This window comes from Theropithecus gelada, chromosome 6, assembly GCF_003255815.1.
Source record: "Theropithecus gelada isolate Dixy chromosome 6, Tgel_1.0, whole genome shotgun sequence".
Taxonomy (NCBI): Eukaryota; Metazoa; Chordata; class Mammalia; order Primates; family Cercopithecidae; genus Theropithecus; species Theropithecus gelada.
The window spans coordinates 63,522,782-63,594,870 of NC_037673.1; positions in this window are offsets into that span (position 1 = coordinate 63,522,782).

The window sequence follows — 72,089 nt, forward strand, 5'->3', positions numbered from 1 at the left end:
GTCACTCTCTCTATGTATTTTAGTCTCTCTTTTTCTGCATTAGTTGTCTATTGCTGCTGTAACACTACCATAATTTTAGTGGCTTTTAAGAACATAGATTTACTATCATACGGTTCTAGAGGTCAGAGTCTGTAATGGGCTTCACTAGACCAAAATCAAGGTATTGGCCAGGTTGCATTCCTTCTGGAGGCTCTAGGGAAGAAACCATTCCCTTTCCTTTTATAGCTTTTAGAGGACACTTGCATTTGTCGGCTCATGGCCTCTTCCTCCAGCGTCAAAGCCAGCAACCCACCATCTTCAAGTCTCTCTCTGACCCTGCCCTCTGTTCCTGTTGTTGTATCTTCTCTGCGTGACTCTCCTGCCTACTACTTTTCCTTAGAAGGACCTTTGTAGTGACATTGGGTCCACACAGATAATCAGGATAATCTCCCCAGCTCGAGATCCTTAATTTAATCACATCCGTAGGGTCCCTTGCCGTGTGAAACAACATATTCACAGGTCTCGGGGACTGCAGCAGATATCTTTACTGGGCTATTATTCCACCTCTCGCACATGTGATGGCTACCCTTGTCTGATCTGCAGCTGATTCACCCTGAAGGATGATATTCATGCCCTCTGTTTGAGTGTTATCATTATTTCAAAATACTTGATGTGAATAAGTTTATTGGATTATAAATCTATTCTCATCATTAAAAATATTTCATTATGATATTGGCCAATGGGGAAAAAAGAGTGGTTACATTTTAAAAATATAATTTGAACTGTTATAAATTTTTCAAAAGTTATAAAAATGACTTAAAACTTTGTATTATCATAATTATGAGAACAAAATTTCTCATTGACGTGACTCACAGACTTGAAGGATCATCATTAAAAACTCTTGATCACAATGCAGCCATTTCAGCTTTAAAATCTGGTATAGGAAAGTTATGTTTGTTACGTTCATGGAAGTAAACTTGAGTTTCTAATTCTAATTTTAAAAAATGTAAAAATTACTGGGAAAGTAATATTCAAATTCAATATTTAACATCTTTCTTAATATTTTATATTTAATTTTTTATCATGATAGCATATAAAACAAAAAAAGTAATGAGGTGTTTTACACCAAGCTCCAAAGAGATATACCCATACCTCCCCAGATTACCTCAGTGCACTCTACAAATATTATCATTTTCTATGTGTGGATAATGTGAAAAAGGTTGGAGAGAATGGATGTGAGTGACATCATCCTTTGTGACTGTGTAGGACCAACTCATAGCCGTTTTAAAGAAAATTCTACAAAATGATAGACTATTTCAATATAAGATTGATTGCTATGTTTAGAACACATAATAGATCCCTTATTTTGACCATAAAGAAAGAAGTCTATAGCTTTTATTCATAGAATATTAGCCTTTCCTCATGCCTATCAGGAAATGTTGAACAAATTCTTATCATGTGAAGAGGTTCCCAACTATTAGTCTTCTGTGGGTACCCCATGTTTTGGTCTTTCCAAATTATTTCTGAAAGTTTCCTTAGGTCTTTTTTCTTTTTTGGAGACAGGGTCTCACTCTGTTGCCCAGCCTGGAGCGCAGTGGTGGGATCATGGCTCACTGCAGCCTCGAACTCAACTGCAGCCTGGGCTCAAGTGATCCTCCCACCTCAGCCTCCCAAGCAGCTGGGGCTGTAGGTGTGCACCACCACGCCTGGCTAATTTTTAAATTTTCTGTAGAGATGGGATCTCCCTATGTTGCTCAGGCTGGTCTTGAATTCCTGTGCTCAAATAATCCTCTCACCTTAGTCTCCCAAAGTGTTGGGATTACAGGAGTGGGCCACTGCACCCAGCCCATCTTTGATTGTAAAATAAATCTATAAATTTCAAATAATTTGAGTCAAAATATCTGAAGAAATAATATTTTAGGTCAGGCACGGTGGCTCACACCTGTAATTCTAACACTTTGGGAGGCCGAAGCAGGCAGATTGTTTGAGCCCAAAAGTTCAAGACCAGCCTGGGAAACATGGCAAAACTCTGTCTCTACCAAAAAAATACAAAAGTAGCTGGGCATGATAATGTGCACCTATAGTCCTAGCCACTTGGGAGGCTGAGGTGGGAGGATGTCTTGAGCCTGGGAGGTGGAGGTTGCAGTGAGCTGAGATTGTGCCACTGTAGTCTAGCCTGGGCAACAGAGCCAGACTCTGTCTCATTAAAAAATAATTTCGTTCTACTACGGATTGCAGTGGACACATTTATGTTTATTAAGAAAGCCAGCAGAAATGACCTCGTAAGCCCATGTCCTATAATGGGGTCCCTGTTCTACTGTGCATGGACATGGAGGAAGGGAAGTGGGTGCTGAAAGTCAGTTTCACGCAGTCCTGGCCACATAACAATGGACCTTGGGGCATGAACAGACACTTCAAAAGAAGGCATACAAGTTACCAACAAGCACATGAAAGAATGCTCAACTTCACTGATCATCAGAGAAATGAAGATAGCCACAGATACCATCTCACACCAGTCAGAATGACTTTTATTAAAAACTTAAAAAGAAATACCCAAACAGATATTGGCAGGGATGCAGAGTAAAGGGAACGCTTACACACTGCTGGTGACAATGTAAATTAGTTCAACCACTGTGGAAAGCAATTTGGAGATTTCTTGAAGAACTAAGAGTTGAACTACCATTTGACTCAGCAATCCCATTACTGGGTATATATCAAAAAGAAAATAGATCTGCCAAAAAGACATTTGCATTCATATGCACATTGCAGCCCTATTCACAATAGCAAAGACATGGAATCAAGTCAAGTGCCCATCGGTGGTGGATTGGATAAAGAAAATGTGTTACATATATACGATGGAATATGATGCAGTTGCGAAAAAGAATGAAGTCATGTCCTTTGCAGCAACATGGATGGAGCTGGAGGCCATTATCCTAAGTGCATTAAAAAAGAAACAGAAAATCAAATACTGCATGTTCTCACTTACAAGTGGGAGCTAAAAATTGGGTATATATTGACATAAAGATGGGAACAATAGACACTGGGGAATGTGACTGTGGCAGGAGGGAGAGGAGAAATGGTTGAAAAATGACTTATTGGGTACTGTGCTTGCTACCTGGATAACAGGTTCAATTGTACTCCAACCCTCAGCATCATACAATGCACCAGATAACAAACCTACACATGAACCCCCTGAATCTAAAATAAAAGTTTAAAATAAAATATCTTTGTAAAACAAAACAGAACAAACCTTGGTGCTGGAACACTTTCCTACCAAAAGATAAAGAGCCTGCATGGCCTGCGCTGGGCGTATTGGCTTGTGCGGAAATATCTTTCCCTGTTGCAAGCCCAGTGTATGCTCCTTTGTTCATCCTAGGCAGGTGCATCACATGGCACTGAGCCAACCCCGTCGCTGTATGGTTCCTCCACAGGGAGGGGACCAGGTCCTTCTACTGCGGCAGGGGTGCACATAGCCAGTTGCTCTGTGTGGGCAGTCCGGAGAGATCTGCTGGCCATGGGGGACTGGCACACATTGCTGAAGCAGCTCTTGCTGTGTCTTTTCTCTGTGTAAGTCAAGTGTTGCTCCATCCAGTGCTTGACTGCATCATATTTTCCTTGGCGACTCCAGCACCATAATGCAATGGGCAGAGTGTTAGGACTTGTCTTCCTGGTGGTTGGTATAGTGATCGTCTTTGTTATCTTCTTGGTCTTAGAAATCCTTCTCTGGGATTGGTAACCAGTGCATGGGATTCTCCTCCCCTGGGATTGATAATGGTGAATGACATTCTGCTTAACGTGGGGCACAGTGAGAGCCTCTTTGCTCCCCAAGGAACCCTTGGAAAGAGAGGCCAAGAGGAGCTTCCACAGCAGCACATGAGGACAGGTTGTAGGGAAGGAAGACAGGAGTTACTTGGGTAACCTGTGGCCTTCGTCTGTTCCAGGCATCTGTCCTCTGGTTGGCCACTTCCCAAGCCTACATCTCTCTTCCAGCCCTGTCATTCCTCTGCTCCAGGACCGAGAAGCTAGTGGTCCACACCGAGCTTCTGGCCCCATTTCATCTTGTAGATGTGAAGACAAAATTGTGTCCAAGTAGTCTTTCCCTGCTGAAGCTAATGCAAATTTGTTCTCTGCTCTCGATACCTTGTACTCACTGCCCAATGTTGTACCACCTCCCACGCCAGGTCAATGGTTCTGATACCTCTGTTTATGACATAGGGTGACATGCATAATAACTACCTCTTTCATTCCCCTCCTCTGATTTAGAAGGTCAGAATCCCTAAGCAGGGGTCACTTTAGTACTTGGTATGTATTGACAGTAAGTGTTCAACAAATACTTATTGAATGAGTGAATGTATAATGAATGAAGAAATGAATTTTATGGAACAGATGAGATTGCATACTAAATGTTTTAGGGAAAATTATCAGGAACAGGAATTTACCAAGGGCAAAATCCTTGGGTCCCATTTTTCTGATGTGCCCTTTTTAGCTTATATTCTTAGAAGTTAATTATTTATTGAAAAAGTAGTTTATACTCATTGCATCTATTTTTTTAAAGTTACAGAGAAGTATAAAGAATAAAATAAGAACTGTTTATAATTTCTTGTCTTGTCTCAGAGATAATTACTCCTAGTGTTGCTGTATATTTTTCTAGACTTGGTTTTCTAGTCATATATGTGTGTGTGTGTGTGTGTGTGTGTCTGTTCCTGTGTTGCAATAAAGAAATACCTCAGGCTGGGTAATTTATAAAGAAAAAGGGTTTAATTGGCTCACAATTCTGCAGGCTATACAGGAAGAATGACGCTGGCATCTGTTTGGGTTCTGGTGAGGCCTCAGGAAGCTTTTACTCACAGCAGAAGGCGACGGGGAGCAATGTCACATGTTGACAGTGGGAGCAAGAGAGAGAGCAGGGGAAGGTCCCAGACTCTTTTAAACAACCAAATCTCATGTGAACTAACTGTGCCAGAGCTCACTTATCACCCCCAGGGGATGGTGCTAACCATTCATGAAGGGTCTGCCCCCGTGATCCAATCACCTCCTACCAGGTCCCACCTCCAACATTGGGAGTCACATTTCAACATGAGATCTGGAGGGACAAACATCCAAACCATATCAATATGTAGTATATATATGCTTTTTACAAAAACAAAATTCTGCGGTCTTGTTTTATAAGATGTAACCCTTAACAGTACAAATAAAACAGTGTATTTAAATGTTATGTTAATGTAGATCATCATCCTTCCTATATATTTAGAGTTTATGTATGTATTCACATGAGTGCGTGTGTTTGTGTATATATACACGTGTGTGTGTGTATATATAAATATATATGTATATATGTATGTATATGAAGAATCTTATATGTCAAGATCCCACAACTCTGGCCTCTGGCCAGGCTTCCCTGAGGCAAGGCAGTCAGACAGGCTGGGGCATGTCTTGGCCTCCCTCCCATATGGGCCCTTGAGTGGGTTGGTCACTTAACTTGTAGACTGCCTGTTTTTACCTTGCACCTTTTGTCTGCCTTATAGGATTATTGTAAAGTTAAAGGAGATGAGATACTTTCTGCTTCTCATCTACAACTCCTGATGCCAATAATGATCATCCAGTAAATAAACGTTAATATCCTTCTCCTTTAAACTTTTGTTTTCTTTTTGAGGCAGGGTCTCGCTCTGTTACCCAGAGGCTGGAATGCAGTGGCATGATCCTGGCTTACTGCAGCCTTGACTTTCCAGGCTCAAGGAACCTCCCACCTCAGCCTCCAGAGTAGCTGAGACTATAGGCTCACATCACCAGGCTTGGCTAATTTTTGTATTTTTTGTGGAGACAGGGTTTCACCATGTTGCCCAGGCTGGTCTTGAACTCCTGAGCTTAAGCGATCTGCCCACCTTGGCCTCCCAAAATGCTGGGATTATAGGTGTAAACTCTTTGTGAAGAAAACGATTCATGCCTCTAAGTTATGTCTCCTGGCTTTTTTTCTTAAGTAAAAAAGATCCATTTTATGAAGAGATGAACTGAAATTACCATTATTTTGATAGCTATGTCAGAATGTCTCACCACTGCACCTTCACAATTTGCATGAATTACTGGTGCCGCCCAAGGCTAGCTGTCAGGGAACTCAGTACAGCAGCAAGGCGGTTTGTCACATCTTTATGTCTTTCTTCTTTGCTACACAGACACAGGCAGTCAGTTCCAAACACACCATTTTCTAATATGGAGGGCAGCAAACAATAATGGCTAAAAGCAGTTTCAGTACCTTTTCTCCACTGCCTGATCATGCACCACCTCCCACCCTCAGGTCAATGGTTCTGGTTCCTGTTTATGACCACAGGCTGCTGAGGGAGCCCCATCTTCCGCCTTTCTTATTATGTTAAAGGCCTGTAGTGCTGCTGGGGCAGAGAAGCCCACCAGAAGAATGAATAGTGGCCCAATTTTTCTCAAAGGCCCAGCAGTACGTAATTATTCCAGTAATCCCAGGGGCATTCGGATTGAAGTTGTCATCATCCATGACAAATAATTATGAAGTCCCACTTAGCGTTTGGTTTCTAGGTATAACGAATGAGGTGGCAGAAGATTTTTTGGTAAAAAGGACTGAAATCCATTTAATGCCTGGATGGACATCAGAATTAGGTGAAAGATGAATCATGTGACAGTCAAGGCAAGAAATGATCTTTTCCAAAGTGGATATAAGCACTAGGTTGACAGTCTCCTGATCATTCCTTAGACTTTCTAGTTCCCACAACCTTGGCACTCTGCAGGTGCCTACTGGGTAAGTGCATGTTAATTTATTGTGTTTAGTATTTTACAGTGATAGAAACTGTTCTCTACTTTGGAAATGTGCAAAATAAGTTTAAATGTTGATAGTGTCTAACAATGTCTACATTCGCAGGTGGGGAAGAATGTAGAGAATTAAAAACAAATGTGTGAGCAGCCTCTTTAGATGAGCAAGGGTGGCTGTTCAGGTGTCCACCTGTGGACAAAGTATAATCATTTGTCCTCAGGCATAGTTGCTTTGGTGTCCTCTGAATGCATCCATGTCTGGTGGGGAGGGAGAATATTACCTAGCTTCAGTTTAGGCATAAATGAATGAGAACAAAAATGCATAGGCTTTGGCATAGTTTTCAGAAAAGATCAGTGCCTGTTAAGATTTCCAGACTCTTGGATCCTGGGAGGCAGTGGACAGAGAGTGTTGGATAGATAACAATGACACTGCTGCCTCTGTAAATGTCCTCATCTGCAAAATGTCTGGGTTGGACTGTCCAGCTTGAGCTCAGTGCTCCTTTACTTCCTTGTCCATGGTTACTTCCTCCTTTGGCTCTTTCCCATTTATTTATTCATTGAATATTTACATAGTAAAGAACTGTGGGGCAAGACAGCCCCTGTCCCCCACCCCCCACCCATGTGACTCCAGGGAGTAAGAGAGACAGATAAATGAGCAGATGGTTGCAATCTAGTGGGGTAGGTGACATGCAGCCTGAGAAGGACGGCGGGAAAAAGGCAGGCAAAGGCATTGGGTGTTAGGAGGTAGGAGGAAGGAGATCCTGACGTGATAGGAGAACTTGAGAAGGGTGGAGAGGGAGTATCCCAGGAGAGGCCTGGAAGTGAGGGAACAAGCGAGGTATGTGCTATCAGGGGCACAAAGTCCTTCTATTCTCTAACTGGGGGTCTGCAAAAAGCAGGAAAGTGTATCGTGGAGAGTAGTAAAGAGGTCAGGAAAAGGCAGGACACTGGAGGTTCTTTTCCTTTCTTTTTCTTACTTTTCTTTCTTACTTTGAAACCTCTCCGTTTATGTGGACTTCCTCTGGCATGGAAATATGGGGACAAATAAATCCCTCCCCCATCCACACCCCCCACCATCCGAGTGCTCTCAGACACGCGGGTCAGGTGGTAGGAGAAGTGATGGTGGGCTTCATTGTCCAGCAGAGCGGTTCTCAAGTGCTTGCAGACATCAGAATCGCCTGGAGAGCTTGCTGAAACACAGACCCTGCAGACCCTCACCCCTGAGTTGCAGTTTCAGCACATCTGGGGTGAGGCCCCCAAATCAGCATTTCTTCCAAGTTCCCAGGGGGTGTGGCTGCTGCCGATGGGTGGTCCTCACTCTGAGACCTGCTCTCGACCCTCCTTTCTCAACCTGTAGTCCCAGAACCAGCAGCATCAGCATGGCCTAGGAGCTTGTTAGAAATGCAGCATCTTGAACTTTACCCCAGACCTCCTGAAACGGAACCTGCACCAACAAGCTCCCTGGTGGCTCCCATGCACGCGACAGTCGGAGAACACTGCCCTAGATGTCCAGAGCCTTTAGTCCGGCACTTTGAGATGCTTCCCCCAAGCACAAAGCCTTCCAAGAGCTCCCGCTCAAGTCCTGGGCCTGTGGTGCTGAGACAGGACAGTGGCATCTTGGTGCTCAGGCCTCGGGTGTTAGGAGGTAGGAGGAAGGAGATCCTGACGATGAGAGAGAGACCTCCATGGCCACAGACTGCGGGTGACATGTAGTAGCAGGAAACACTTTCTCTTCTTAGGTGCATTCCCACAGCCAGTGAGGGCTCAACAGCACTGGCTGAGCCACATCCTCCTGAGCACACAGAGAGGCAGAGGGCTGGACCCTATTCTGGTCGTAGACCCCACAGCACCAGGCTGGAGAGTCCTGCCAGCTTAGGTCCTCCCTGTCTGTCTGGCCGTCTCAGAAATGTGCAGTGTTGGATCTAAAATAATAGAAAGAATGTTTACAGATCAAAAGTAAGAAGACAAACCACCCAATTAGGAAATGGGCAAAAGGTTTGAATAGACATGACAGAGAAGATATATCAAATGCCAGTAAGCCCATGATTATATGCTCAATACCACTAGCAGTAAGCAAACATGAATAGAACCATAGTAGTGGGATACCCCTATACTACACCCATTAGAATGGCAAACAAATAAAACAACAGAACAAAATGTTGATCCTAACAAGCATTGGAGAGGAATCTCAGCAGTATAAAACACCCGAAAGCTTAATAAGAAGGCTACAGTCACAATCTGTGTGTCTGTTGACTGTGTCAGGACCCCGAATAGACTCAGGTAATTTACCAGACCTTTACTGGCCCTGTGCTGATTTCAGAGATGGAGAACAAGAGCAAGACATACATAAGAATTATTAGGCTGGGCACAGTGACTCACGTCTGTAATCTAAGCACTTTGAGAGGCGGAGGTGAGTGGATTACTTGAGGCCAGGAGTTAGAGACCAGCCTGGTCAACATGGCGTTTCTACTAAAAATGAAAAAATTAAGCAGTTGTGGTGGCACATGCCTGTAATCTCAGCTTCTCAGAAGGCTGAGGCGTGAGAATTGCTTCAGCCTGGGAGATAGAGGCTGCAGTGAGCTGAGATTGCATCACTGCATTTCAGCCTGGGTGACAGAGTGACACTCTGTCTCAAAAAAAAAAAAAAAAAATTAAATGGAGAAATAGAGAGAAATAGAGACATGCAGAAGAACGATGAAAGGGCAGGCATTCATTGTTGGCTGGTGTGGTGACACAGAGCATTTGTGCGAGAGAGAGAGAGAGAGAGTGTGGGAGCGCTCTGCCTGCCCCCTGCATCCTCAGCAGGAAGTGAGGGTGAGCATAGAAGCTCCTTCATTTGCTACCTGGAGCTGCCATTGTTTAGTAGTGTTGTATCACCTTGGTTATTTACGCCTCTACCTCAGTTTCCTTACCTGTAAAATGGGGATAATGCCTATCCCATAGAGTTATAAAATTTTCTGTTAATAAGCTTTATTTTTTAGAGCAGTTGTAGGTTTGTGAAGAAATTTTGCAGAAAGTACAATTTCTCATATACCCCTTCTCTCCCTTTCCTATTTCATAGTTCCTCTGGGTTTCGACAAATGCATGTCATGTATTCATCGTCACAGTATCTTACAGAACAGTTTCACCGCTCTAAAAATCCCCTGTGCTCCATCTCTTCATTCTTCCCTTCCTTCTTCCCCCACAACTCCTGGCAACCACTGATCTTTTTACTGTCTCTGTAGTTTTGTCTTTTCCAGAACGGCATATAGTTGGAATCACAGTAGGTAGCCTTTTTAGACTGGCTTCTTTCACTTAGAATATGCATTTAAAATTCCTCTATGTCTTTTCATTGCTTGAAAGCTCATTTCTGAATAATACTTCATTACAGATATGGACCAGTTTGCTTACCCATTAATCTACTGAAGGGTGTCTTGGTTACTTCCGGTTTTTTTGACAATTATGAATAAAGGTACTATAAACATTTGTGTGGAGGTTTTTGTGTCGATATAAGTTTTCAATTCATGGGGGTAAATACCCTAGGAACTTGATTGCTGGAAAGTACAAGCCTATTTTAGCTTTGTAAGAAATTACCAAACTGTCTTCCCAAGTGGCTGTGCCATTTTGCATCCCCACTAGCAATGAATAAGAATGCCTGTTGTTCCACATCCTCACCAGCATTTGGTATTGTCAGTGTTTTGGATCTCAGCCATCCGTAGGGTTTCCATAAGCACTGAATAAAATGATGAATGTAAATCTCTGATCACAGGACCTGGTACAGAGGCATTGCTTGATATCCAGCAGCTGTTGTTACTATCTTTGGGTACCTTTCCTCCTTTCTCCATGCCCTTCCTCCTCTTCTTCACCTGCTTTAATCCTCTCTTTTATTTGGGGCACAGTTTTCAGTTTTTAGTCTTTGGAAACTCTTTATCCTCCTCTCTGCCAGCCTCTTCCCCTGAAATCCTTGTCACTTCTAATTAGACTTGTGACATGCATAGTTCAAGAATCACTTGCAGTATTAGTCAGGATTCTACAGAGAAACAGACCAATAGGAGATTATTTATTATCTATCTGTCTGTCTATCTATCTATCTATTTATCTATCTATCTATCTATCTATCTATCTATCTATCTATCTAGAAATAATTTGTTTTAAGGAATTGGCTGCTCACATGGTGATGGAAACTGGCAGGTCTAAAATCTGCAGTTTGGGCTGCAGACCCAGGGCAGACCTAGGGGAGAGCAGATATACAGTTCAAGTCTGAAGGCTCTATGATGGCAGAATGTCTTCTTGGTCAGGGGAGATCAATCTTTTGTTGTATTCAGGCCTTCAACTGACTGGATGAGGCCCACCCACATTATGGAGGGTTACTGCTTTACTGAAAGCCCACCAATTGAAATATTAATCTCATCAAAAACGCCCTTACAAAAACATCCAGAATAATATTCGACCAAATATGTGGGCATTGTGGCCCAGCTAAATCACATAAAATCGACCATTGCAAGTATGTGGATAGTGTTTTGACATTAAATTAAGAGCAAGAACCTTGTTCTGAACTTTTTCCATCCCAGCCAGTTCTAGCACTGAGGCAGATTCTAAACGGGCATGATAAATATTGGCTGAAAGAAAGCTTGAGGGAAAGAGTCCCTTAGCTACCTGGTTTCAGATGTAGTATGGGGAGGGATAAGGTGACTGCCGTATTACCAGATTGATCATTTACAGTAAGGCATTCTTGCTTGAAGGAATTCACTACAGAGAATAATTTTGAATTATGTGAAAAATTTACAGAAATTTTAAAGATAGTGGTAATTCCAAATGAATTAGGGAGGCAAATTATTAACCTTCGTGATTTTGACTACCTGCCTCCTCTCCTTTTATTCCTTCTTCACTTTGGAAGGATATAAAATAAGAATGAACTGAAACTATACTTGCAGGTGTCCAAGGTTTCTATGGAGACAGATCTTTGTAATTATTACTTTGAGGGTTGTTAGGAACTCACCTGTGAGGTACAGCGAGTGGAAAGTTCTGAGATTCTGTGGCTCAGCCAACATGACTATGTAACCAGTCTTGGTCGGTGGCCCAAGGTCTCTCTCCTTTCAGGGTTCAACCTCCAACCTTATTTCTGCTTCCTTCATGTTGGAATTCAAACTGTGAGGTAAATACACCATAGTACAGCTGAAGAAATAAGCAAGCAAAGGCCAAGGGGATCATAATACACAGGGTAGTGACGGTGGTCAGGCAGATGTTAACTCACAAGGACAAGAGAACAGAGGCATTTGGATAAATCCAGCCAACAGGAGCAACAACTGCTGTAAATATTGTTGAATCACACACTTTCAGAACTGCGAGGGTTTTTGAGGGAATAAGATATAGCTGGAAGGAACACAAGATCGAAAGTCAGAAATTCTGGGTTCAGAACTTCAATCTGCCATACTTATGTGCAATCTTAGCTAATCCAAGTGGCCTCTCTGAATTTCAGCATGTTCATTTCTATATTTGGGAAATGAGATTTTATAATTATATTTTATCTTCATAGGCTGTTGGAGCAATTGAATGAGCTACCATTTGTGAAGGCTCTATGCCAATATTATTATTGAGCTATCCTCTTTCATTTTACTAGTGGGGAAGCCGAGATTCAGAGTGGTTAGGTGATTTTTCCAAGGTAGGATATTGATGCTGTAAAGCTTTGTCTGTTCTGTCAGTGCCTTGTTGTTGACTCATGGATGATGAGAATCACTAACAGTCACTGAGCAGTTACTGTGTGCCACAAACTGTGCTAAATGCTTTATGTGTATTTTTTCCTCAGCAAAACCTTACGAATTTGGTACTTGCATCAGTTTCTTACTACTGCATAATAAACCCACATGTCGAGTGGTTTAAACCAATGCCCATTTATTATCTTACCCTTCTGTAACTTAGAAGTCTGGGCCTGGCATGACTGAGTCCTCTGCTCAGGCTCTGATGAGGCTGAAATCAAGGTGTTAGCCAAGCTGTGTTTCTTCTTTCTTGGGGTTTTGGGGAGAATTCACTTTGAAGCTCATTCATATTGTTGGTTGAATTTAGTTCCTTGCAGTTATAGGGGTAAAGTTTCCATTTCCTTGGTGGCTGTCAGCTCAGTCTTGGAGGCCTCCCACACTTCTTACCACTTGGCCCCTGTAGGCAGTTAACAACCTGGTCGTTGCTATTTCTTTCAGGCCAGCAGGAGTTCATCACTCCGGCTTTTTTTCTCTGTGTCCAGTTGAAAATACTCTGCTTTGAAGGAGCTCACCTGATTAGGTCAGACCCACACAGACAATCTCCCTTTCTTAAAGCCAGTCAGTGCCGTATAACATAACCTAATCAAATGAGTGAAATCTATACTATTTATAGTCCTGGAAATTATACATCAGGGAGTATGCATCTTGGGGCCATCTTAGAATTCTACCTACCTTGGCACTATTATTAACATGTCCATTTTACAGGTGAAGAAACTGAGAACAGAAGGGTTAAGTAAACTGCCTGAGGCCACACAGTAGTAAATGAAACAGCCAGGGATCAAAACTAGGACTGGCTGCTTCCAGAATCCATGCTCTTAGGCCCTCTGTTATGTTATCTCTTGCTGCTGCCAAGACCCATGGGGCTCTTGAGAAGACCCTTTTCTTCGGATCAGGAGAGAATGATAGTGCTCGATCTGACAAATAAATCTCTGTTGGAGATGGCCGTTTACCCATAGGCAGCAAAGTTTACCCATAGTCACCACAGTTTACCCAGTGGCAATGGGGGCCATGAGTATGTTTCTTCTGGTTACTATGCTGCCCTAGGCCAGCAAAAACATTCTGGTGTCCTTAAGTGATGCATGAATCCAGTTTCAGCCAACCTGTTGGGCTACTGCAAGAGCTGGTTATGTCAAATGTCCGTTTCAATGTCTCTAAAGAGGTATCTTGCAGGTGCTAGTCTCTTTCGCTTCCACCCAGGTAAAGCACATGCACCCCTGTGTACACAGTTCTCTCTCTTTTTCTCCCCCACCCTTTTGAAAGAGGCATCATGTGTGAAGACAACAGGTGTCCGGACATAGTCATAGCACCACCTATAGATGCAGAGGGGAGACGCCCAAGCAGAGCCCATGCTTCATGATGCCCCCTATCACGTAGCCACACACCTGCCATCTCCTCCTGCATGGTGTCTGTGCCTCCCTTCTGATGAGGTGGATCTGGACCCAAATGCTGGGGCTTGGGGGATGTGGGAGGCTGGCCAAGGAGTGTTTGATTTCTGTAAGGTGGTTCCCTTACTGCTCAGAGGTGAAATAAGCAGGGGAGATATCATGCTTGCATTTTATAGCCCTTACTGTTGACCACGGGAGAGATTTTGGGGTTGAATGAAATATTCACAGTCACCCACACATTGGTTTTAGTATTCATCTCCATAGATGTAATCCTTTAAAAACAACTTAAATTCCTTGGCTTGAATTCCTAAGCTTCTTTACAGAAATCAGGAAGAGAGGGTGTTCTTTGGTTGGAACTCATTGCTGATTAGGGACATGGTATTTGTGTAAGGGTGGGGAGGAGTGGGATTCTTCCATGGAGGCAAGTTCTGGAACCCTCAAAGCAGCACATTCGCAAGCCCAATGTATAATTTGGAGCTTCCATGTATCCTCTTGACATCTTTCCAAACGAGGTTTGGTAAACTTCTCCAGGATGTTCTTCCATATTCCTTGGAAAGTGGTTGATATGGTTTGGCTGTCTCCTCACCCAAATCTCACCTTTAATTGTAATGCCCATAATCCTTATGTGTCAAGTGAGGGAACTGGTGGGAGGTGACTGAATCATGGGGGCAGTTCCCCCATGCGGTTCTCCTGATAGTGAGTGAGTTCTCATGAGATCTGATGGCGTTATACGGCAGTTTTCCCTGCTCTTGCTTGCTCTCTCTCACCTGCTGCCACATAAGACGTGCCTGCTTCACCTTCTGCCATGATTGTAAGTTTCCAGAGGTCTCTCCAGCCATGCAGAACTGTGAGTCAATTAAACCTCTTTTCTTTATAAATTACCCAGTCTCAGGTATGTCTTTAAAGCAGTGTGAACAAGACTAATACAGTGGTCTCAGGAAGATGAGGAGAAAAGACAGGAACTCTGGTAGCATAGTAACAGTTTGTACTTTTGTGGCAAGCATGGTAAATAGTAACAAGAGGAAAAATTATTTAATTTGTTTGCTAGGGAGGCTCAAAACAACCAACTAGTCCCTCTAGCTTCATTGAGGGGGTCCACTGGGGAGGCCTCAGGAGACTGGAGACTGGTTAAAAACACTGAGGGGGATGGGCACAGTGACTTACACCTGTAATCCCAGCACTTTGGGAGGCTGAGGATGGGTAGATCACCTGAGGTCAGGAGTTCATGACCAGCCTGGGCAACATGGCAAAACTCTGTCTCTACAAAAATACTAAAATTAGCCTGGCATGGTGGCACATGCCTGTGGTCCCAGCTACTCCAGAGGCTGAGGCATGAGAATCGCTTGAACTCTGGAGGTGGAGGTTGCAGTGAGCTGAGATCTCACCACTGCACTCCAACCTGGGTGACACAGAGAGACTCCATCTCAAACAAACAAACAAAAAACATAAAAAGATGCCGGGTTGGGTAATGGGAAGAAAATGGAAGGAGGGCAAACAAGTGTAAGGAAGAAAGATGTGGCCTGTGTGTGAACTGGTAGGCAAGGCAAGGGGAAAAGGGACAAACTCCTGTGAGTTGTCCTTTGACTCCATGTGAATGTGTGACCACCAGACAGTAAGTGATGGACTGTGGTATCTTGCCCTTGCAGGGGTTATCTGTATAACCTGACTCTTGCCTCCTTACACTTCTCTGAGCTCCTCTATTGAAGTATAGGAGTTTCTTGCACAAATACTTGAAATAATCTTGAGCATTACACACCCTATGTTATTCTCAAAGACATCATGTGGTCTATATGAACTTGACCTTGGTGGCAGGGGCAGAAAAGCTCCACCCTCAGCCTTCCATGCTCTCTTCTCTTCCCTGGGGGCTTGAAATCCGCAAACCACCCTCCCTTCCTGTTAGGTCTGCCGGTGCTCCCACAGTGGAGGGCATTCATTGGGAGCAGGCAGGGAGCCATTGAACCTGCCTTAGTGAGGCTGCTGGCAGCAGCGAGTGGCTAAGGACGGCCGTGGGCAGCTGCATCATGGCGGCTTTGGTGGCACCAGTGGGCCTGTAGGCTCCTTGGCTCCCCATGGGCAGCAGCAGCTCCTCCAGCAGGAGCACTGTGTGCAGGTTCTCGCCCACAGGCGGCAGCCACCTGCAGACAGTTGGGTAACCCCCTTCGCCTTGGTGCTCCTACGCCCACACCAAACCTCTTCTTTCTCGTGTGTTCTTCCAGGCCTTCTACCACTTCTATAACTAAACGTCTGTTTATATCCTTTTCTCCTCAAAATATCCCCAGGGGTTTCATTTTCCTGAGCGAACACCGACCCAGCCAGCAATGTTGCCTGAGTCTAAGATCATTCCCAAAGGGGGCCCAGACTCGCCTGTTTTTGTTCTCTTAGCTTTCAGGTTCGGTGTGACAGCTCTGTGGAGCCTTGCACCTATGGTTAAGAATTGTTAATATCATTGCCTTTTTTGTTTTTTTTTTCTTAAAGGCAACCAACCAGGAGATTGATGGACATATCAATACACTGTAGTGACTAAAGCTAGGGAAATTATAGGACAATGTACAGTGATCGAAATTTGGAGCTGAACTCCTCTTGACAGCCTCTGTCCTTCTACTCATCAGGATGTTAGCTGTTACACAAGCTTTGTCAAAAGGTGACAGAATTGTCAGTCAATGATGTGTGATGAACTTGGGCTGACACTGGTTGCTCTACTGATTTTTCTTAAGCTATACTACAGCAGGTCCTCAGATAACGTCGTTTCATTCAGCATCATTTTGTTATAACATTGGTGAGAAAAAAGATCACTTCCTAGCTGAGGCCATTGTCTATGTGGAGTTTGCATGGTCCCCCATGTCTGTGTGGGTTTTCTCTGTGTACTCCGGTTTCTTCCCACATCCTGAAGATGTGTGCATTAGGTGCACCGATGTGTCTAAATAGTCTCAGCTGGAGTGAGTGTAGGTGTGTGTCAGTGCACCCCGTGATGGGATGATGTCCTGGCCAGGGATGGGTCCAATCTTGCAGCCTGAGCTGTTAGGATAGGCTCTGACCATCCGTAACCCTGAAGTGGTATAAGTGGGTGAATAATTATCTTACTCGTTTGTGTTAATATTTCTTTCTTTTTTTTTTTTTAGATGGAGTTTCACTCTTGTTGCCCAGGCTGAAGTGTAGAGCCATGATCTTGGCTCACTGCAACCTCCACTTCCCAGGTTCAAGCAATTCTCCTGCCAGCCTCCTGAGTACTGGGATTACAGGTGCACACCACCACGCCTGGCTAATTTTTGTATGTTTGGTAGAGACAGGATTTCACCATGTTGGCCAGACTGGTCTCAAACTCCTGACTTCAAGTAATTCGCCTGCCTTGGCCTCCCAAAGTGCTGGGATTACAGGAATGAGCCACCGTGCCCGGCCTATTAATATTTCTTAAATGGATGTATAGCTCACATTTATTTCCATGTTTAACACTGGAAATGTTTCGGTCTTTATTTAGAAGTTTGGTGATGTTTTTGCAACCAGAAATGTGTCATAGGAATTTAACTCTTGTCTATATCAAATAATCAATGGAAAGTTATCTTTTCTCTTTTTTTTTTAGTGGTGGTTGTTTTTGTTTTGTTTGTTTTGTTTTGTTTAGAGACAAGGTCTCCGTCTGTGGCCCAGGCTGGACTGCAGTGGCATGATCATAACTCACTGTAACCTCAAACTTTTGGGCTTAAGCAATCCTCTTGTCTCAGCCTCCCAAGTGGCTAGGAGGACAGGTGTGTGCCACCATGCCCAGCTGATTAATTTTTTTTTTTTGGTAGAAATAGGGTCTTGCTATATTGCCCAGGCTGGTCTTGAACTCCTGACCTCAAGCCGTCCTTCTGTGTTGGCCTCCCAAAGCACAGGGGTTAGAGGCAAGATTGGTTTCATTTTAAGGTGCAGTTTCCAAGAACCCACTGATGACATTAAGTGAGGACTTACCACATATTTCACAAAGGGGATGGGTGATATGAATATGATTTACTTTTAGAGAATGAAGCAGGGCATGAGTGATTAAGTGATTTTTTCAAATACATATTTATTTATGTATATTATTTTGAATATATGTTTCAGATGAGGTGATTTTAATTATGAGTGAGACTAATGGCATAAAGACCTTAAAAGGACTTAAGCAAAAAGAGATTTATTGGGCTCACATGATGAGAAGTCCAGAGATGGGTAGGCATCAGTGCTGGCTTAATCCAGGGGCTCTTGCCCCATTTTCGTAAGATGTTCTTGGCTCTGCTGGCTTCTTCTTCCTGGGCTTGTAGCAATGCCTAGAGAAAGAGTTGAAGGGTTGTTTCTACAAGCTTGAGAAGCCCTCAGAAAATCTTTTCTCGTGTCTCCTAGGTCCAAATTCAGTCATTTGCTCTTCTGAAACCAATTATTGGGAAGGCATTGGAATGGTATTACCTTTGGAACATTCTGGAACTGGAAATGAGATTAATTTTCCCATATGGGCTGCATGGAGGAGGATGTTTCCCTGAAGGAAATCAGGGCTTGGTTGGGGTAAAAGAAGATAAAAAGGGGTACCTGGATAATTAAGGCTGTGGAAGAGCAAAGTCCCTTTGCTGTTCTGACTCCAAAAAGCTCCCCATGTTATCTATGTAACTGATGGCTTACAATTTTTATTCATGCAACAAACATTTATTGAGCTGTTAAATCTGTGCTCAGTACAATGCTAAATGCTAGAGATACAAAGAATAATGAAAATATTGTCCTATCCCTCGGGGATTTTACAGTCTAGTGGAGGAGACGTATCGGTGAAAAGATTATTACGAGAAATAGATGAGACAGCTGTTGGATAGAGATAAAGTGAAGTGTTATGAAAACTCAGAGGAAGAAGCAACTAAATCCATGGGTAAGGGGGCTGAGGAGCAGAGGTCTGGGAAGATGGGGGAGGCTGTTCCAGTCAGAGGGAACAGCATGTGCAAGGGCATAGAGGCATGGAAGAGGGTGGAATGTTCCAAAAAATAGGACTACCTGTGTGAACATGACACAAGGTGAGCACGTGGGGAATGGTGAGAGATGAACCCTAGGATGCAGGTTATAAAGAGACTTAGACTTCATCCTGTACATGATGGGGAGGGGAAACTTGGCAGGTAGGGAGCCACAGAATAGGACTAGAAAGTGTGTTGTGGTTTCGGTGTGGACAATGAATTATGGGAGGTAAGTCCGAAGGCAGGGAGATTATTTCAATGGCCAAGTGAGAAATAAGATGCAGTGAGGACCTGAACTGAGGGACAGAGGGACTGGAGCAGAGGGGACAAATCCAAGGGAAATTTAGTGGGAAGAACCAGCTGGTCCTGATAACTGCCTGAATAGGGGAGAAGGGGGAGGTTGGGAGGGAGTTGAGAGAGAAGAAGGGATGACGTGAGTCTGGAATGTCTGCTTGAGTGGCCAGATGGTGATGGTGTCAGTAATTGAGGTGGGGACCCCAGGAGGAGGAGGAACAGGTCTGGGGGATGAAGACAAGTTCAGTTGTGGACAATTGAGGACAAAATGCTGCAGCCATTGGTAGTGCTGGATTCCATCTAGGTGGCAGTTCCAGTGGCATCCAGAACTACCAGTCTAGAGATCAGGAGAGAGCTCTGGTAGCAAGCAGGGCAGGGTGGGATATTTGAAATAGAGGGCTAGGAAAGACCATTATAAAGAGGAATCATTCAAACAGACACTTGAATGAAATTATGAAGCAAGCCATGCAAATATTTCACACAGGTAGCTAGCCAGCTCTCCAAGCTGCTCTTCCTAATGGCATTAGAGCCGTGGAACGGAGTGTTGGTGGGAAGATGCTCACTGACCAGTAAAGGCATATCCTCCTCTCTCCTCCTCCAGGTCCATGGGGCAGGAGGCTGTTCATCTGTGAACTCCAGTGAGGCTACTGGCCTTGCTGTTGAGTGGGCGGAGGACTACAGGATTCCCCAGACTCCAGCTATGCCCTCTTCTTCCCCCTTCCCACCCCCGATTTTTGAATCCGGCATTAGAACATCCCAGGTCTTCCCTTTAGGGCTTGACTGTAGCCTGTATCTAGCTGCAATGAGCTCCTCTTGGTGCAGATACTGCTTCTGGGCACTAGAGGACTCTCCTGAGGACCCATCAGCCTGGATGAGATCCAAGAAAACATGTCCTCTGAGGATGATTTCTTGTAGGATTGTGGTACAATGGATTAAGCAGGGGTGTCCACTCTTTTGGCTTCCCTGGACCACATTGGAAGAAGAAGAATTGTCTTGGGCCACACATAAAATATGCTAACGTTAACGATACCCAATGAGCTAAAAAAAAAAAAAATTACAAAAAAAAATTCATAATGTTTTGAATTTGTGTTATCTCATAAATTTATGAATTTGTGTTGGGCTGCATTCAAAGCTGTCCTGGGGGTTGGACAAGCTTGTATTAAAGCATCATACAGCTTATGCAAGCTCAAATTAGATTCTAATTTGGGCTTCAAAACCACCTTATCTGGTAAATGCAATGACTAAGACAAGAAACTCTCACGAAAGTCTTATTTCTTTTGTTGAATGAATGAATGAATGGTGAGTACTTTTGCAAAATTCCAGGAGAATTTCCAAAAAGGGATGTGAATAGGAAGTAAAGCAATTGCTGTTTTCCTATACTCAAGGCAAGCCCCATCTGAGTGTTACTTCCTGATGACCCTTCCTGCTGTTACTACTGATTTGGGCAGAGACTTTTACTGGCTTCCTGATAATAAAGCCTCGTAGGAGGGAATCTCTCAACAGCAGAAGGCTGTGGCTACTGGAACGCTGAGTTCTCTAAGACACATTGAAAAGATACTGTCTTGCTACAGTGAAGCCTCACTGTCATGGAATACACTAGACTGGTAAGATAGAGTTTATGCTAGCCAGGTCTGAATGGTACAGTACTAAAAAACAGCAAATTCACTGGGTAAAAAGGGAGAATGTCTACCTTTTTTGGATAAAAAGCATTTAAAAAAATCTTATTATTTCAAAAGGGAACATGCTGTTCATTCTTCAACGAGGTTATTCTTCAGTGTCATACCGTCTGCTAAGTTGGGTCCGTACCAGGCAATATATCTTAGATTTTTGACCCACAAATGCCATAGTTTTGCCGCTACAATTATCTACCGTGTCTAAAGGAAGCAGGTTTATGGTAAGAACCAATTTAAATAAAAATGAAAAATACAGCAGGCCTGAAGATATTCTGTTCTTTTCTGTTACTGCTGCTACCATATTCTGCATTGGATGTGAGTTCTCAAGTTCTGGCCCATGGGGAATGGGCAAACTATACTATGACCAGTAGGCGAATTTGGTGAATTCATTGTTTTTGCCATCCTAAAAATAATAGCTGCGAAGGCTTTCATATCTGCCACCACTAGATGTCACTAGATATCAAGCTTCTTAGAACAACTGCGTTACAGGCTTGAACAACTGCTCCCCTCATTCTATTAATACAGTATTTTAAAACTGTATCTGTACTGTATACATTTTCCACATTGAATCTGGTACATTTAATGTGACATTCATTCCTAGGAATGGAGCTTCATTCTGACCATAAGGCAGCTTACTTTTTGGATAGGAATAACTCCTCTAGCCTCTCCTTAATATGGCAAGTGAATTCAGATTTCCTTTGCTGTTAAAATATCCTGGTAAAGATGTGCATGATTCTGTTTTCACGTTGGCAAAATACTTGTCCTCTGATGGGTTTTGGCTGACTCAGTGCAACGTGACAAAAGTAGAAGCTTGATTGCCTTGCTTGCGATTTAGACTCCTCAGACAGTGTGATATTTTCATAGAGGTCATTTCAGCCATCTGGGGCCTTCAAACAGGGCCACCATGTAAACCATCTGGGATGGGTGAAAAGCCTGTACTGGTTTAGAGACCTCTATAGAAAAGGTCTTTGCTAAAACAAAACCTCTTTCTTTGAAGCCCCTAATCCCTTTATCTTTCTCTAGGCTTCCTTGTCATATTTTCTATGACAGCTCTCAGGGGACCAAAGCCAGCAGAATTTTCTATGCCTTGGCAATATCTATCTCCATCAGTAATTCAGACAGTGGGAAGGAGAACTTGTCGTGTATTCCCAAAGGAGCCCTTCAATTGTGCATTTGATGTTGACGACTTTCTTTGTCATGAAGAATGGAATTCAGGGGTGCACGGATCACACAGTCTAATGCTAAAACTTTGGAGCTTTATGAGGCTTCACAATTTCCAGAGCCCTTTCACATCTACCACCTCACTTCATTCTCACAACAATCTATTAAGGGAGACGGGGTGGGATTTTTATTTCCATTTCACAGGAGAGGAAACAGCAGCTCAGAAAAGTTAAATGGCTTGCCCTAGGTCCCTCAGCTACAAAAGGTGGTGTCATGACCCCCGCTTGCATCTCCAGGCTTCCAGGCTTTGAGACCTTCCTCCTACCATGACATCAAGTGGCTTCCTCTGGTGGAACTGTTAAGGGCCACAAGAAGCGGGCCTCTAGCAAGGCTGCTTCCTCAAAGCTGGTGAAGAATCAGAGATCTGTGGTGGGAGAATTCAGGGCAAGAGCAGAGGAGTCCCTGGTCTCTCTGCTGCCAGCTGCCCATCTTCTCATGGTATCCACCCAAGGCAGACTAAATGATTCGGATAATTGCTTGAATGGCACTGCTTGCTGAAACTGTTATTTAAAAGATGTGAAAAAGATGGAAAGTACAGAGGAAGCCTATAAAAATACCTCAACAATTGCCAGACATTTTGGGTAGAAAAAGTGTTCAAGATACAAAGCTTGTTTCATTCAAAAAAGAATAATTGAGAAGGAGAATTTGAATATTGTTGTCAAGTCAAAATCCAGAGCTTATCTTGACCTTGGAGTGGAAGAGAAGATGGACAGGATGGAGTAGACTGAGGCAATGGGAGCAACGGTGCCAGGTGGGATGAACTGCCTACCTTCCCCAACCCTGAGAGTCAGGCGTGGGTGTGGGAGAGTGCTGGGAGAATTCTTTTGTCAATATCAGGAGCTACTGTTTGACTGAACTATATCTATAAAGCATTTTGCTAACCTGATGAAAACCACTAGCTAATCACTAAAATAACCCGTTAATCTGTTGAATGGGATCCCTTTCCTGATGAATAGAGACTTTGAAAAATACTGCTTAATCAATGATGACGACTGAACTAATTTTCCACCACAGCCAATATTTGATTGGATGGAGCTGAAATTTCCTACTTACCAGCCATGGCTGTTGGAAGTAAAGGCACTGGTCTGGTGTTATTTCTGAAAGAGCCCCTACCAGCAAAATCCATGTTTGTGAAATCCTACGCAGCTTGCTTTTCAGGCATATTCTGAAATACAGGTCTTTTCACCAGATGCCTAATTATTTCTTATGTCCAGCCTGAGTGTCATTTGAAAAACAGGCAGTAATGTTTGCCTTTGATTTCGGCGGTTTGTTTTGCAAGACTAGCCCTTCAGTTTTCATTAGAGCCAGTGGCTCTCAACTTCGGCTGCACCTGAAAATGGCTTGGTGAGCTTTTAAAAATTGCTGACACTTGGGCTTCACTCCTGGATGTTCAGATTTAACTGGTTTGGGGTAGAGCCCAGACACTGTTTTTTTTTTTTTTTTTTTTGCCTTCTACCTAATTTTATTATTATTATTATTATTATTATTTTACTTTAAGTTCTAGGGTGCATGTGCACAACATGCAGGTTTGATACATAGGTATACATGTGGAATGTTGGTTTGCTGCACACATCAACTCGTCATTTACATTAGGTGTTTCTCCTAATGCTATCCCTTCCCCATTCCCCCATCCCACAACAGGCCCCGGTGTGTGATGTTCCCAGCCCTGTATCCAAGTGATCTCATTGTTCAGTTCCCACCTGTGAGTGAGAACATGCAGTGTTTGGTTTTCTGTCCTTGTGATAGTTTGCTGAGAATGATGGTTTCCAGCTTCATCCATGTCCCTGCAAAGGACATGAACTCATCCTTTTTTATGGCTGCATAGTATTCCATGGTGTATATATGCTACATTTTTAATCCAATCTATCATTGATGGACATTTGGGTTGGTACCAAGTCTTTGTTATTGTGAAGAGTGCTGCAATAAACATATGTGTACATGTGTCTTTATAGTAGCATGATTTATAATCCTTTGGGTATATACCCAATAATGGGATTGCTGGGTCAAATGGTATTTCTAGTTCTAGATCCTTGAGGGATCACCACACTGTCTTCAACAACAATTGAACTAATTTACACTCCCACCAACAGTGTAAAAGCATTCCTATTTCTCCACATCCTTTCCAGCATCTGTTGTTTCCTGACTTTTTAATGACTGCCATTCTAACTGGTATGAGATGGTATCTCATTGTGGTTTTGATTTGCATTTCTCTGATGGCAAGTGATGATGAGCATCTTTTCATGTGTCTGTTGGCTGCATAGATCTCTTCTTTTGAGATGTGTCTGTTCATATCCTTTGCCCACTTTTTGATGGGGTTATTTTTTTCTTATAAATTTGAGTTCTTTGTAGGTTCTGGATATTAGCCCTTTGTTAGATGGGTAGATTGCAAAAATTTTCTTCCATTCTGCAGGTTTTCTGTTCACTCTAATGGTAGGTTTTTTTTTTTTTTTCTTTTGCTATGCAGAAGCTCTTTAGTTTAATTAGATCCTGTTTGTCTATTTTGGCTTTTGTTGCCATTGCTTTTGGTGTTTTAGTCATGAAGTCTTTGCCCATGCCTATGTCCTGAATGGTATTGCCTAGGTTTTCTTCTAGGATTTTTATGGTTTTAGGTCTAACATTTAAGTTTTAATCCATCTTGAATTAATTTTTGTATAAAGTGTAAGGAAGGGATCCCGTTTCAGCTTTCTACATATGGCTAGCCAGTTTTCCCAGCACCATTTATTAATAGGGAATTCTTTCCCCATTTCTTATTTTTGTCAGGTTTGTCAAAGATCAGATGGTTGTAGGTGTGTGGTGTTATTTTTGAGGCCTCTGTTCTGTTCCATTGGTCTATATATCTATTTTGGTACCAGTAGCATGCTGTTTTTGTTACTGTAGCTTTGTAGTATAGTTTGAAGTCAAGTAGCGTGATGCCTCCAGCTTTGTTCTTTTTGCTTAGGATTGTCTTGGCAATGTGGGCTCTTTTTTTGGTTCCGTATGAACTTCAAAGTAGTTTTATCCAATTCTGTGAAGAAAGTCATTGGTAGCTTGATGGGGATGGCATTGAATCTATAAACTACCTTGGGCAGTATGGCCATTTTCACAATATTGATTCTTCCTATCCATGAGCATGGAATATTCTTCCATTTGTTTGTGTCCTCTTTTATTTTGTTGAGTAGTGCTTTGTAGTTCTCCTTGAAGTGGTCCCTCACGTCCCTTGTAAATTGGATTCCTAGGTATTTTATTCGCTTAATAGCAATTATGAATGTGAGTTCACTCATGATTTGGCTCTCTGTTTGTCTGTTATTGGTGTATAGGAATGCTTGTGATTTTTGCATCTTGATTTTGTATCCTGAGACTTTGCTGAAGTTGCTTATCAGCTTAAGGAGATTTTGGGCTGAGACGATGGGGTTTTCTAAATATACAATCATGTCATCTGCAAACAGGGACAATCTGACTTCCTCTTTTCCTAATTGGATACCCTTTACTTCTTTCTCCTGCCTGATTGCCCTGGCCAGAACTTCCAACACTATGTTGAATAGGAGTGATGAGAGAGGGCATCCTTGTCTTGGGGCACTGGTATTTTTCATAAGTGTCCTAGATGATCTAATGTGCAGTCAGGATTGAGAACCACTGCATTAGAGCAGCTACACTAGGTGAGCTGCTTTAGAGGATGCCCTTCTCACAGGTGTGGGTAACGGAGAAACCCAGTTAGCATAGCTTTCCACTCTAGTTTTCTGTTTCCGTGAAAGAAACTTTATTCAAATAACTTAGTGCAAACATCTACCAATCAATACTTATTTTATTTGAGAGGTAAATCACATTTTAGCACCAAATTGAAATATCTACCATCACTAGATATAATTTGCATGACAATTTAATCCAATGTTTCTCACTGTGGTTTTTTGAGCATTCCTATCAGAATCCTATCAGAATCTGAATGCTTATTAAAATGCAGATTTCTGAGCCCCATTCCAGACCTACTGAATCAATTACCGTGGGTGGAAGCTCAGGAATCTGCATGATAGCAGTTGTTCCAGGACAGTCAACACTAATGCTTAACTGGTTTTCAGTTAGTATTAACTGTCTTTGTCTTGAGGCAATAGTAAATCTTAGTACTTTTAGCGTTTTCTTTTGTTGTTGCAATTACAAGACTTCTAGCCCTGTGGTCCCCACCATTTCTCCTTCAGAACCATACACTTTTATTTTTTTCTGTATAGGCTGTTGGCTACTGAGAGGGTTGGCCTGATTTTAACCTTTCTGGCATCCTTAACCAACTAAAATGTCCCTTGTATCTTCTCTCAGTTCTGTCACAAAGCAGAAAAAAAAAAAAGAAAAATGAAGTAGCAGCATGATATCACTGATCTGCTTAAGAACCCCGTGATTGTCTATTTTCAATTAGCAGTTTCCCTGCCAGCTGGCCTCTAAGTCGCTCCAAGCTTGCCCTGGTAGCAGGTATCCAGCTGCTTAGTGTTTGCTGATTTATTTGCGTCAAATTGTCCCTTAATAACTGTTTCTCACAGGATCAAACACCTCTGCTTTTGGCACAGTTTTCTCTCAAAAGTTTGGAGTTACAAAGCCAAGCTCTAGCCATGATGTTGAAAACCTATCATTAGAGAGCATGATGTAATTGTGAAGTAGCTGTAAAATGGTTTCTCTATGCATATGAAATATTTCAGATTCCTGCTTTACTATTGTCTGTCTCCTGGTTCTGGCCTAACAGTAAAAAGATTCTGGGTGCCTTTCTCATAATTCTACTATATCTATTATATCTTCTTAAAATCAAGTTGCCTTGAATTCAACTCCCAGCCACACTAAAGGATCAATGTGATGACTTTTGAGTGAAAAGACCAATTGAGCATATGCTAAGAGACCGTGTTTCCACACCAAACACATAGCAATGCCAGAAATATTAATAAATTATTCAAAGTCAAATTTAAAAGAACTAAGTTGGAATCTTAAAAATGAGAAGCAGTCATTGAAATAAAAAGCTCAGTAGATGGGTTACAGTATAGGTTAGACACAGATAAAGAGAGAATTAATGATTTGGAAGATGGAACTGACACAGTTTTTCATTTGTAGTATAGAGAGATCAAGAGATAGAAATATGGCATAAATTAGGAGTCATGGAGGATAGAATGAGAAACTCCAATGTATGTCTAATAGAAACTCTAGGAGCAAAGAATAGAGCTCTGTAAGGAGAGAATAGCAATAATGATAAAAAGCCAAGACTCAAAGATGCAGTGGCAGAATATCATCTAAACATGGAGACATGGGTTTCTAGAAAGAAAAATTCAGAATGTCAAGAAGAATTGGAAGAGAAAAAAAAAATCTTTTGGTGAGTTCCATTGTGGTAGAACAGCAGAATATAAAATCCTAAAATCCACCAGAGTTAGCTATGAGCCAACAGCAATCAGACTGACAGCAGACTTTTCACTGGTAATTGTCAGAAGAGAATAGATACTACTCTGAAACACTCTAATCCTAGAATTTCATATTCAGCTGTTAGGAACTAACCTAAGCCTAGTCAATCACTGCCTTAGTTTTTGGGTAAATTTTGGTGGCCTACAATGATTAGTAGTGAGTGAGATTTCCTTCTGCACAATCTTGCCACCAGGTAGGATATTTATAATGAAAGCAAGTATCAGGGTGAATTCTACCATGGTCACAAACATTTTTTGGTAAGCAGGCACACATAATAGTCATGCTTGCTCTTATAAGGTCAATTAAATTATATTTCTCCATTCTTTAGGCATTTCTACTAATGCCTTGCATAAATGACTCTCTAGAGGCAGATGTGATAATATTCTAGAGGCAGGATCAGCTGACTTTCCTGTTGGAAATTAACAGAGTCCTCTATGAAATGGTAGAACGTGTAGAAAGAGAGCCCATTGCTTTGCAGGGAGTTCAGCTGCTGGCTGGACCTAATATTACACCCTGTTCATGTAGAAGTGAAGGAGGTACCTGTACAATATTTCTAACCAATCTGCATAGCTTGACCACCAATTATTTCAACAATGAAAAAATATTTCTAAATCATGATGCCGATTAATGCTGTTCTGTGGTTTCAGACAGCAGTATTTAATGGGCTTGCAGAAGTTGCCTCTGAGGAGTCTCATCTTGAATGGGATCTTTCAATTCTAGTTAACTAACCTTGGAGTGTTTATCATTGATTAGGTGCTTCCAATCTTTACCAACCACAACCATGGATTACAACTAGCATACATTCAGAAATATATGTCATGCTACTTCTTCTGAAATATTTTAAGACAAATTGTAGACTATATAACACCAGCTGGATGATATTTTAAAAGTGATGGAAAAATGAAGATACTTTAGATATGAAAGAACTTGAAAAGTTTACCACTCACAGATAGAAATAATAAAGGATGTGTAAAGCTGGAATAAAAATGAACCAAAAAAAGGGTATGGGATGCAAGAAGCAAACAATAACTTATTTATATGTTTAAAAGCAAAATATTACTAAAATTCTGACATAAAAATAACATAGGTTTATTTGGGAAGGGAGTTAAAGCAAGCTAAAGTTTAGGAGATAGATACAGATACCAAATAACTTTAGACTCAGTTAAAAAAAATATAGTTAAGTATGTATTTTAAAATCTAAGGAGTAACCACTAAAAGAGTATACATAGAAAGTGAAACTTTTATTTATTATTTAAATTAAAAATATTAAATTGCAAGTTTTATTACTTCAATAACAAATAGATTTAACAAAATAGATTTAATGTTACTAAGGAACAATTCACCCACCTATTTATTGTGCCATAATAAACTTTTATTGTAGATTCAGGGGGTATATGTGCAGGTTTGTTACCTGGGTATATTGCATGATACTGAGGTTTGGGGTATGAATGATCCTGTCACCCAGGTACTGAGCGTGTTACCCAACAGTTAGTTTTTCAGTCCTTCCCCCTCCCCAAGTAATCCCCAGTTTCTATTGTTATCAATCTTTATGTCCCTGAGTACCCAATATTTAGCTCGTACTTAAAAGTAAGAATATGTAGTATTTGGTTTTCTGTTTCTGTGTCAATTTGCTTAGGATAATGACCTCCAGATGCATCCATGTTACTGCAAAGGACATGATTTTATTCTTTTTTCAGCTGCATAGTATTCCTAGTGTATATGTACTGCATTTTATTTATTGAATTCACCATTGATGGGCAACGAGGTGGATTTCATGTCCTTGCTATTGTGAATAGTGCTATGATAAACAAACAAGTGCATATGTCTTTTTGGTAGAGTGATTTGTTTTCTTTATACCCAGTAATGGGATTTGCTGAATTGAATAGCAGTTCTGTTTTAAATTCTTTGAGAAATCTCCAAACTGCTTTCCACAGTGTCTGAACTAATTTACATTCCCATTAGCAGTGAATAAGCATTCCCTTTTCTCCACAGCCTTGCCGGCATCTGTCATCTTTTTACTTTTTGACAAAAGCTATTCTCACTGGTGTGAGATGGTATCTCATTGTGGTTTTGATTTACATTTCTTTAATGCTTAGTGAGGTGGAACATTTTTTCATATGTTTGTGCCTGCATGTAAGTTGTCTTTGAGAAGTGTCTGTTCATACCTTTTGCCCATTTTTAAATAGGGTTGTTGGTTTTCTGCTTGTTGAGTTGTTTACATTCTTTATAGATTCTGCATGTTAGACCTTTGTTAGTTGATGCATAGTTTGTGAATATTTTCTCCTGTTCTGTAGGATGTCTGCTTACTTTGTTGATAGTTTCTTTTGCTGTGCAGATGCTCTTTAGTTTAATTAGGTCCTACTTGTTAATTTTTGTTCTTGTTGCAATTGCTTTTGAGGGCTTAGTCATAAATTTTTTCCCAAGGCCAATGTTCAGAATGGTGTTTTCTAGGTTTTCTTCTACGATCTTTATAGTTTGAGGTCTGACATTTTTATCTGTAATCCATCTTTAGTTAATTGTTGTATATGGTGACAGGTGGGGGTCCAGTTTCATTCCTCTGCATATGGTTAACCAACAATACTAGCACCATTTGTTAAATAGGAAGTCCTTTCCAATTGCTTTTTTTTTTTTTTTTTTGGTGACCCAGTCTTGCTCTGTTACCCAGACTGGAGTGTGGTAGCGTGATCTCAGCTCACTGCAGCCTCTGCCTCCTGGGTGCCAGTGATTCTCCTGCCTCAGCTGGGATTACAGGCATGTGCCACCATGCCTGGCTAATTTTTGTCTTTTTAGTAGAGACAGGGTTTCACCATGTTGGACAGGCTGGTCTTGAACTCCTGACCTCAGGAGTAAGTGCTAGGATTACAGGTGTGAGCCACTGTGCCTGGCCCCATTGCTTATTTTTGTCAACTTTGTCAAAGAAAGATCAGATGGCTGTAGTGTGTGCCTTTATTTCTGGGTTCTTTGTTCCATTCCATTGATTTATGTGTCTGTTTTTGCATCAGTACCATGTTTGGTTACTTATGGTATAGTTTGAAGTCAGGTAATATGATGCTTCCAGCTTTGTTCTTTCTGCTTAGGATTACTTTGACTATTCAGGGTCTTTTTTGGTTCCCTATGAATTATATATATATATATATATGTATATATATATATATTTAGTTCTGTGAAAACAACATTGGTAATTTGATAAGAATAGCATTCAGTCTGTAGATTGCTTGGGCAGTATGGCCATTTTAGTGATATTGATTCTCCCAATCCATGCACATGGAGTGTTTTTCCATTTGTTTGTGTCACTGTGATTTCCTTCAGCAGTGTTTTGTAGTTCTCCTTGTAGAACTCTTTACCAATTTGGTTAGATGTATTCCTAGGTGTTTTATTTTTCTGTGTGGCAATTGTAAAGGGGATTGTGTTCTTTATTTGGCTCTCAGCTTGAACATTATAGGTGTACAGAAATGCTACTAGTATTTGTACATTGATTTCGTATCCTGAAACTTTACTGAAGTAGAAAGTAAAACTTCTAAATCAGGGGTAGAAAATAAAGGATTATGAATGTACAATTACAGAAGAAATGGACTGAAAGACACATACTAAACTCAGGGCAGTGATTTTCTGGAAGTGAAAGCTTGGGGGTGAAAGTGAAAAAGGAAGGATGAGGCTCATGAATAGACAGCAAATAAAATTGTTAGTTCTGCATCATGGTGATATGGAATTCCAAAATATTAATCTTTGAGATTGTTTTTGCATTGTTCAAAAAAAAAAAAAGTCTTAAGGAAACCACATGTTGCAACTGTGGATCAGTTTAAGTGCAGCAGCTTGGAGGAAATCAAAGGCTTGGATAAAAGGCACATGGAATGAGTGCCTTAAAAGCAAGAACCAGCTGTTTCAGTTGTTGTATTAAGTAGGGACTCAGTAAACTCTTGTAGGTAGAGGTTCGACTCTGAACATGCATCTACTTTCTTCCTGGGACTCCCAACCCCTGCAAATAGCTATCTTTCTCTGAAGGGTCAAGATCTCTCTTGGGATTCTCTGTTGTTGTCTCCCTTGATCTACTCCTTCTGAGGGCAAGCCCCAGTAGACCCAAAAGTAATTATGGCTCCCTGGCCTAACCTCGGAATGTCTAGCCTTTAGGTATTTTCGAGTCATTTGGGCTCACTGAACCTTATAAACCCTTCTGTTGAAGACTGTTGAATAAATTCCTGGGAATATTTGAGGAACCATCCTCAAAACAATTCCTTAGCACCGCTGGCCTATGCCTGGGATGAGAGTATGCATGCTTCACCTTTGCTACGTGGGGGTGAGCTTCTTGCTCTACTGGGTGTTTGTGGCAGCCTTTCACCTCTTTGTAGAATTGTTGTCATCCTTTCTTTATGACTCCAAGAGAAACTTTACTACTGGAGGAAGAATATTCTACCACTTTGGGATGCTTCCCAAGAAATGGGATACCAAAGGAGTGAACTTCAGGTCACTGGAAGTGGCCAAGCTGGAGGGCAACCTATGGAGACATGGTGAAACTGAAAGGCCTCTCAGGTCCCTTGTATCTCTGAGATTCAAGGATTTTGGGATCATTGGTGCTAACCCCTAGAATCAGGTTAAACCCTAGAAAACATGCTTGGATAGGAGGCCTCTAAGCAACTAACAAATGTTTCATGCAAAGAAGTAACACTATTGATAGAGATTCTGAAGTCAGTTACCTTGTTAGATTAGCAAGGTATTTTCTAATGTGTCTGCGAGGCACCCATTACAGACTATTATACATTTCATCTGTGAATAAAGCTCTGATGCTGCTGCTTCCCCTGCAGTGCAGAACTGACCAGGGGCTCCTCTGATGGAAAGCTATTTGCTTTGCAGTTAGCAAAGGGAATGAAATTCTTTTTGAACTCTTTGATGGGATATCCAGAAATTAAACTTATTCTACTGTCCCTTGAAATGTAAAGTTGCATGGCATCCATTTGGTATTTAGTGTATGCAATCTTGCTTGATGAGTTGTTAGGCACACAGGTTTTGTTTCCTCAATTTACGTATTACCTTCCAGGGGGAGGAGCTGTGTCTTATACTTTGTGTCATTCACAGTGTCTAGCAGGATATTCTACACATATTGGTGCTCAATGATTGTTTATTAAATCATTAACATGAGCCAATATAGAGCTTGATAGAAATGATTGAGGTAAGTTTGTTTTAAGGATGATAATCAATGTGTCTCTTCAATAAAGACAACACTTGTCATTGTTTTTGCTCCTTTATCTTCACAGTCCACTTCCATATGTTCTCCTGTGGGTCACAGGACTGTCTATACATCCATACAAAATGAAAAACAGGGGATGACATCCTAGAATGAATTATGGCAAAACAGCTTCAAACCAGCCAAGAAGACCAACAAAATATGGAGGGAAAACTGAATAAAATTAAATACCCAGAGTAATGCCTCCCAAGGCAGGCCCCAAAACAAGGATTTGAGCACATGTAACTCAACTGAGAGTTCACTCCAGAAGCCACTGGTAGATGAGTGGGGAAGCGAGACGAGAAAGGACACCAGTAAAGGGTGCGTGAAAGCCAGGCACCTAGAGCTAGGGCGTGTGGGAGAATGCTGGGAGACAGTGTGGGACATCCCCTGGGGTCATCACAGCTGGATATTGATTCAGCGCTTTTATCACTGGTTCAGGATACCTCTGGGGTCATTAACTCCTTGGCTTTTCCACTTGCTCTGTGTGTCAGCTGAGTATGTTCCCAAAATCAGAAAAAGAGCCCTCCTCGGTCAGACAGTCACGGGGTTCCCAGTAAGCAGTGTTTGTCATGTTGTGTGGAAGGAGAGCCGGGAGGATGGACAAGTTTCAGGGTGTCACTACAAGTGGCACATATGCGTGCCATGAGGTAATGCTCTGTGCAGCCCGGGAGGGGACTCCTGTGGTGGCAGCCCACATTTCTCCTCCCCTTGGGAACTTGTTTGTCCCTGTCTCACTGTACCTGACCATGGCAATTCAGCCTTGGCTCTGAGGTCAGCTTCCTCTGCCACCCTCTTTCCTAAGCATTAGGCCAGGGCCCCCAACGTTGCTCCTGATGGCCAGGGAGAGCCATTTCTGGGCTCAGCACACTGGGGCAACCGAGAGGAGAACAGTGAAAGAAAGGCTGTGTGGCTCTGACCATTTGTTACCTCTGCTGAAGTGATATTTAAGGAGATTCAGCTCCCAGAGGTGTTTTCATTTTAATAGGTGGCTCTCAGTCTAGAAGTCTACAGGATTCAAAAGAACAGGTGTGATTTGGGCACTATGGCAGTCTATTTGTGGCAGGGCCTCAGGAACATCACACACAAGCAGGAGATCCTGGCTCAGTTCCCTCCCTGGTCCCGGCTCCACAGCCTCTATCTCCTCAGAGCAGGAGATTGTAGGAAACCCCATTCCTAGGCCACAGAGATGCAATAGTCCCTGTCCCACTGGCCTGTATCCTATCCCGTCAACACTGCCTGTCCTCTACTGGGAGGAGGGATCCGGGGGAGGGGGAATTCCCTTCTGGGAGGAGCTGGGCTGGGTGGAAGCCATATAACTTGAAGGGTCTCGGACTACCTGGGTTTGCATCCCTGTCCACTCAGCAGCTGTAGGCCTTTGGAAAAGTTATCTAAACTCCCTATGTCTCAGTTTCTGCATCTGTGAAATGGGATAATAATCGTACCTACCTCACAGGGTAGGTGAGGATGAAATGAGTTATTTTGTGAGAAGTGCTAAGAACTGCTAAGAAGTCCTGGCATAGTAAATGTTGTTAAATATACAGGCAGGAGTGTGGAGCTGAATGACAGGGGATAGGGGCTCTAACCAGTGGTGGAGTTGACAAGCTGGGTGGCCTTGGAAGGGTCGTTTAACCCCTTAGAATCTCAGTTTCTCTTTGTAATATTTATACAAAGTCATTGTGAGAATTAAGTGAGGTAAGGATGTGAGCTATTGAGCACAGGGTTTGTCCCACATAAAACACCTTGGATCAGTATTGAACTGTAGTAGAAGGTCTCACTGAGGATTTACCTTGTCTTTTGCACAAGAGATGAAGTCACTGTGGTGAAACTGAAAAGGAAACTTTGTCCTTTTTGGATGAGGGTAGGAAGGAGAGAAGATGAGGTAGGCGTGTGGATGGAGTGGAGAGGGAAGGATGAGGGGGGAAGGGGACAAAGGGGAGCTGTAGGAACTTATCCAAAGGAAAAGACATCATTATAATGAAGGGCCATCTGAACCCCTGTGTTTATTGCAGCACTATTCACAATAGCCAACACCTGCAATCAACCTAGGTGTCCAACAACAGATGAGCAGATAAAGAAAATGTGATACATATACACACAATGGACTATTAATCAGCCATGAAAAGAATGAAATTCTGTCATTTGTGGCACCATGGAGAGAACTGGAGGACATTATGTTAAGTGAAATAAGCTAGGAACAGAAAGTTAAACACTGCATATTCTCACTCATATGTGAAAGCTAAAAAAAGTTGATCTTACAGAAATAAAAAGTAGAATAGAGGATACTAGAGGTTGGGAAGGGTTGGGGGAAGAGGGGGATAGGGAGAGATTTGTTAAAGGACACAAAATTATGGCTAGATGAGTTCTAGTGTTCTATACTACTGTAGGATGACTGCAGTTAACAACAACATATAAATAGTTTCAATTAGCTAGAAGCAGGGATATTGAACAGGAGGAGAACCACTGGATTTCAAAGGCTGAAAAGAAAGATCTGCTTGCTTTCTAGGGGTTGGAGGCACAGGGATGTGAATTACAGGGAATTGAAAGAGTCAGAGAGTTCTTGCTATGAAAAACAATTCTGACAGAGAATCCCTGAAATCCTGACACCAGAGGATGACTGAGGAGGGAGGGAGGGAGTATCAGCTAAGAACTGCTGTCCTAGAGCCCTTGCTGGGGAGAGGGGTGCACAGCTTTCACTGAGCTGAGCATTAACGTTGACCATCCTCCCTCAGAGGACCAAAGGTATAGGGTCAGCACAGGGTGGAGGGAACATCTCAGGCTGTGGGGAGTCAGAGTTCAATAGCCATGTTGGTGGCAGCAAGGAACCAGGCAGGAGTGGATTGTTCAGAGACCAGTGCTCTCCTGGCTGAATGTGGGAGGCAGGCTGACCATTATTATGGGGCTATGGTTATTAGGAAAATACTGGACTTATTGCTTTATGGTAGGTTGGTGACTGAGGCAGTTTTATTTTATTTTATTTTTTTAGCGGGGCCAGGGGGGAGTAGAGAGAGAGAGAGAGAGAGAGAGACAGATTGAGAGATGGATGCATGCTAGCTGTGGCCTGAATTAATGGAGCAAGTCTTTGCTTTGTGTCTTATTGGTAAAGACAGGAGAATTCTTTAGTGCTCTAGAGTTGCCTCTTCCCACTGGGGCCTTTGGTCAGGAAAGGCAGCCATTCGAGAAACGCAGACGCTGGACCTGTGGCCCTCCTCACACAGGATACCTACTAACAGGCATTTGTAATGACTTTGAAATTCATGCACTACTTTTCTCATTTAATTCTCATAATAACCCTGCAAATAGGCATTTCTCTCCATTTTAGAGATGAGAAAATTGAAGCCTAGAGAGGTGCAGTCGTTTGCCCAGTCTCAGGATGGAGGAGGTGCTCAAACCCAGGCTGATTTCAAATTCCAGTTTGCTTCCCATATCCTATTCTCCCCCATAGGTTTCACAGTGCCTGTGTGAAGTGCTCCGGCTGTCGGGATTGAATACAATGGCAGTTCTATTGCACACATTTTTCTTTCTTGTCGGGAGTCTAGGCTTCTTTAAGTGCATAAATAATACATAAATTAGTATGTTGAGCTGATTCCCACACTTTTTCAACAGACCTTCAGTTCTTCCTGAGATCAATAAAGCTTAAAAGAAAAAGAAAAAGCCAAGTCAGCTTGTGCGTGGATCCTGGACCTTGCTCTAATACAGACCCCGCTCCTGGAGTGTAAGCCATGCTTGACAGCTCAGCTTTCTTGTCACTAATGAGGTGGGATGTGGTTGTGCATTCAAAATCTAGCAAGGACGAAGTGAGTGCACCACTGATGAAACATGGAGAGAAATTTCTTTCCAAAGGGCTGTGTAAGAGGAGAAGCAGGAGAGGTATGTAAGATTTCTCATTTGTGCAATGCATCCTCTGAACCACTGTGATGCCACGGGCTGCTGGACTTTCCACAGGGCCCATTAGGGATGAAATCACACCGATGGAATGAAAGGGAAAATAACCAAAGACAACAGCAACAGCTCAAAACACCAGAAAAAGCAGCAGCACTCTATCTATCCATCATTGGCCCAACTTGACATCTGGAAAAGAATCCAGAGTAGCTGCCAACCAGATGGCCCCTTGGTCTAAGTGGGAGGAGGTACCTGTCCAGGCACATGCAGCCCTCCACAGGCTGAATTTCAGGCCCCCTTGTGCAGGGAACCCTCTTCCCAGCTGTACATGGTCCTCTGAGCATTTGCATGTAATTCTCTCATCTTTCCAGCCATTCTTCTCTTATTTTCCTTTTTTTAAAGGCTCAGTAGCTACGTTTTTTTTTTTTTTTTTTTTAGGACCATGAAGCTGCAGCCTCTGACATGATATGTAGATAAAAGATGTCACGGGGATAAGAGCTAGAGAAAGCTTTAACGAGAAGAGCTTAGACCATTTTCAAAGCTCCTCCACAGTGCACGGACGGGCCCAAAGCTGGCGGAGCGTTGGGTGACACGCTCCCGCTCGCACCAAGGCCTCGCTCTGATGAGCTGGGCAATTGGGAGACTGTTTGAACAGACCAAAGAAAAATATCAAAAGGCAAATTGGAGTCAGGGAGAAAATGAATAGCCCATGATCTCCAAGGGAGATTACAGAGGTAATGACAAAGCAGGCAGGTTTTTAGAGGGGCTGTTATTCCAAGAAAGGTAATTTTGTTCAACTTATTTTTTTTAACGGAAAAGGGAATGAAGAGATCAGCACTAGCTAAATCATCACTGTCAGATAAAAGATAAATCTTTCATTAGGAACCATATCTTTGCATGCCCTTTTGACATTGAAGGATATATTTGATGTAAGGATTTGGGGCTTTATCAAAACTATAGTATTCTAGAATAAACAAAACCACAATGTCATGTTTTATTGGAGAACAGCCATAAAAAATGAAAAGAACTTTTAAGATTAATAGCACATTTTCCCTATAAGAGCTTTGCTCTTTTTGATAGTTTTTTAAGATCCATACTCACAGAATGTTTGCATATGCAGCAAACATAGGCTTAGATAACAAGAGGAGCTGCCTTTAACCCCTAGAGATTCAGACTCCATCCAGTCTTCCAGTGCCTGCCAAACTCGAGAAAAGATAAAAGAAAACCTAACCAAGAAAAGACCCTCATGAAACTGTCCTGCTGCTCTGCCTCCTGGGACTTGGTGCTTCCACCAGGTCCCTCCTTGCTTCCTCTATCTCCCCTTCTCATCCGTCCCCTCTCTTACCTGGCCTGGACTAGGCACCTGCCAAGTCTCCCTGGGACTGGCATTGTGCCTATGTCATGGTTCTTGCCTTTGACTTCCCTAAGCCTGTGCCACATCACCACGCAGTCTGTTCCCATCCCCCTGGGGAGAGCTCTGCCACCTGGCTGGTCTCCCAACTCATTACCATTGGCTGCAATTCCCGAGTTTCTTGCCTTTCATCAGCCCCTAGCTTCTCTGGACATGATCTTCTGACCAGCCAAGTCTCCTCCTCTTGCCTGCAGCTGTGTTCCCACCTTAATATCTGTCCTACTCTGGTAGACAAATACTTTCCCCAGGTTTCCAAACTCTTGATCTGGCTTATAAAATGCCACTTATTTAGGAAGAGTTCATGGATCTTCATTTTTGAGCTCTGCCATTAATAGACTCAGAGACCACCCCCCTACCCCGTGTTTCTGCTCCATTCTCTGGTGACTTAGACTCCTCATCCTCCACCCAGTGTTTTTTCTCTACCAAGAGTCAGTTCATGCTCCCTTAGAATGTCAGCTTCTATGTGGCCCATTTAGCCACTTTGTCTTCTCTCTCTCTCTCTCTCTTTCCTTCCCCTGCTCTCTCTCTATCTCCCTATCAGTTATAGGTTTACCTTTCAGCTTCCCTTAATTATCGCCTCACTCTCTGATATTTCTGAGAAATTTTATTTCGCAGCTTACACCTTTTATTTATTTATTTTGCATGAGGTTCAAAACATACAAACAAAGCAAAAGACAGAATTCTCCTACGAATTGCTTGTTCATGGGACGGGTGCCTCCTTCTACTCTAATCAGTCTGGCTGCAGGTTGTCCATTTACAGAAAATACTGTGGATGTGACACGGTTTCTACGAAGGTCTTAAGGGTGAAGCAGGCACCAGGACATGTCTAGCATTTACCATTTACTATAAAGTAAATAAAATTCAAATTGAAAAATAATTAAAAGGATCTAGCTATTCCAGGTGGATTAAAAAATGGCCTCAGATCTTTCCAGATTATCCGAGTTTACCAAGTCATCCAATCCTCAGGGAAATAAAATCAATGAAATCAGATTCTGAAATTCTGGAAAAAAAGAGAAAACGCACAAACTCAAAAAACAAAACAAAACAAAAAACTCTGAAGAGGCAGCTTTGTGCAGTAGAAGGAGTAGTGAATGAGACCCAGAAAACTTGAGTTGGAGCTATCTGTGGCACATTGCATGGGGCATTTTTCTGGGGCTGTAGTAGACACTGTGACCCTGCCCTGATCCCAATCACGGGCCCAGGGACCCATCTCCCAGCTGCTGTGGGCACTGAGATCTAACAGCTCACAGCTGTTCCTTTCTCTGGGAACCATCCACTTCTGATAGCAGCTCCCCACTTTTTGGGGGAAAGCCTACAGCCAGAGCCCTTCAGGCCAAGACTGAACTTTCTCGAGGTCATATCCTTAACCAGCACTTGCTTCTTCCTTATGCTGCTTCTCTTACTCCCTCAGATGTTTTTCCTGAAGAACACTCCCTCAATAAATCATGGGCACCCGAATCCCTGTCTCAGGCTCTGCTTTTAGGGAATGTGTGACCTAAGATAGCAACTCAGTTTACTTCTCTGTGGAGTGAAGTGGGAGGCTGGGTTGATTAGCTCTGAGGTCCCTTCCTACTCCGATATTCCTTGGTTCTTTTTTGTGCATTATCTCACTTCTATTTCCAAAATAGACCAAGTTTAGAAGAAAACTGGTGATAGTATTGGAATAGCTGCATTTCCATGTAGCTTACTACGTAACTGACATAAGCTAAGGGTGTCTTAGCTAATCAGATCTCAACACTTCCTTCGGTTACCCCTGGCAATGGGATTTGGAAGTGTTGCAGGGGTGACCACTGTGGCGTGATTTTTATCAGTGTGCTTTATTATACACACACAAAGTTCCTGGCTTTCTGAACCATGCAGACATTTCAGAGTGCTGAGTTCCTGGAATGTGAACCTATTCAGTCACTTCTATCAGCCTGACTTGGTACTTGTCGACACCTAGGCAGATATTTGGAAGTCCCACATGGTGTTCTTCACATAGAACAATTTGTAAGTCATTTACAGCAATAGGCAGACTGTGTTCCAAGTTATTTGTATCTAAAAAATGTTGGTTGCACATGATTGTATTATTTTCAGTCTTGGCTTGGGTCATGGAAAAACTGAAGATGCATTAGATCATCAGAGTTAATGGCACAAACAACCTTGCAAAAGAAAAGATCTTCTCCTAAATTAAATCTTTTATAATTTCTCTATTGGATGGTTAATTCTAACTATCCAGTGTCTCCCCTTTTTTTGTCTTTAAAAGTTACCAGCCTGGGCAACATGGTGAAACCCCACTTCAACAAAAAATACAAAAAAAATTAGCCGGCGATGGTGGCACGCGCCTATAGTCCTAGCTACTCAGGAGGCTGAGCCTGGGAGGTCAAGGCTGCAGTGAGCCGTGATCATGCCGCTGTACTCCAGCCTGGGCGACAGAAAGAAACCTGTAAAAAAAAAAAAAAAAAAAAAAGTTAACAGCCTTTGCCAGAACTTTCTCATATGACCATTGCCAAGTAGCCATTAGTGACTTTCATTTAGGAAACCGTATTAAATGAACCTACTGAACATGCAGTTCTTGGTGTGGAACTCAAGATTTGACTGCTTTCTCTTCTACTCACTTCACCTTGTTAGCATAACAAGGCACTCAACACTCCTGTGGCTGAATGAGTTTTGCCATCAGTGGGAGACAATTATTCCCAAAGGGTTCTCTGAGTGTTGCTTAGGGAATACTTAGAAATACTTAGAAAGTGCACCCCCAGCAGGGCTCCAAGTCAGCTCACAGTGTTCCTTCCAAACACACAGAGCTAGCTGGGGATCATAGCAACGACGAATTCAGAAGTAAGTGGCTTTCTGCTGTTTGTGTCCCCAGATCTGAACAGTCCCGAGCAGAGACCCCTTAGGGAGCTCCCTCTGCCTTGGGCTTTGCTTTGAGCTCTGAAAGGGGTCTATGGTGGGAGAAGAAAGGAGGGTGAAGGATTGGCATCTACTTATGGGCTTTGTACTAAGGGCCCTGCCTTATGCCAAAGGGACTGATGGAGTGGACTCAGGGCTCCTTTTACTGTGTGCTGTGTGTCCTCTTCAGTTCATTTTCCTAAAATCCAGGGCCATCCAGCTTCCAGGGTTCAGGAGAGGAGTGGTTCGATGGGGACAGGACTGGGAGACAGAAGACCAGGCTCTAAAGACCAGTGTGAGCTTAGCCAAATCAGTTAACCAGCCAGGACTTAGATTTCTTCAACTGAAACAGAAGGGGCCGAGGACAAAATGCCTCTTTCAATCATAGAATTGTGCCATTTTAGACATGATAAAGTATCAGAAATCATCAAGACCAACCTACCAACCTCCTCAATGGTGGATGAAGAAATGGGATTGGAAGAGTCACTTCTGCACCTGCCAGGTCTGTGCTCAGAGTCACTCAGCATGGGAACTCCAATCACTGTGACTTCTGACTGTGCACCTGCCAGGTTTGGTGCTCACCCCAAGCTTTGATGATGTTGGTGACCCAGAGTCAGTTTCAGGGTTTAGTTTGAAAGTAAACTTTGGGACTCTCTGGACAGTTTCTGGCACCTAATTTGCATGTACTCTTCTATCCAGTGTAGGTAAAGTGGGTGTATAAGGGGAAATTTTAAAAATGTAGGTTATTGTCAATTTCCTTACATATATGATGTAATTTGAATGTCTCCTTCAAAATTTGAGTATTGAAATTTAATGGCCAATGTGACAGAATTAAGAGATGAGGCCTTGAAGAAGTGATTAGGTCAGCAGGGCTCCTCCCACATAAATGGGATTAAGGCCGTTTAAAGAGGCCTCACACAGCAGTGTTAGGCTGTCTTGCCCTTCTGCCTTCCACACGGGAAGACGCAGCATTCTTCCCCTCAGGAGGACACAGCAACAAAGTACCATCTTGGAAGAAGAGAGATAGGGCCCTCACCAGCTGGCACTTTGAACTGGGACTTCCCAGGCTCTAGGACCATGATAAATAAGTTTGTTCTTTATAAGTTACCCAGTTCCAGGTATTTTGTTAAACCAGCACAAAACTGACTAAGACTCCTGAGAAGAAGGTGAGGGGTTCATTGGTACAATACTCCGCTGGGTAGTGGTGGGAGTGGGCACTGGGTGTGTGTCCTACTCAGAGCATAGCACAGTGGAGGTGGAGAGAAGATGAGGAGTATGATGCCTGGTTGGTGATAGAAGGGTATGGGTATTCCTCAGCATACTTCCTGGTGTTACTGATTAAAACGCTATGGACTACTTCCGTAAAAGAGCTCAGACCTTGGACAGGTTCACTAATTCAATAAGCAGGGACACTACTGTGAGTTGTTTTCCAGGGCTGAGCTGAAAGAACACTTGATTGTCCTACAATGATGGAGTTACAGAGTATGGAGACCCAAGATTAACCTTTCCAAAGCACGCACTGGGAATTACTCTGGGTGTGGCTGTGGAGAAAGGAGAGAAAAACTGAGAAACTCAGAGACAGAGTTTGAAAAGGACTTTGTAAGTGAAGGTTTCTACCATCCCTTGGTAAGTGTGCCACTTTAAGGAAGAAAGGGGCTGGCTCCCATTTGGATCTACACATCCCTGGGGAAGATATCAGAATTTTCCGTTAATAAACTTAGGAGTTTTAAGATCCATAAAGTCTATGTGGGGAATTGAGTTGGTAGCCAAACCCTTGAATTAAAGCTTGATTTCAGAGTCTCAGTAGGTGTGGGTGAGGTGAGGTGAGGATGGCATGGGTGCCTCACCTAAACAAATGAATCATGGAAAATACCTTGAATCACCTAGCCCCACCTTCCTCGCACTGCAGGAATCCCTCACAAACAGCTCAAACAGATGATCCTGTAGCTTCTGTTTTGGTTCGTCCATTGACAGGAAACTAACAAACCTCTTAACAATGATAGGCTTCAACAACCCACTGTGGGCTGACGTTAATTGTTAGAGGTTGCTTCCTTGCATGAAATTGAATATGCCTCCCCTTGGCCATAGTTCTGCTCTCTAAACAATTATACTGACTTTCAACATACTGTCATTCCAAAGAGAGCGATTCATCCCCCACCTTACTCTTCCCCTACTGTTTTCTTTTCAGGCTAAATCTCCTCAGTTCATCCCCTCGTTGATCACAGAACACACTTCTAGATGTCTCTGGGCTCCTTTGGATGTCTTCTGATTTGTCAACATGAGCTATGACCTGGCCTCTTTCTTCTCTCTGTAAGCCAAGAGGACCATAGCACTGGGCTTTCCTGCGTGTGGCAGTTAGGAGTTTTCTGAGCCTTCTTGAATGATTTTTTTTTTGGCAGTCTGGCCTGCCCTGTGCCTAGTGACCATTTGAGGCTGCCCAAAGGTTGGGGGACTTTGCCCAGGTGGGAATAGTCTGACCTGCAAAGCTTCTTTCCCCAAGAAGTATAGGGGAACTAGGTTGGAAAAGCCTTGCCTGTCCTCTTCAGGGATCTGTCTATTCCTTAGAATAGTTTGCTCCTCTCATTTTCTCAAACATCATGGCCCCCCTAAGGCCCAAGGCCACAGCACAGAATTAATTTTAGTCCTAAAGAAGAGTAGATAATGATCTGGCATTTCTGATCTCCATCCATCCATCCATCCATCCATCCTCACATCAATCATTTATCAGCATGCACTGAGCACTGACTTTTTCATAGGCAATGAACTAGGAGGGGAAATAGGATCTGTGAGATGCAGCTTCCTGCTGAGGAATCTCTCTTCTCTTCCTGAGCCCCACCCCTCTGTAAGTAGTCAGAGACTCAAAGAAGACTTAAGAAGATCCACGAAGATTAAGGCAGAGCCTCAAGAAAGTCACAATCTAAAGTAAGTTTATAATGAAACATTTTAATGAGAGGTGATATGGTTTGGCTATGTCCTCACTGAAATCTCATCCTGAATTGTAGTTCTCATAATCCCCACATGTCATGGGAGGGACCCAGTGGAAGGTAATTGAATCATGGGGGCAGTTACCCCCATGCTGCTGTTCTTGTGATAGTGAGTTCTCACAAGATCTGATGGTTTTATAAGGGGCTTCCTCCTTTACTGGGCACTCATTCTCTCTCCTGCTGCCCTGTGAAGAAGTGCCTTCCCCCATGATTGTAAGTTTCCTGAGGCCTCTCCAGCCATGTGGAACTGTGAATCAATTAAACCTGTTTTCTTTATAAATTACCCAGTCTCAGGTATTTCTTTATAGCAGCATGACAATGGACTAATACAGTAAATTGGTACTGAGGAAGTGATGCGCTGCTATAAGGACACCCAAAAATGTGGAAATGACTTTGAAACTGGGTAACAGGCAGAGGTTGGAACAGCTTGGAGGGCTCAGAAGAAGACAGGAAGATGTGGGAAAGTTTGGAACTTCCTAGAGACTTGTTGAATGGCTTTGACTAGAATGCTGACAGTGATATGGACAATGAAGTCCAGGCGGAGGTGGTCTCAGATGGAGATGAAGAACTTGTTGGGAACTAGAGCAAAGGTGTCTCTTGCTATGCCTTAGCAACAAGTCTGGTGACATTTTGCCCCTGCCCTAGAGATTTGTTAAACTTTGAACTTGAGAGAGATGACATAAGGTAGCTGGTGGAAGAAATTTCTAAGCAGCAAAGCATTCAAGAGGTGACAGAGCATGAGAGTTGGGAAAATTTGCTACCTCATGATGCAATAGAAAAGAAAAACCCATTTTCTGGGGAGAAATTCAAGCCTGCTGCAGAAATTTGCATAAGTAACAAGGAGCTAAATATTAATCACCAAGACAATGTGGAAAATATCCCTAGGGAATGTCAGAGACCTTCACAGCAGCCCCTCCCATCACAGGCCCAGAGGCCTAGGAGCTAAAAATGGTTTCCAGTCCCAGGACCCCACTGCTGTGTGCAGCCTAGGGACTTGGTGCCCTGTGTCCCAGCTGCTTCAGCAATGGCTAAAACAGGCCAAGGTACAGCTTGGGCCATGGCTTCAGATGGTTCAAGCCCCAACCATGGCAGCTTCTACGTGGTGTTGAGCCTGCAGGTGCACAGAAGTCAAGAATTGAGTTTTGGGAACCTCCATCTAGATTTCAGAGGATGTATGGAAATGCTTGGATGACCAGCCAGCAGTTTGCTAGAGGGGAGAGCCCTCATGGAGAACCTCAGCTGTGGCAATGTGGAAGGGAAATGTGGGGTTGAGTCCCCACATGGAGTCCCCACTGGGTCATTGGCTAGTGGATCTGTGAGAAGAAGGCCACTGTCCTCCAGACCCCAGTATGGTAGATCCACCAACTGCCGGCACCATGTTCCTGGAAAAGCTGCAGACACTCAATGCCAGCCTGTGAAAGCAGCCAGGAGGGGGGTGTACCCTGCAAAGCCACAGGGATGGAGCTGCCTAAGGCCATGGGAGCCCACCACGTGGAGCCCACCACGTGGGAGCCCACCATATTTAGAGCATCCACATGACCTGGATGTAAGATATGGAGTCAAAGGAGATTATTTCAGAGCTTTAAGATTTAATTACTGCCTCTTTGGATCTTGGACTTGCATGGGGACTGTAGCCCCTTCATTTTGGCTAATTACTCCATTTGGAATGGGTGTATTTATCCATGCCTGTACCTCCATTGTATCTAGGAAGTAACTAACTTACTTTTGATTTTACAGGCTCTTAGGTGGAAGGGACTTGCCTCATCTCAGATGAGACTTTGGACTTGGACTTTTAGTTTAATGCTGGAATGAGTTAAGACTTTGAGGGAATGTTGGAAGGGCATAATGATGTTTTGAAATGTGAGGACATGAGATTTGGCAGGGGGATCAGGGGTGGAATGATATGGTTTAGCTGTGTCCCCACCCAAATCTCATCTTGAGTTGTAGTTCCTATAATCCCCATGTGTCATGGGAGGGACCCAGTGGGAGGTGATTGAATCATGGGGTCAGTTACCCCCATGCTGCTGCTCTCATCATAGCGAGTTAGTTCTCATGAGATCTGATGGTTTTATAAGGGGCTTCCCTCTTCACTGGGCACTTATTTTCTCTCCTGTCTTCTTGTGAAGAAGTGTCTTCCACTGTGATTATAAGTTTCCTGAGGCCTCTCCAGTCATGCAGAGCTCTGAGTCAATTAAACCTGTTTTCTTTATAAATTAACCAGGCTCAGGTACTTCTTTATAACAGCGTGAGAATGAACTGATACAAGGGGGCAAAAGGGAATATCCCCATTACAGCATATACTAAAGGAGATGTAAGAATCTCAGGCAGTAGTATAGGAAAACTGGGGTGGTAGGAAGAAATAGCAAGCTTAGTTCAAAAAGCATTACTTAGATCACCATTATGCCTTTTGTTTAATTGAAGTTTATATACTTAATTTGCTGAAAATTTATACAACTCTAAAAGAGAGTAGGATGTTTTCATATTTATGACAAAGGGGCATGGATTTTTAAAAACGCCAGGAATCCCTGGCTTGGAGCTTATTGGGAAGGGTTGGGCCCCCTTCCCTCACTGCTTCTGTTCTCCCTTTCTCCTGAGATGGATGTAGCTATTTTTACTCTCACTGCTTATGGCTTACAGTTCACTGATTCTGAAGAATGGGGAATCTTTTCTTGGCACACCCTATAGATCACCTTCTGGGACATTTTCTACTTCAAGTCTAGCTGCCCATGGTGTGGGGAAGCTGAGGAATAGAAGAGAGGTTAGTCAGCAGGAATTGGCATTTTGTTGCTGTGTCCCCTACCCACTGTCTGGCTTCTCTGCAGGCCTTGCCACTTCTGTGCCTGCAAACACCTTGCTTCCTGGACCACCTCAAACCCTTTCCCTTAGTGAAACTGAGTCCAAGCCAAAGGTGGCAGATAGTCTACCCCCACTGCATACCACTGGGATGGTGCTGACATCCCAGAGGATGGTGCCCGTGGATGCAGGACAGTCAGAGGAATGAAACTCACAGCTGGCTAGGAACTTATTAATAGCAGGCAGGGTTTGCAGCATCTCATTCAACTGCCTTGCACCAGCTGCTGGAGCCAGAGGTAACACAGCCCTACCTCTACATTCCCATCCCTGCTCCCAGAATTTGCTCTATCTTCCAGGCAAAACTTTCCCAGGTCAAATTGCCCAAAGATTTATCTTATCTAGGTCCTGGGGGACTTTGTTCCTTTAGCGCTGTTTGCTCTAGTCAAGCACCTATCAGTTCCAGGTGGGGTTTTCCTGTGTATATAGTAGGGGCTCAATAAATGTTTGTTGAATAAAAGATATGTTGGGCTGTTAAAGGAAAGGTGTATTGGGCTGATGGCAGGAATGGTTTTTGCCAGGTAGAATTCTTGAATCTCGGAAATGATTTTCATGGCGGGAAATGTTCCCGTGTGTATTAAGAGTGATGAGCTGGTGTAGTTTTACTACTCAGTTCCCTGCAGAGAAGCTGGCAGATCATGTGCATTAGAAAGTCTGGAGGTTGAGAAGGAGAGCCTAGCATGCTGAGTGTGTCCACAAAGAGAGATATTAGTGAGGCATCTGGGTCTGACCAGCTCAGGAACCTCGGAGAAGCAGGTGGGCTGCCTCAGGGGAGGTATCTCACCAACAAAGCCCCATCAGTCTCAGTAAGTGGGAGCAGGGCTGGCTCCATAATTTTCAGGGCCCAGTTAAAATGAAAATGCCGAATGCCTTGTTCAAAAATTATAGAATTTCAAGATCTTTGGGAGGCTGAGACGGGCGGATCACAAGGTCAGGAGATCGAGACCATCCTGGCTAACACGGTGAAACCCCGTCTCTACTAAAAAAAAAAAAAAAAAAACACAAAAAACTAGCCGGGCGAGGTGGCGGGCGCCTGTGGTCCCAGCTACTCCGGAGGCTGAGGCAGGAGAATGGCGTAAACCCGGCAGGCGGAGCTTGCAGTGAGCTGAGATCCGGCCACTGCACTCCAGCCTGGGCGACAGAGCCAGACTCAGTCTCAAAAAAAAAAAAAAAAAAAAAAAAGAATTTCAAGATCGTGATGGCAGATCATTAAACTAATCACAAACTCTTCTAAGTGCAAGGCTTAGTGCAACGGGTCGGGTTACATGGCCCTGGGTGGGAGTCATTGCCTGTCCATATTTCCACTTTAAAGGTAGACCAGTGGTAGCGTTTTGGGAACGTATTTTCAGTCAGCTCCTCTCTGATGCATTCCCTTTTTACTCTTTCCTTGGCTTATTAGCATGAAGCCCGCTTTGCTCTGGTTGCAAACTCACTGTTTGTTTGGCATTATCTCCTTGCTCTGCTATTAGCAGCTAGCAAGTCTGAGGTCCTCCACGGTGAATAACATTATCTGTAATCCTTTCAGAAATGCTTAGCGGTATTTTTACCTCCATTTTACAAATAAGAAAACATATGGTCAGAGACACAAAGTGATTTGGCGAAGGCCACACAATTTGTAAGTGACAGAACCATGATCAGGATGGCTTCAAAAACCCATAGTCTTTCTATTCCCTACCTGTTCTTTGAGGGTACAATTGTGTCTTAATTTCTGTGTCATCTGCAGGGCCTCACACATAGCAGGCTCTCAATACTTTTTCTTATGATAAGAAAAGCAGTCAAAGGTGAAACTTGAAAGAGAGATTTAGGGATCTTGACTCCCAGGTAGCACTCTGTTCACCTGACTGGGGTACCATCCTGTCTATTTCTGAGCATCCTAAAATAAAGATAGTTGCTGTATGTTAGGGGTTTCCTGGATTATGGACCTCCATTGATGTTAAGGGTTTCCTTGCTTGGGCTTGATTTGCACATCTTCCTGCCTCTCATAGGCACTGACCTCATTCCAGCCAACCACATTGTCCTGGGTGTATTCTCTGACTAAACCTATCTCATCTCCTGCCCTGGGGAGCTGGGCTGATCATGCAGAAACTTAAGCAATTTGCTTTACCCTCTTTTCCCAAAGACTCAGCCAGAGCAGGTCCCCATCAGCTAGCTCTTTGCTCCCTTTCCCAGGCTTCACCCTGACCCCCTCAGCTTTCCCAAAGCCCTTCCCAAACAGAAAGTAAGTACAATTGCTATCATCTCTCCAGGAAAGAGAGGAGAGAGCAAGTGAGCACACAAGAAAGGAGACCATTTTTAAATGATGCCAACGAGTCTACTTCCCATTCTTGCAGGGTAGGAGGAACATGGAGGTGAGCAGTATTCCAGGTAAAGTCATTGTGTGTGGCTATGACTCATTTTATGCCTAATCAGAACCCGTTCCAGGTGCCTGCAGGATGTTGGAAGAGCAGGTTTCACCAACATTGTAGATTCATGTAAAATAAAGCTTAATTGCCTTCCTGCTTTCACATGTGCAAGACACACATGTATAGGTGTTTCTTGGCTTATATGTATTAGTCCTTTTACATGCTGCTGGTAAAGACACACCCAAAACTGGGCAATTTACAAAAGAAAGAGATTTAATTGGACTCACAATTCCATGTGGCTGAGGAAGCCTCACAATCATGGCAGAAGGCAAGGAGGAGCAAGTCACATCTTACATGGATGGCAGCAGGCAAAGAGATAGAATGAGAGCCAAGCAAAACAGATTTCCCCTTATCAAACTATTAGCTCTTGTGAGACTCATTCACTACCATGAGAACAGTATGGGGGAAACTGCTCCCATGATTCAACCATCTCCCACTGGGTCCCTCCCACAGCATGTGGGAATTCAAGATGAGATTTGGGTGGGGACACAGCCAAACCATATCAGCTTATGAAGGGGTTACATCCTGATAAACCCATCATGAGTTGAAAATATTGTAAGTCAAAGTGCAATCAATACACCTAACCTACCAAATATCATAACTTACCCTTGCCTACTTTATACATTCTGGGAACACTTACATTAGCCTACAGTTGGGCAACGTCATTTAACATAAAACTAATTTTATAGTAAAGTGTTGAATATCTCATGTAGTTTATTGAATATCTCCTGAAAGTGAAAAGTAGAATGGTTTTATAGGTACTCAAAGTAGAGTTTCTACTGAACGCATATTGCTTTTGCACCATTGTAAAGTTGAAAAATTGTACATCAAAGCAGCATAAGTCAGACACCTTCTGTATGCTTCACTGTGCTTGACACACCCACTGTGCCATGGACAGGTCATGTGACCCAGAGCCTTTGCCCTGAAAGATGGTCTACCATTCCCTGCAGCCTGGGACCCTTCATTAGAGTGTCTACCATACCCTGCAGCCTGGACCCTTCATTAGAGCCACCTCTCTCTAAATTATTGCTGCCTTGCCTACATAAAATTCCCCTGAGTCTCTGAGTGTGCCCAATAATTTAAGACTCTCCAATTCAAACTCTTCTCTCATTTTCCTTTGAGTGTGATTAGGTTAGTGCTTTGTGCAGCTTGGGATCTCACTTTGTTGAATTCCTTTTCCACTGGCTTCTGATGAAGAATAAATTGAGAGGGCTGATAGGGATGTTCTGCTGACTCTTGTTGTTTGGGACAAGGGGGTGTGTTGGCAAGTCTCATTTTGAAACTGTCACTTCTTCCAGAATATGCAATAGGACAGATTTTTACATAAATAATGTGGAAAATTGATTGTATGTGCCTGCTGGGCCATAGGGAATTTCCCTTTTGGAATCAAAATTTAAGAGATGCAATTCTGAGAACACTGCAGCTAACTGAAACGTCCATTTGGAAGAGCATATTCTCTTGAGTCCTTCTGTGTGAGCCGGTTCAGGTTTCATGCTATTTTGCCCCCTCTGTTGCTATATTTTGTAACAACAGAGGAAGCGGGGAAAAACCCTGATCTTCTGATGTTTATTTGACTCTTGAGGCTAATTGTTCTTTTGCTGAAAAAAATAAGAGACCAAGGGTCTCTAAAATACTACATTGTCTGTGTGTGTGTGTGCGCACATGTGCATATATGAGTATTTTTGCGTGTACATGAGTATATTCTTTGTCCGTGTGTGTTAGAAAGTGAGATGTGAGCATCAAGTTTAAAAATAAAGACAAGAACATTTTATAAAGAATATTCCCCCACCTCTTTTTTTGTCTTTTCTCCCACAAGGCACTGCCTTCCAGCTGTAATTACACCCTGTATTTAACACTTGCGGAGAATCACTTATACATGTCCCTGCATACTCTTGCATCTTCATGTTTATCTTTCAATATATAATTGCGGTAGAAAGACGAAAGGGATGATCAGATTTCAGGAGTAAGAAGCAAGCTGAAATCTGAGATCACAGCTCTTTATAAATGTTTGACTCAGGAAAGAGAATTCTATCTGCCGGACTTGGTGCTCAGACAAAGCCTCAAAACACAGGCAGACCTCCGCAGGCCATTAGAAAAACCATTTCTCTGGAATATGTGTCCGTGTAGAGAGGACGAGGAAAAGGTGGTAAAAGCCTGCCTGAGATTGTAGCCACTGGAGACTGCTGATGAAAATTGTGCATAGCTGAAAGAGCAAATCGCTCTAGTTTTTCAGTGATTGCGCTGGATTTTGAAATTAAACCCAGCGGGGCGAACGTACCTGCCTGAGCTTCAAGAGATGTGGCAGGCTGGTGGACTTGTGGGCTTGTGAGCTACGAGCATCTATGTTTCAAGCTGTGGAGCTCTGTGCCTGTCCCGCTGCAGCATCCGTGTGACTAGAGTCTCAGGACTGGTGATCTCTTTTTAGCTTACAGTAGTAGGCAGAAAGGAAGCAGATTTTACCTGGAGAGTGTGGTGGGGGAAGCTAAGGGCGGTGGCTTAGGTAGTAAATCACAGTTCCTTCTTTTGTTTTTTTCCGCATCAGGGAGGCTTTAATCCTACTCTTCAGGCTAAGCTTAGGGGTGATTTAAACTGTTCAAAGTAAAGACCAGCTCTCAGAAGCCTTCAAGATTTCTAATTTGGTTAGAATTTACTTGGTGCTAGGCGGACAGAGGTGCTGGAGTGTCTTCTTTTTAGCAAGAGTTAGGTTTTAAAGTCGGCTTGTGGGGTGAAAATTGCAGGTAGTCACAATTAGGCTTGAAAATCCTTTAACAAAGTATCCGTCAAGCTGCTTAGACTGGGGAAGGGTGGGGAAATCTGTGTGGTTGGAGGGGAGTGCCTGTTCTCCCTCTTCTCCAGACTCACTTGGGGCATTTGCTCTCAGAAAATAGAGTAGGACTGGCAGTATCTAAGTCATTTTTCTCCCAGTCTCATCCAGCCAGCTGGGCATTCTTGAATTTGCTTAAGTTAAATCTATGTAGGATGCAGTTTTACTGCACCAATGGTGGACCAAAGCGAATGTGCATTTGCCTTATTTGGAAGAGGAGTGGGGTGGGCAGAAAACCTGGGACTTCATATCCTCAGCCTGACCCAGGGACCTCTGGCTTCACTGCGACACATTTTCAGGACCTCTAGCTAACAATTAATAGTTAATATATAATACTGAAAATGTGCTAGACATTGGTGAAAAGCACTTATATATATCAACCCATTCGATACCTATGATAATGCTATAACATAAAACTTTTTTATCCCATTTTACAGATGAGGAAACCACATTTTAGAGCTCATTCACAGTTTTGTGCCTGAAGTAGCCTATGAAGAAGATGAGTGTCAGGAGTGTGGGTAGAGGCTGTGGAGAGGAACTGGAAATTTCAGCCTCTTTCTTGGGGTCCAATAGGGATGTTGTAAGTGGGAGGATCTTGCACTGCTCATCCACTGGGGCGTGGTGATGCCAGATTCAGCTGCCTTGCTCTCTGTCTCTGGGCTTTTGCACAGGCTGCTCCCTCTGCCTAGCATATTTGTTCCCCCAGTGTCACCCCGGTAACTCTTATTCATCTTGTAATTGCCCTGTGGGTTCTTCTGGTCTGCTGACAGACAAAACCAGTTCACCGAAACCATGGTATAGCAGTAAAGAAAGAGTTTCATTGACGTGAGGTCAACCACATGGGAGACAGAGTTATTACTTAAATCAATCTCCCTAAAGGCTCCGAGGCTAGAGGTTTTCAAGGATAGTTTGGTGGGCAAGGGGCTAGGGAATGGGGAATGTTGACTGGTTGGGGATGAAATCATAGGAGTGTGGAAAATGGTCGTCACGCACTGAGCCCCCTCTGGGTGGAGGGGGTCACAAGACCAGTTGAGTCATAAGTTGCTGGTCCAGGTGGAGTCAGCCAGTAGTCAGAAATGCAGAAGTCTAAAAAGACATCTCAAAAAGCCAATCATAGGTTCTACAATAGTTATGTTATCTACAAGAGTGATGGGAAAGTTACAAATCTTGTGACCTCCCGAACAATGGCTAGTGGTCATTTAACTATGCCTATATCTTAGCAGAATTATGGCCTTTCATTAGTTTCACAAGGGCAGTTTAGTTTTGGGAAGGGCTGATATCATTCTTTCTTTAAGGTTAAACTATAAACTAAATTGCTCCCGAAGTTGGTTGGTCTATGCTCTGGAATGACCAAGGAGAGCTTAGAGGTTAGAAGCAAGATGGAGTCAACTATGTCAGATTTCTCCTACTGTCATGATTTTGCAAAGTTAGTTTCAGTCTCTCCTGGGCTCCTGTAGCTGGATTAGTGTCTGCCATGCCCCCTTTCACAACCCTCACTCTGTCTCTTTTACTAGACCAGATCGTTTTAGCCAAGGATAAAGACTTTCCACTGCTGTCTCCTCAGCACTCAGCACAATGCCTGGCTCACTGTAGTACTTGGTGAATGCTTGCTAAATGGATGTTGAGTAAGTAAAGAGGACATAATTTCCTGTCCAATTTCTAAAACACAGACACCTCCCACTTGATATCAGTCATCCCCTCCTAAAATCAGATGTTGGACACAAAAATGCTAACCATAACCTATTTCTTATTATTTGAAATGGGAAAAATTACAAAATGGTACACATCAACCCCCAAATCTTTAGCCAATTTCTGAAAACATAGAAAAATGCCTATATGTAACTAAAAAACTTATATTAGGGTGTAAAATACTTAAAACATTCCTTCATGATCCCAGACCACTAATGTGGTTATTGACAAACAACTGCTTTGAGGGCAGTAAAATCTTCTTTTCCTATGTCATGGCTTTCCTCTCCAGTTTTACTTGCTTCTACAAGTTTTTTTTTCCCTATACTTTCTCAAATTTTGGGGACGTTTTACAATACTAAGCAAAAATCAAGGTAAATTATCCAAGTCTGTGGAAATATGTTTGGAGCAAGCATAGCACAGGCAGAGCGTGGCTCGCAGTGAATATGAAATCCTACCAATTGAATGTGGAATTTGCCTTGTCTTTTCCATACATTGTTTGGTTAAAAATAATGCCCTAGTATGTATGGGTATGTAAATGTGTTTTTTTTCCTAAAATTCATACATCACCTGAAAAATGTTCTATCATAGCCAGTGCCTTCCTTTCTTCCTTCTGTTTTTCCTTTCTTCTTTCCCTTTTTCCTTCCTTTCTTTTTTCTTTCAAAGTAATTGAGTCCATAAAATTTGGTTATGACCAAGGAAGGGATCAGAATATGCCATATGACATAAAGATTATTTTGAGTAAAAGGCATTTGAGAATCAACAGATGCAGGAAGAGACTTTCTCTGCACTCCCTCATCTGTCTAAAAGCAGAACCTTCCAAAAATTCTGCTATCATAAATCCTGCTTTAAGGAAGTACCAGGGGGAAAGCTCCCGTCACCAGAGATGAGAAGTTGACACTGGATGCATAAACACACCTTGTTAAAATAAGCCTTATTGTACTATGAGGAATTGATTGATGTGATTGTGGAGGCTGAGAAATCCCATGATCTGCTGTCTGCAAGCTGGAGCCTGGGATAGCTGGTAGTATAGTTCTAGTCAGAGGCCACGTCATGCCAGACTCCTATTGACTCCGATAGAAACGGCAACATGTCTGAGAGGCCAAGGAAGAGACCTAGAGACAGAGAACAAGACATAGGGTTTACTGGCATGACTTACATAGAGGGATGGTCCAGGGGTGGTGGGCTGGACAGGAGAACAACTACCATTTGTAAAAAGCATGCAGTTTATACAGCATTGTCACTTAGCACCCTCCACCTAGCCACCTTCACCTAGCACCCTCCATTTAACCCAAAACAAAGGGCCTCAATTCTTTATACAGCTTGTATTCCAAGGAATAGGCCAGGGGTTCAGATGTCCTTTATACATAAGGAGTGAGTCTTTACATTGAATTCCTTAGCTTGAGACTCTGAACACACATTCTTAGACCGTAGGGTCATTCTTAGGGCATACTTCCGTTGTGGCTGTCAGGTCCCTCTGCCGTAAAGCCCAAAGGCCTGAGCACCAGGAGAACTGATGGCTCTAGCTTAAATTTGAAGGCTTGAGAACTAGAGGAGCTGATGGTTTAAGTCCTAGTCTGCGGGCAGGAGATGAATATTCAGTTCAAGTAGCCAGGTAGAGAGAGTAAATTCTCCTTTCATCTGCCTTTTTGTTTGGTCCAGACCTTCACCAGATTGCAGGGTGCCCACTTCTGTTGGGAAAGACAGTCTGCTTTACTGAGTCCACTGATTCAAATGCTAATCTCATCTGGAAACACCCTCACAGACACACCCAGAAATGACGTGCAACCAATTATCTAGGTACCCTGTGACCCAGTCAAGTTGACACATAAAATTTACCACTTCACTTGCCTTCAGTTGGTTTCTTTATATATTTCTCAGTCATTTCCCACCATTTGTTGTCCCTTGAAACCCTAACCCCTTCTCCTCGTTAAAATGGTATATAAGCTCCAAGTTCTAACAGTTTCTTTGAGTCGCTTTCTTTGTGAGCTCCCAAGTGCATACATAAATAAACACTGTCTTTTGTTTTATTTTCTTTTGCCAGTCTGTCTTTTGTTGGTTTAATTCATAGATCCCCAAATCACTGAACCTAAGAGGATAGAAGAAAAGTTTTTCTTCCCTGATACTTTAAAAAGGTCCACTTATTTCGAAACAGGACAGAGAACTGTCTTTTGTGAAAATTTATGAATGGTGATGCCAACATGGATCACCTGTCAGTTCTTTAAGGGCCAGAGACCTGTCCCTAACTCTGAATCCCTGGCCCTGAAGTGGGCTTGGATCCCATTTGAGAAATCTGCCTACATGGCTCTTGGCTCCTGTGGCCATTCCTCCATCTCTCTGGTCTATGGAGATGCCCAAAATTCTTGACTCATCAGTGTGATGAAGACACTACATCTTTTGTTATAAAAGCAAATATCTTACAAAAGCAGAGACATTTAATATTGGTTTTTCCCTTCTTTCACATGGTAACAGAACCCCTGAATTTTAGCTGAACATAGAATGAAGACTACATTTTCCAGTCTCCCTGTCAGTTGGTGTGGCCACATGACTGGTTCTCACCCATGGAATATGAATGGAAGTGATATGTGTCATATCTGGGTTATTGATCTTTTTGGAAGCCTGGGGATTAACAAAGATCCCCAATATTGTCATAAAGCAGTTTTTCTCCAGCTAGACCTTGTGCAAATTGCTAGAGCTCAAGATTGTACAGCTCACATTTAGTGAAATCGGGAACATGTTCAGCACAGTCCCTGGCATGAGGGAGAAGTTCAACGAATACGTGTTGAGTGAATGAATGGATGAATAAAAGATGTTAGAGATCTAGGTGTTCATGCTGAATGTTGGTCTTCTTTCATTTTTCAGGATGGATGACTTATGAGTCAAAGACAGTCTTAGATCTATTTTCAGTGCCTTCAGGCTGCTGATTGCTGTCACCTGCACCTCTCCATTACCTGTATGAGATCCCTCTAGGTGGTAGCACCCTCCTTATTTTGTGTGTCCACACATGACCTCAATCCTCTCATAGGAGTTTTGCTAATTTGTTGGGGCCTAAAAAGGAACAGACTTGAAACTAAAGCATGTTGTTTTATGGAATTTGCCAACCTGCCTTATATCATAGCTAGTTTCTTTCTTTTAAAAATGTATTCCATTAATTCAAGCATAGATTATCAAATAAAGGAACAGAAACTCACTCCTTGTGTAGCAGGAAGAGGATACAGCGCCTTGGGTATGGCAACCTTTTCCTATACAAGGTAAAGTAGAAAGGGCCCATTTGAAGCCTTCCAGAGCTCAGTTACCAAGAAGTGCTGGAGTTCTCAGAGCTTAATTTCCTTGTACCTGGTGTGGCTGCCTTGAACTTTGCTCTCAATTGAATCAGGCCTTAGGGTGCACTAACCCTCCTGCACAATAGATCTAGCCACACAGGGAGGGAGATAAGCCTGATGCTAGCTGACAGAGGCTTTCTAAGCAGCCTATATCCTTAGCACTGCGCCCTTGAATTTTTATCTTTTTTATTTGGAAAAAACTATCACAAGGACATGGGGCTTAATAGCATTGATTGTCTTGATAGTTTGTTGATTAAGTCCAGGAGATGCTGGCATCTGCAAATACATCTTATTAGGTATGATCAGGCAAGTAAATTGTCCCTGCCATCCAGCATGCTGCAATAATTAACTCTAATACCAACAACTAAAAGTTAATCACAGCAGGTGTAAAGCCAGGCTCTCTTTGTCTGCCTGCAAAACCTGTTTCCCACCATGGCTTCATAAGATGTAAGCTCTGAGACTTGGAACAGGTTCTTTGTAAAAGAGCCTTACCTTTCTGTAAAGGCATTCCACATAGTATTATTTTAATTTAATTAGGTTTTAAAAAGGTTAACCATGACATTTTAATAGCTTAAGTTTCACATTAATATTCTGAGAACACGGTTTAGGCCAGCCACTTGTGATTAAAAAAGATGTTTTTCCAGAAAATGAATTGACTTTTAGGACAATTACAGAAAAACAGCTTTCATTTGATTAAGATGGGTATCCTGCTATTAAAACGTGTTGTTGAAATGAAATACATATAAGACATTGAAAAACATTAAAACTTTAACTTGATACAATTCATCTTTGAGAGAGGGAGATGGGGCAGTATGTTTATGGAGATTATCTCAAAGGTGGCTAATGTCCTTCAGCAATAGGCAAATTAGTGGACTGTGCTTGTGATGTGCTGTGTGTTGTCAACCTAATGTTTTATTTATTTGCCTGAGAGCCACTGTCTTCATTAGGGAGTTTAGAGAGCAAAGCAAGATGATATTTACTAGCCTGGCAAAGGAATAAGCTCTGTTCATGTTTCTTCTTTTGCTATCATGGCTAATCATTGTTTTTTAAAAATAGCTATTCAATATGCTAATGGATCCTGTGGAAACAGGAATAAACCATAACTTCCCTATAGAGGGAGGAAGGAATAATTCAGTTGTACATGCACATATGGCTACTATGTGCAAAGCATTGTGCTAGCTTTGGGGGCACAGAGGCGATGAAGCCAGGGGCCTGCCCTCCAGATACTCCTGACGAGCAGGGAGCTGGCATCGATTATACAATTAACCCTCATTATATAGTGTAATAGGTGCTTCTTTTGCCCCAAAGAAACACAGGGGACAAGTAATTAGTTCAGTCTGGTGTGATTGGAGATGGCTGCAAAAAGCAGGGAGGAGCTGGGACTTGAAGGACTAGATGATTTTGCCAGAGGTAGACTGTTGCTTAAACCAGTGATTCTCAAAGTTGGTGGAAGGTGTGGTGTGTATGCTTTTGTGTGTGTGTGTGTGTGCACGCGCACAGAGGTGTGTGTTTTAACCAGCTTTCCAGGTGATTCCGATCCTAACTAAAGCTCAGAACATGCTCATTCATGGCCCCTTTGGTCAACTGTGAGACATTTGACTTGACAGAGCTTTGGGATTGATGGAGGTGTGGAGGGATGGGATACCAGGCTGTGAAGCTGGAAATGTCAAATGACGTCAAGTTTGAAGCAAGGGAAGGGAAGATATTAATATTTATATTAGCTATCTGTATGTGGGCCTTTGTAATGATGGTTCTGGTGCCAGGTAACAGGAACCAGCTGGAATGAGCTTAAACAAATAGGAAATTTGTGAGAAAGATGCCATGATAGCTCATTGCTATCCAAGGGAGAACTGAACAACCAGACCCCAGGAAGATTTTTTTTTTTCTTTCTCTAGTTCAGTATTTCCTTAGGATAGATTTCCAGATGTAAGATTACTGGTTCAGAGAGTATGAACAATTCATGGCTCTTGAGGCATGTGGCCAAATAGCTTCTAAAAGTTTGTAGCAGTATACAAGGCCACCAGCACTGAACATAAACACTGGTTTTACCACATCCTTATCAACATTAATTTTATTGTTTCTAATTTGATAGGGGGAAATGATACATCATTGTTGCTGTTTCAATTGATTGATGACTAATGAAGTCATTAAAATTGTGATTACTGACCAATTGTGTAGTCTTCCCTTCCTGAAAAGGATTTTTTTTTTTTTTTTTTTTTTATGAGGAGAGGACCTACTCTACTCTCCAGGGATTCCGAATAACCATAATTCCAGTGAAATAAAGAGGAAATCATATTGGTTTGGGTGGTTCCAGAGCTATCAGCTTAACGATGGGAGCATCATCATTACTGTCTTCATTAGCAGCTGAAAAAGGCAAGATGCCAAGAAGACCTGCGCAAATCCCAGCTCTGCTACTTACAGGCCTCGTGATTTGGTGTATGTTTCTGCACTCCTCTGAGCCCCAGTTTCTTCATCTGTAAAATAGGGTTAATCCGTCCTACCTACTTATGTGATATTTTGAAGATCAGAATGAGGTCAGATATTTGAAAATGCTTGATAAACTATAAAGAACTATAAAAATGTAAGCTATTGCTACTGTTATATTGGCTTGTGCAAATGAACAGTCTCCGTGACGTTGTATCAGGTCAGGACTTTTACCTTTGATTGAAAAGTGGAAACTTCAGCCTTTTCAGTTCTCACACAAATGGGATTCACTTCATAGATGTAAATTCAGGAAAGATATTTACTGTGTTTGAGATATTTTTACTCCTGCCAGCAGGTGATGGGCTTCACAAATATGTGGAAGGACCTGACATTTCAGACCTTTTGGGGGCACAATTTTCTCCCCCTGTCCCTCCCTCCCTTCCTTCCTTCCATGTGCTGAGCACTGGGAGCAAATAGCAAGCAAGAGGTGAGCCAACCCCTGCTGTCATGGAGCTTATGCGCTTGTTCAGAAGGACATGCTGCCCAGATGTCCTTAGGTTTGGCATGGGTCTCTAGTTGACTGAACAGTGCTTTATAGTTTATGAGGTATGTTTATAGCAATCAATATATTGAGTCTTCCAACTTCATCATGAGGAAGACTAAGAGGCATCATATTTTGGAGTCAGAAAGGTCAGGTGTCTTCCCTAAAATCCCATGGCAGAGTCAGTTGTGGGGCCGGGACCTGTGTCCAGTTCCCTGTGACTAATTTGGTGCCTTTTCCATGACAATACACTCCTCTGTCCTTTTCATTCTCATATTCGCAAGGGGTTAAACTTAGCCCTGCTTTGATGAGGGAATCAGAATGATGGGATTCCCCTGCAGAATCCTAACTCAACTTAAAACTGGCATGGCTTTTGTGATGTGTGAAATGCTGCTCCAAACGTAATTAAGAAAAGAAAGCCTGGCAGCCAGAAATTAAAAAGCTAAAATAAAAGAGATACCGTCTGAAAAGTCGGTATCTGACCTAAAAAGCCAGGTAGCGGGTCCGCTGGGGTCGGAGGGGCTGTTGCTGGGAGGTGGCCGTGGCACTGCAGCAACTCAGCTCTGCTCTCTGCTGGAAACATGTCCTACCAGTCAATGGAATTACTGGAGATGCTTCTGAGGGATAAAGGGAGATAAGTGAGCCAGATAGAAAGCTTGCAGAAAATTGAACGAAACCAGGAGAAGATGAGATGGGCTAAAAAAAGCAGTTCTGGGAACATGGGTAAGAGAAGCCTGCATTCCTTAGCCTGTATTCACTGAGGAGGGAGAGAAGAGGCGCAGTCTACACTACTGGCTGGCGGGGAAGGGTTGGTCTGAGACGTGGGCCTGGGAATGGCAGTTTCGCTCACTCCTCTGAGTCCTCTGCACATCGTAGCTGTACAGTAGAATGATTTACTCACCTGACAATCTCCTCCACTGGGCTGTGAACCCTTGCAGGGAAGAACTACCGTGTTCAGCTTTTGTGTCCAGCATCTGGTAGGGTGCCCTGGGCATATCCATGCTAGCAAGCTGGCATCATGGGATTGTGCAAAGCAATGTCTGCTAAATTTCTGTTTAATACGTTACAATTTTCAAGCCTTTGAGATATTTTGAACATGAAATAATAAATGCTACTACCTACCAATATTCCCTGACTTAAGTCAGGGCAGGAACATGGAGCTAAACTTGGGAAATAATTCTGTCCCATGAATCTGCAGGTGAAACATAGATATAGGACAATTACCCTGTAACCCAGGCCGGGGTGATTTTTTAAAGACCTAAATTTCTGGGAAATGGCTTCATTCTCTGCTTTGGTCTCAGGGAAGAATGGCGTGACTGTTGACTTCTGAATCAGATATGAGCTGTACCATCCTGCTTTCCCATGGACAGAAACAGTCTGCTCTCTGGCTTCACCTTCTGAAGGCTGCAATAGAGGAAGGTAATAATGAGTCTCTTTTCTGTACCTGCCTCCCTACTCTCTTGCTCCATCTTTTACCTTCTCCAGCCTCATCCATACATGAATGCCTGTAACCAAGACAGAAGCTGCTTGAGTGCATCCAATTTCTCCAGCTTTTTGGGACCACCTTCCAGTTGACAGTGCAATAGAATGGCTTGGATCTTTTTCTTGGGAAGCCTGGTATTCCCTCAATATCTCCAAGAATTATAGATAGTCTTTTGTTGCTTCTCTAGCTCCAAGTTCTTGCTTTTAGTGAATTCTTCATCTTTTCTCCTTGTCTTTCCTCCTGTGTATACTGTCCATTTCTGCACATCATCTCCCCTACAGGGGCACAGCCCCTTCCTTTTCCTTTAATTCTCAGACAACCATACACACAAAGCCATGACCCCTGGCCGAATTTTGGGGCACTGGCTTTACTGAGTACCATTGATTACATTGTCGTATCACATAACAAATGGTTTTCACAAAGTCAGATTAAAAAATACAGATATTGATGGAGCTTCCTCATTTTCATTAGCTCTACTAACCACCATGTTGTTTTGGGTCTTCCACTTTCTTTCCTTCTTCATATCTCTTTTTTTCCTCCCCCAGTTGCTTTTCCCTCCCTTGCAGATTGCCTTTGGAAACAGACTCAGGAGAAGGAAGGGGAGGAACTGAACTGAGCCAACCCCAGTTATTGTTCTGAAATTTACCAATCATGGGGTACATTTGGGAAAAATAACTTCCAAGAATAGGGATAAAAACCAACATGGCACGTGTGTACATATGTATCAAACCTACACATTGTGCACATGCACCCTAGAACTTAAAGTATTTAAAAAAGAAAAAACAGGGTGGAGAGAGGCCAGGAAAATTCTTCACTGGGAAACTATTCTAAACCTGTTGAAATGTGTTAGTTTGTCATTGTCTATTCTCAGCCCAGCCTGACAAGCTTTCATGTCTAAATGTAAAACAGTAGCCAAAAGGAGACTGTGATTTCCAGTGCTTCACTGCTCAGATAGTTTCATAAAGTGGATTCCTTCTGCGCTTTAGCTGCCACTATCACTCTTTAGATGTTAAGTGTCACATGCCAGCCAGCAGGCAGCGCAAACCTTCACTGTTGGCTTTTGTTTTCATTTATTTCATGACAGCTGTCATTTAAAATCAACATTTATTGAGCACCTAATAATAGGCTTGGGGTAGGAATGGTGGAATACACACATTTGATTAAGACATGCTCCCAGCCCTCAAGGGAGTCATGCTGTAGCAGAAAATAAACGTAAGATTGTGTTATGTCCTCTAAATGGCTTTTGAAAAGATTACCCTGCACTACCTGTGAAGTAGGGAAGGCAGATGATGACCTGACTTGAAGAATGACAAAACAGAAACTCAGAGCTAGGAAGTCACTGGTCTAGACTCTCACAGCTAAGAAATGATAGAACCAGAACTAGGACCTGTGGTTTTTGACTTCTGATCTACTCTCCTTCCTTGTATCATAGGTCCACATTGGGTATATCACATTACCAGAAAGAGAAAAGAATGTTCCAAACGTTATTGGATTGGTGCCACATATGGAAGAAACTTACCAGCTCTTGGGAAAAAGAATATGTTGTGGTAGGCAGTAGCTTTCCTCTTCATCTTTTTTCTTAAAAGCCAGTGTCCAAATGCATCAGCCTCCATAAACCACATTGGGATGATTTCCAGGGGAATTGTACTCCAAGGGGTGTTTAGCTTTTTCAGATTAGGTAGGGATAAATTCTTGTTTTATTAAAGTTGTTATCCTATTCATGGGTAGATTTCTAAGCAAATATTACTTATGAGACCTGAATAATTGTTGACACCCCAGAGTTCAATAAACACTTACTGAAGGTACATAATTAGGCAAATTACATGATAAAGTCTATTTTGATATAATTTACTATTTCTTAAAGCTTATTTATCTTCTCCTGGTTAAAGAAAGCACAGTGAGGAAGATGTGAACCATGAGTGTACAAAGTCTGTGAGGTGGTGAAATCCTAGAAAACAGAGAGGAAGAGCAGACAGTAAATCTATTGTCAACATCATCTGAATCAGATTTTCATAGTGAACTGTCATTTTCTTTATGCAAGGCTTTATACATTCCGGAACTGCTGTCAGCCATATTGAAATGTATATGGACTCTATCTCCAGAGCCACAAAGCAGAGAAAAGAAGCAAACCTTCATGGCATTACTGAGCTGCTGAACAAACAGCTCTGGAAGACTGCCTGCTTCTGATTTGCTGCCTTATTGTTGGGTCAGGTTGATTTGAGGTTTTTGAGTACTTGTAAAACAAAACAACAAAACGAAACAAAACACATTTACCATTTTAATTGTCTCTTTTACTTTACTCTTTCAGTAGCACAAACAATTGAGCGTTGGACTATTCTGAGATTTCTGTCTCTGATAGTGTCAAAGTTCTTCTGTAGGACTGTACACAGATTATCCAAACATGTGTAGGTCTTTGCTATGATCACAGAAAAATATATGATGGTTGTGTGTGAGTTGGTGGGAAAAAAATTCATGGTGATTTATGTAAATTAATCAGCCCCTAGCATGGTTCCTGGCTTGGATGCTTGATAGTACTTATTGAATTTAGATAAATACTTATTGACTATTGGGCTATAGACCTCTGATAAATGTAGAATAAATTCTTATCTCTCTCTTGAAACCATCACTATGATATTAAACACTTGTCTGCATACTCTTTGTGTGTCTTAAATATGTCTTGTCATATTACTCAGTATTGTTTGATAAATAATTAGGATTGTTTGAGAATAATAATAATCATTACCATCTATTGTTTTGTAGGTGTTAGGATCTGTGCTAAGTATTTTGTATATGTTGCTTCATTTCATCTTATTAGAATTCTATAAGGTAGGCATCATTATCCTCAGCTTAAAAAAGAGGAAATCGAGGCTTTCTTTTGGTGGAAAAGTTCTTAAGAGAATATATTCAAATGTACCAGTCTTATTGTTTGTAATAAATCCTGTAAGCATCTTCTTTAAGAAATGTTTCTCTACCTTAAGGTCTAAAATATATTCACCTCAAATTTCTTCTAAAAGTTTCAAGTTTTTTGGACATATAAGACTTTAATTCATCTGGGGTTGACTTGAACATGTGGGACCTTTGATCTTATTCCATACGGACAATTATTTTATTTCCAACTCTATTTAGCTAAGAGCTTCTCCTTTCTCTTCTGACATATCTTGCCAGCTCTGACATACAGCAGTGATCCACATGTGCATCCACACAATGAGATATGCTACAGAAGGTCAAAGCAGCCTACATGCAGAGATATGAATGAATCGGTGCAATATGTGATGGACTAATGAGGAGAGGGTATCAAGAACCAAGAAATGTGATGGATCAAATTCTGTCCATCTGAGGTCCTAGGGGAAAAAACACAACCCCAGATTAAAACGAATTAAATGATTTGCCCAGGCTCACTCGGCTGGGAAAACAGTAGAGCTTCAAAACTGTAAAACCAGTTCATCTGAGTCCAAACGCCAAGGTTTTCCACCCGACAGTGCAGCACAGTCCATTTTATAACCTTCCTTGAAGAGATAACATCTATACTTCCTACTAGTAAACAGAAGACCATGCAGAGTTAGAAGCTCTAGAAGGTGCCTCCCTCTTGGATCCCTGAGGTCCTCGATCCATTAGCTATCTCCTCTCTCCCCGGCGTCTCCCACCCCCATCTCTTCTAGGCTCCTTTCCACTAACTGATATGCTTGAATTCTTGATTATGCTTGCATATACTTGCATCTTTGCATATACTTGCATCTTTGTATATACTTGCATCTTGAAGAGAGAAGAACAAACCTTCCTTTGACTGCTTCCCCCTCCCCTCTCAGCACTTGGTATATCTTGTCACATTTCTCACTTGCTTATCCCCCTCTTACACAGAATCCCTGAAGGGCAGGGTCAGCTTTCTTATTCACTGTTGTACATACTACCTAGCACAGGACTGGCTTGTAGTAGGCTCTTAATAAATATTTCTCTAATTAATGAATAAAGGTGGTATACTTACATGTTTCGAATCCCCTATTTCTAGTTTTGCCTCATCCTAGACTCTCAAAAGAGTCCTGTTCTGGGACAAGGGAATGTGAAATTGTTCTAGATGGGGAACTGATGATTTAGTAGGCCAGCATTGTGGTCCGACACACTGCTACCACGTGTTCCAGTTCTAGTAACCACATTCTTGCTTCATTCCTGGTCAATAAGCTTCTTAGCTCAGTGCCAGTAAATAGATCCCTGCTCAATACCTCTGGCAGCCCAAAGACATGGTCCTGCAATGACTCTTAGTCTTCTTGACTGAGTCCCCTCACCACATGCCCCAACACAGTTTTTCCTCCAGCCTGCAGCCCGTGTACTTCTCCCCAACACACCAACTTCATTCTGCTTTGTGCCTCTTGCAGGGGCCTTCCAGAGAGCTGCCATATCTTATATACCTCCAGAATCCATCTGCTCACTTTTCTTCATGCAAGTGCCCATTCTAACATGTTGCTGAGCCCCAGAAGAATCCAGCCACTGTCCAGGAGGTCCTTAGGATCATTTCAGGCAGAACCACTAAGCCCCAGATTCTTGCTATCCATGAAGGATGGGAAGGTTGTGGGGTGAGTGGGAGGAGTAGGACAGGAAGGCAGAAGGGTAGAAGAAAGGAGAGCCCCAGGAAACTAGTAGTGGTCACAGTCTTGCTGTAGGTCCCACACTCTGTCCGATGAAGAGACTCTATCACAGGGGGAGTGGGTGGCCCAAGCTGAGGAGGAAGCATATGTTATTTGTCTTCTATTTCCAGTACCTACTTGGTATAAAAAGCCTGACATAAACAGGTAGTCAGCAGACGTTAGTGGAATGGCAGGAACATATTCTATGTGCAGGCCATATCCCTAACACCCTATGTGACTTTGGACTAATCAATTCACCCTGAGCCTCAAATTTCCCATCTGTTAACTATGGATCATCATGACTCTCATGTCATTTCAAGGGTGAAATTATTTAATACACTTGGGAATGTAACATCAATAGCCTCCAATATTTGTTCAGCATGTTGCCCTATCAGTAGGAGGTTTTAAATGTACGTATTCCAATGTAAGTATATTTATATATTTTAAAATTACATATTCATTCCACTATATATTTACATAATACATATTTTTAAAGGATTATGCAAAAATAAATAGAAGTTCTAATGTATTCTTCTCATAACCTAATGAATGATCTTGTGCACCTCTGGGTTGCATTTATCTTACTTTGGAGATCATGACTTTAAGGTCTGATATACACATAAGGGGGAAGACAAAATATTAAACTGTTTTTACTCACAACACTTCTGACTCTGAATGCGTGGTCTTTTCCAATGCCACTTTAACTCTCAGACACAAGCTGGGTGTCCTACAACTCAATTCAGTTTTGACATTATCTACCTTGGGTCATCATCAGATTCCACAAATTAAGGATTTAGTCCCACAAGATTGTCCCCACATTTAGATGCCAGTCACAAGTCCCAGGTTGTCACTGGCACTTCTGACCAATTGGCTGTAAATTCAGAGGGTTCCCACAATACACTCTGCAGGTACAATAATTTGCTAGAATGACTCACAGAATTCAGGAAAGCACTTTACTTAGTATTAATGGTTTATTATAAAGGACACGATGCATGAACAGCCAAATGGAAGAGAGGCATAGGCCAAAGTATGGGGGAGGGCATGGGCTTTCCATGCCTTCTCCAGGTATGCCACCCTCCCAGCACCTCCTTGTGTTCACCAAATCCAAAGATCTCCAAACCTATTTGTTTAGAGGGCTTTTTTTTTTTTTTAAATGGAGGCATGGTTGATTAAATCATTGGCCATTGATGATTGAATCTAACTGTATTAGTCCATTCTCATGCTGCTATAAAGGACTGTCCCAGACTGGATAATTTATAAAGGAAAGAGGTTGAATTGACTCACAGTTCTGCATAGCTGGGGAGGTCTCAGGAAACATACAATCATGGTGGAAGGGGAAGCAAACACGTCCTTCTTCACATGATGATAGGAAGATGTGCAGAGCAAAAGGGGGAGAAGCCCCTTATAAAACCATCAGATCTCATGAGAACTCATTCATTATCACGAAAAGAGCAGCATGGGGGTAACTGCCCTCAAGATTCAGTTACTTCCCACTGGGTCACTCCTGTGAGGCATGGCGATTATGGGAATTACAATTCAAGATGAGATTGGGTGGGGAGAGAGCCAAACCATATCACCAATCTCCAGCCCTATCCCCTCTCCTAAGGTTCCCAGGTAGGACTGATAGTTTCAACTGTCTAATCCCATGGTTGATTCCTCTGGCAATCAGCCTTCATCCTGAAGCTATTTAGGGGCCCACCAAGAGTCACCTTATTAGCATAAACTCAGGTACAGTTGAAAGGGGCTTGTTATGACTAATAAAAGATATTTCTATTAGCCCTATCACTAGGAAATTCAGGGTTTTAGAAGCTCTGTGTCAGGAACCTGGGACAAAGACCAAATATTTATTTCTTATTGTTTCACAGATGTCTACGGATTGCTGCTTATATTAGCATTTTAGTGACAAAACAGTAATGCCACTAAAGTATTGCTCACTGATATTTTTCTAATCAATAAAGTACATTGTATCAATGGTAAAAATATACACCACTCCCTCCATTCCATAGGATTCAGTAAAGTTACTTTCACATTAAATGTTAAAATGCTGATCATAAACATTTATGTTTTTCCTGAGTTGGCTCTCAGCCAGAAAGGGTGGCTCACCACCAGTTTAATGTCACTAGTAGCCACATGTGTTTCCTGGAAATGTAAATTCTTGCACTTATTAAAGCAAAATTCTCCTTAGGGTACTATAAACAGATGTTGTGGAGGCATTACCCACATCAGCAGAGAAAACTTTCCTCTTCTTGCTCCATCAAAGAAGTTACATTGGCGATAAGCTGGGGTTCATTTATTCCTTCACTTAACAAATACTTATGAGTACACGGCACTGGGATAGTCCTTGGAAATAAGAGATTAAACAGGAGTGATATGGTCTTTACCCTTGTTAAAAGGAAAACCTTCAGATAAACGTGACAGAGTTTAATTGAACAAAGAATGATTTGTGAATTGGGCATCGCCAAACCAGAACAGGTTCAGAGACATTCTGGCATTGCCACGTGGTTGAAGAAGAGTTATAAACAGAAAAAGGAAAGTGACATATAGAAAACAGAAATGAGGTACATAAACAGCTAAATTGGTTACACCTTGGTGTTTGCATATTTGAACATGATTTAAACAGTTGGCCATCTTTGATTGGCCAAAACTAGGTGATTGGTACAAGAGTAGGTTACAGCCTGTTTACACATCCAGTTGGGTTACAGTTCACTATGTAGGCAGAGACCTTTAGTCTGAAATTAAAATATGTAACGAGGAAGCTTTAGGTTAAACTTAATTTAACACCTTCAGTGACTTTACACACTGAGGTGAAATACAACAACATACAAATGAAACAATTACAGATAGAGTTAGTCTATGAAGGAAACACTCTCAGTGCTGAGATAGTGAACTGTGGGGGTAGGCATGGAATCACCTGATGGTCAAGGAAATCTTCTCTGAAGAGGTGACATTTCAGCCTGATCTGAAGGATGGGAAGCCTTATGAGGAGTATATAATCAGGCCCTGGGACAGAGTGTTGGAAAGCATGAGGTGGGAGAGGGAAAGGTTGGAGAGTGGTAAGCTAAAGGGAGAGAGGCACAATGCACAGCTGAAGAAGAAGATAGAGACCATCCTTGCAGGAAGGTAGAGACCATCCATGCAGGAAGGCAGGGGCCATATGATGCAGGAAGGCAGAGACCATCCAGGCAGGAAGGCAGAGATCATCCAGACAGGAAGGTAGAGCCATCCATGCAGGAAGTTGGAGATCATCTATGCAGGAAGGTAGAGACCACAGGCAGGAGGGTAGAGACCATCCATGCAGGAAGCCAAAGACCATATGATGCAGGAAGGCAGAGACCATCGAGGCACAAAAGCAGAGAACATCCAGGCAGGAAGACAGAGACCGTATGATGCAGGAAGGCAGACAATCCACACAGGAAGGCAGAGGCCATCCATTCAGGAAGGTAGAGACCATCCAGGCACAAAAGCAGAGATCATCCATGCAGGATGGCAGAGACCATCCATGCAGGAAGCCAAAGACCATATGATGCAGGAAGGCAGAGACCATCGAGGTACAAAAGCAGAGACCATCCAGGCAGGAAGACTTTACCTTGTTAAGTCATGGTAAGGAATTGTGAAGACTTTACCTTGTTAAGTCATGATAAGGAATCGTGATTTTTAAGTACAATAAGAGATCATTAAAATGCGGGGAAGGACACTGTTTAGGGAATATGCTGTGAATAATGGGCTGCAAGCCTGGAATTGGGATGGGTGGTTTAGTGGTATAATGGATGTGAATCACACCTCAAGTATGCAGCAGAAATGTAACTCAGAATCTTTTCTCTAAAAATTTAGCTTCCACATTCTTCTGGGTAGTAGAAACTTTATCTAGAGTTTAGCTTGTATAGATTCTAGACAATTGAAGACAAATGCAGTTACTTCAGTGTTTACTTTATCATTTTAGGGCTTCACTGTTCCTCCTTCTCCTCTTTCCCTGAGGGCTAGTCGGGGTTTTGGGGTTTATTTACACACCCTCAGGGCCCTGGGGAGCTGGATTCTGCTCCATGGACAGCATCAGGAAGCCCAGCAGCTTCCCTGAGATGAAGTCTCTGTTGGATTTTTATCATATTTTCTTCCTCTCGCCAGGTTCTTGCAAATCAATAGACCCTAGATTATTGAGACTACCAACTCTATTATGAATTTAAAACTGTCTGCTAAGAAACTCAGTTGAATTTTGTCTTTTCTCTGCATTGAGGTAGGTACAAATGCAGGTCACTATGCGACAAACTGCAACAAGAAAAAAACATTGCAAATTATTCCAAATGTTATCTGTGTACACTTTTTTTTTTTCCTGGTGAAGCGTTGAATATTTTCTTATGCTGTCTCCCAGTCAACTGCTCACCTCCCACCTCATTGTCTGGCAGCAGGGAGCTGGGGCAGAAAAATAGCAAATCTATTCTTTTTGTGGATACGTTCTTTTCATGGACATGCTCATGAGGCATCCATTGCATCAGGGAAGATTAGGACATCATAGCAGGGAATGCAAAGAGGAAGAAGCTTCTTTGTTCTGCTTTGAAGTATTAAAATAAGATCTTAAATATCAAAACAATAGCAATGTCTTGAGAGAAAATGATGCTCTGAACCTCTATGAGCTAAGGCCCTGGACTAAACAGTAGGCAAAGACGACGGGTCAGCAGAAGCTTTCTCCACCCCTAGAAAGCGGGTAAGGATTTCCCAGGCTACAAGGGCAGAGGCAAAGGGAAGAATGGAGCCCAGGACCCATCGCAGAAGGTGGAGAGTTGTTGCTTCCAGAAGGGAGTGAGGGAAGGAGCAGAGTGAGGCCTGGTTTTCTGTCAGGGGAAATAGTACTCCCCCGTGTGCACCCCTCACACCTTGAAGTACCAGGGGGTGGGGAAAGACAGAATGCAGATGAAGAAAGGAGATCCTCAGGTCAGAGTTAGGTATCAGTTACAGCTTGGAGGCAGGGCAGGCATTTAGTTAAAAGGGTGAGGGCTGGGGACTTTGTTTTTCCCGGAATGTGAGTTTCAGGAAAGCCTGGGTGTCAGTGTTGTATGAGAAGATCAGGTCAGGAGAAATGAAGTGCATGGTTGGTAGAGAAGACAGATAATCAGAGGGACTTAGGTCTTGGGCAGGAACAGGGAACAGGACTGGGAGGCTTCGTAGGCTTACGTGACCCCAAGGGTTCCACTTCCAGTCACCTGGGAAGGACCTGGGTCTCCAGAGGAGCCTGATGACTCCTAGCAGCAGCCTCCTGTGACTGAGAGGGCACGAACGAGCTTATGGGCTCTAAGATGAGAATAACAGTCATGGGCAATGAGTAGTTCCACATCCTCAGAGTGCCTTGTGCTTTGCCTGGTGCCTACAAGGTACATGGGAAATAGATAATGAGTGAACAAAAATGTGGCTTCCAATTGAATTAGTTTGCTAGGGCTGCCATAACAAAGTACCCCAAACTGGGTGGCCTGAACAACAGAAAGTTATTGTCTCACATTTCTGGAGGCTGGACATCTGAGGTCAAGGTGTTGGAGGGTTGGTTCCTTCTGAGGGCTGTAAGGAAGACACTGTTCCCTGCCTCGCTGCTTAGCTTCTGGTAGGTGGCTGTCACTTTGCGTTTGTTAGCTTGTAGGCACATCACCCCGCTCTCTGCCTTTGTGTTTAGTGCATTCCCTCTGTGTCTCCATCTTCATAAGGTCTCCCACCATATTGGATTGGGAGCCCATCCTGCCCCGTGAGACCACGGCTTACCAAATTACATCTGCCATGACCCTGTCTGATGGGTCATATTCTGAGGAAGTGAGGGTGAAGACTTCAGCATCTGAGTTTTTTCAGGGACACAATTTAACCTGTGACACTTGTCTCCAGCTCCTTTTCTGCTGTATGGTCTGAACATCATCATTTGAACTACTGCTATCATGTATGGAGTTAGTTTCACACTCTCATGTGTAAAAATGTAGCTTTTTAAGTTTCCCTTTAGCTTTACTAGATTTCTACCACTAGTCACTACGGTAACTGGTACAGGAAGCCCAATCTAGTCATGCCCAGGTCAACTCAGTTCAATTCAGTAATTTCTCAATCTGTTTGGGTTTAAGCTCAGTCACATTCACGTATTTCCCACTCCCCTCCACTCCTTGGTGGGGCAAGACTGTTCTTCCCTCTGTGGGGACATT